We start from the raw sequence: 72,089 nt of genomic DNA on the forward strand, positions 1-72,089 counted from the left end.
TAAACAAACAGTGATTCTAAATTTCTTTATTATTTACAGTTATAAGTACTGTACAAAACCTGAAAACTACAACGTACGAATACGACGACTCACTACTCGAACTATTGCAAGGTTGCCAATCGTGCAGTCCTCCAGATGCAGTATGTGCAAGCTATGGGAGAATTTGACTGTGCGGGTGTTGATCAAAGGATCAAGCAAGCGTATCGCCGATACAATTGCAGGATATGTTGCTCCAAGCTAGGAACAATTAGCAAACAGCTACCACTTCCCGCTCCAGATCGCCCTAGTTCGAAAAGGAGCCAACAAGACCTGACAGGGACGGCAAGTGTTAGGTCGAGTGTTCATGCGGCAATGCTGGAGGCCCAGCTGAAGTATGCTGAAGAGGAACTTCGACGACGGGAACACGATTTGAAGGAGAACTGGAAGAATCGGAACGCCAGTTGGAGGAGAAGAAAAAGTTATCAGAAGAAGAAAGAAGTCTACATGAAAGGAAGCTGAAGGAGGTAAAGGAACTGAAAGCCATGCAGTCACAATTGATGAAGGAATCCATGGAAAAGCGGTAGGAAATCATTCGGCAAGCGGTCTTAACTAGCAGTAGAGGTGGATCCATTCCGGACTCCATCCAAAAACGTATCGGACTGGCTGGAAGAGCATACGGATGCTGGAGGGATTAGAGGAAAATCCGTCGATGTGCGGAAATTCTCGACGACCAGCAGCTTTACCTTCTCAACCAATAACTCATTCAAATCCGCTTCGCTCTGATGAATCAACAGTTCCTGCAACTCAAGATCATCCTAATCGGAATCCATCAATCTGAACGATCAACGACCCAGACAGGCAGCTGGTGGTAGCCAGCGGTTGATTTCAAATCAAGTCGTGCTAACACATTGCAGCGCGGCAAGTACTGGAAAAAGAGTTGCCAGTTTTTAGCAGTAATTGGCCTATTTGTATAAAGAGTTTCTACCAGTCCACGATCGCTTGTGGATATACGGATGCGGAGAACCTCATTCGCCTTCAGTCGTGCTCTAGAAATGATCAAGAGTCGTTTAGGGGTTCCTCTAGTGATACAAACCCTGCGGACACTCTTCGGTCGAGCAGAACTTCTCATTCGTTCGCGGATCGATAAGATCCAGCAAGTGTCACCAGCAAGGCGCGACCGATTGGGCACTTTAATGGACTTCGGCATTTCTGTGCAGAGCCTCGTGGACCATCTCATAGCGGCTGATCAGGAAGACCACCTACCGAATCCAGTCTTGATGCGAGTATTAGTGGAAAAGCTCCCGGGATTAATATGTCTAGACTGGATTGCCTTCAAAACCCGTTGTCAAACAGCTAACCTGGAAACATTCGGCAATTTTATGCCCGGGCTAGTGAATGCAGCGAGCGACATCACGTTCGATCTGCCAGGATCCAGCAGTTCTTCCAGGGTAGAAAAGCGGAAGCCGGAACGGAAAGAGCTGGGATCTATACATATGCATACTTCTGGGACACTACCACTACATTTCAAAACAACCGACCAAACCTTGTGTGTCATGTGGCATCGAGTGGCGAGTTGTAAACAGTGCAAGGCTGCCAACGTTGACGAGCGGTGGACCAAAAGTGGCTCTGCAGGACGTGTCTCAACAGCCATGGTAAGTGGCCATGTAGATCGTGGCGAGGCTGCGAAGTCGAAGGGTGTCGCAATAAGCATCACACGCTCCTCCACTCGTCATACACTCCTGGAAATGTGATCGTTTCTGCAAGTCACAGCCAGTATGGAGCCAGTAGTTCTCATTGGAAATCATGGTCCACGGGAGGTGCTCGCTTTTATCGACGAAGGTTCTTCATTTACACTGCTGGAAATGCCTTAGTATTTTCCCCCTGTAAGTTCATCCAAGTTCTCGAAATGATTCTGAAGATTTCTGCACTTCTGTGAAGTTTTCGAAGTACTTCTGAAGTTCTTGAACTTATTTAAGCTCCCGCAATTTTGCTATATTCAAAACGAAATACAATCAACTCTCCAAAAATCGATATTGAAGGGACCATCGAGTTATAAAACTAGCGACTAGCGATATGAATTCAAAAAATGGCTCAAGAATCCATTTCCGGAAGTTCTGAGTAGTTAACTGAAATTCTAGGAACTTCTTAAAATATCTTATAGAACCACATTGAGGTTCTTAAAGGTTCCAGAAAGTTCCTCATATTTTCAGGATGCTTACTTCCCTTATATGTTCGCAGTTTTTTTTTATGAATCTTCACTGAAATTGTCAGAATTTCCTTTCATTCCTCAGAACTTCTGTACAGTTCATACAATCCTAATCTTTCAGAAAGTTGATTAAAAACTTTAAATGAATCATTTAATTTTTTCCTTAATTCCGGCACTTTAATTTGGTTTTTGATTGAGCTTGTACATGGAATACGAAACTTCAAGGCTTTGAATATTTTGAGATCTTAGACTTATTAAAATGAAGTAAGAGTTAAATTTCATTGTAATGCTGATTCTTAACAACAGACATTCATGTCTTAAAAACGTTTTCGTTAATTGCTGTTGTTTTTGATTTACCAAAACAAGTCATATTTTTAACGCATTTAAAAAAAATAGCTGTCTTATTATGAAACTGAAAAATATCCGTTAAAATATTGGAAAATCCTGAAACACCTTCATAAAATAAGAAACCCCCGATTTTTCAAATTTTTCTAGAGTTCTATGAACTTTCCGTTAGTTTCCTGAAATATAAAAAAATAGTTAATACAGTTTTAAGATTTCCACTGAAGTTCTTGAAATGTTTCCTTAGTTCATCAAACTGCAACTCATTCCCTATAATCTTTAAACATCTCTGAAAGATGTTTTTGATACTTCCCTGAAGTTATTGGAACTGCCCTTAAGTTCCCTTAACTTTCCTAAAGTTCTCTAAACTTTCCTAACGCTCACTATACTTCCCTGAGCTTCTCAGAGCTTAATAAAAGTTCCCGCCTATTTCCTGAACCTAAATGAACTGCCTTGAAGTACTTTGATCTTCTCTCAAGGTCCCGCAATTTTTCATAAAGTTTTCGAAACTTCCTTGAAGCTCACGGAACATCTTTTAACATCTCCAATCTTCGCTAAACTCTCTAGCATATAATTGAGTAGGCTAAAAGCTGAATAAGCCTGTCTTTAGTTTCGTTAGACAGATCTGCTACAAGAATTGTTTGTTGGTTTCTGAGACCTTCTTTGGAGCTTTTGGTGCTTTCCTGAAGTTACCTAAATTGTAAAGAAGTTCTCATAGCTTTCTTTATGTTCTGGCAATTTTTTTGATAATAATGGAATTTTCCTGATGACCCCACCATTATCTTGAAATTTTCAGAAAATTCTTGAAATTTCCGGAAATTTCCATGATTTCTTAAAATTGTTTGTTATAATTTTTTCAATTTTCCTGAAGTTAATAGAAGTGCTCTGAAGTTCTTTGATCTTGTGCAAAGTACTCGGAACATTCCTGATGATAAAGAAACTGTCTAACATTCTCTTAACTTCTTTGGTGTTCGTTGGACTTCCCTAAAGACCTCGGAACTTCTTTAAAGCTTTTCTCGAATTTTGTTTGTCTGAAATTAAAGTTTTCTGATCTTTTCTGAAGTTCCCGCAATTTTTCTAAAGTTCTCGAAACTGCCATAAAGATATCCAAACTGCTCTTAAAATGTTCCCACATTTTCTCGAAAATTCCGCAATTTTCCAAAAACTATCGGAACTATGCTAAAATTTTCGGAAATTTCCTGAGTTGTTCAGAACTTCTTTGGAAGTCCTGAAACACGATTAATGTTAATTGAACTGCCCTAAGGATCTTCTCGGAGCTTTACTGAAGTTGTCACAATTCTCCTGAAGTACATCTTTGATGCTCTGAAATAAATTAAAATGACCGAAAAATTTCTTAACTGAACTTTCCTCAAAGTCTCGGAACATATTAAAGGTTATGGAAATTTTCCTGAAATTCTTAGAACTGACCTGACTTTTTTCGAAACTTGCCCTTGCTATTAAACTTCTGAAAAGTCCGGGCTTTCCAAAAATTCTCTGAATATTCCTGAAATTAAAACCTCTGAGCATCCCTGCAGAACTCTAAGCCTAGCTTGCCTGGTCTTCTTAGAAGTTTATTAAAGTTTGTTACAATTTTCCTGAAATTCTCACGACATCTCTAAAGTTTGTTTTTCAAGCGCAAGGCTTCGAAGAGAATTTCTTACTACAATCTTTCACTTTCCAAAATTTAACCTTGTTTCCATGGCGTTCTGTAGAGCACCTTTCGGATAATTTTCATTTGGAAAACATCTTAAGTCTTATTGAGGCTTTGGAAATCTTTCGAGATCTTGAACTTCATCAACAAAATTCACGTTTACATCAAATAACAGTGTGATGTGTCAGAAATGAGACTCTCACTAATACTATCGTACCGTTCTAGCCGTTTAACCTAGTTTCACAAAATGTTGCTCCAGATGACAAGAATGAAATTCTCAGATTACTCCACGCTCAGAAGTCAATTTCGGACATCATTGCCGGACGAGAAGATGTTCACTGTCGATAGATTGTCCAACAGTCGCACCAACCGGTATATAAGTTCGAATAAAGCATCTGATATAAATACCTCAGAACATCAAATTCACGTTTCGCATCAAGCATCAAGCGTGGTGGTGTTCGGGTGGGTTGCTTCTGATGGCAAAAAATGGATGCGAATTTTTGAATTCCAGCAAGTGAGGCAGCTTCCTCACCTGGACCCAACCTATTAACCCATCAACTCATGAACCAGGGACCAACGGCTATACTTCTATTCCGAAGGAAGGCGTGATCAGAGATTTTATGCCTCAGAAAATCTCGACAGCGCCAACTGGGATTGAACCCAGGCCTTTTGGAGTGAGAGGCAATCACGCTTAGCACTACACCACCGGTGCCGCTAACTTTTTGAAGATGCTGCAGTTTTCCTAAACCTAATGGAACCCCCTTGAAGTTCCTAGAAGAGCTGTAAACTTTTTGAGAAATTTTGGGAAATTTCCTTATGTTCCAGCAGTCTGTTCAAGAAACTTCCCAGAAATGCTCCGAACTTAAAAGCATTTGCGCCGTCCTTCAAGTTGATTCCTTAATTTTTGCCCTGAAGTTATCTTATCTTTCCCACAGTTCTTGGAACTTCCCTGAATTGTTTAATAATTTATTTGATAAGGCTCAATTGGATTATTTTTACAGAGCCAAGGATTCTTGTTCACTGTACAAAACATCGTAAAATTATAGTCAAAACCCGAGCAAAGTTTGAGATCAAATTAAAATTTAAATTTGATGTTGTGATTTTGCTGTTGCTCAGGTTGCTGTCGATTTGGTCGTTTTAACGGTTAAAATATCAAAATTGAGAGGAAAAAAATCTTCCTGTGACATCACATTGAAAATTATTTCTGCTATCAGTAAGAGCAAACTGAAAACTCAATTTGATATCAATTTTTCCTGTTGATAACAAAACAAGTGTTCAATTTGATGTTATGCTAAGGCAATGAAAACAAACCCATAACAACATATTTTTGAAGGGCAAATGTACAGCAAAATGAAAACAAACAAACAAATTATGATTTCAGTTTGATGTAGATATCAAAACTTGATTTCAATTTGCTTTCATTTTGATGCTGTACTTTGCTCGGGAAGGTACAACACAATCAGGCTTGCTGAAACTCCTCAAACTCACTGGAGTTTTTAAAACACTATATTCCTGTGAGTTTAGCCAGCCCTCACCTCGAGTGAGTGGCAGCAAGAATATGGAACACATAAACAAAAACTTATCGCGAGAGAGGGAGAGTGAACTTCAGTGAGAGGATGATTTGACGTGAGGTGCGCTTTTCGAAACTCCGGATGACTTCTTTGTTCGAAGAAAAAAGCTCAGAGTTCACCCAGAGTGAGAGTAAGAGCGTGTGATAGAAAACATGAACATGAATGGCAGCAAACCTCACTCTCATTTTATCCCCCTTCGCTCACAAGCTCTGAAGCTCAGTGGAATGATTTGGCAGTAGGAATTCTACTCCTTAGAAAAATGCAACGCTCGGCTCATTTCAAACTCGCGAGCGAGGCTCCATCAAGCCTGAACACAATAAACACTTTATCTTCCGCTATCCAATAAGCCTCCTCCATTAGAACGGGATCCGCTTGAAGTGATTTAATTGTATGGCAGTATCGCCAACGGAGGGCAGAGCACTTCCATTGCAGCAATGGACGCAAAACGTGGTCATCACTCACACACTCATCACGAAATGGTTGCTTTCCAAAGTTGACAACGCATCGACCCAAAGAACTGCTGATGAAGAACAATGAGGAGGATCTGCTGCTGCCGAGTAAATAGACGATCGCGTGATACACATGGAGATTGGCTTGCTCTTGTCGACAGTCGAGTGAACATTCCACTTCACTATAGTTAGCGCAAATATGCTGATATTCACGCAACTGTACTGAAGTTTTCAGAATTAACCAGAAACTTCTGTAAAGTTCTCGCATTTTTTTCAGATTCAATGAAACTGCCCGGAAGGTCTCTAATCTTCACTGAAGTTCTAGAAATTTGCCTAAAATGTATGGACCTGCACTGAAGCTATTGAAACATACCCTTTAAGGTAATTCAACTTCCCTGAAGCTCTCAAGACGATCTTGAAATTTTTGAGTAGTTTCTGAAGATTTCGGATCTTCTTTGACGATCTAAAATCTTCTATAAAACACTCAAAACTTCTTAATTCTTCCCAATTATTTTCCTGAAATAAATAGAACTACCATAATGTTCTAAACTTGTTTTGACGTTAGCGAAACTTCCCTACTGTTTACTATGATCGTGGAACTGCCCTGAAGCTCCCAGCACTGTCCCGATGTTCACCAAGCATCTAAACTTCATTGAAGTTTTTCTACTTTGTTCTTAGATCATCTCTAAAGATCCCACCATGTATCTGATGTTCACGGAACTACTCTGAAGTGCTCAGAAGTGTTCCAAAGTTTTCTGGTCGTTCCTCAAGATGTTTAAATATACCTGAAGCTGTCTGAACTTCCATGAAGTTTCTGAAACTTCTGTAAAGCTCCTGCAATTTTCTGGAATTAAAAGGAACTGTCCTGGAGTTCTCTGATCTTCATCGATATTTTACTGAAGTTTTTCAAAACTGCGCAGAAGTTCTCGAAATTTACCTTTTAAGATACTTAAACTTCCCCAAAGTTCCAAAGTTACATTTTTGGATTATGTTTTCACAAGTATTTTTCACATGCTATACAGTTAGATTTTTTTTGTCGAGATGGGCACCACCAAACAGCTCGGCATTTTATTTTGCTGGCTCTCCGTGAAAAACTTGCCTAGATCCATCTAACAAAAGTGAATTTTTCCGAGATCTCAGCTAACAAACATAAATTTTACTGAATCTTGGCAAGTTTTTCACTGAGATCCAGCAAAATAAAATGGCGAGCTGCTCGGTGGTGCCCATCTCGGCAAAAAAAAAACTACAAGGGACAGCCTTATGGGGTTGTATGCAATGGTGACGTAGGACTACGTGGTCTTATCTAAAAAATCTTATTTGTTAACTACAGAAGGAGCTTGTGTTTTGTGTAGGAATAGGAATTTGAGCGGGGTTCTCTCTGTTTATACTCTTTAGTATGACGCGCTTAACATAGATGGCCCACAGCGACTCACGAAGAGCTACTGATTCCGATCAATAGTGGTGCAGGTTCTTCCTCTTTCTGCATATGCTCAAGTGGGCTGCAGGCTGCTTGCAGGCAGCCTTTCATTGTGTACTGGAGAACACTACCACTCATCACGCGGTGATTGAATAAATACCGTTTGGAATTCAACTTTGAAGTCTGTGTTAGGGAAATCACTTTTCGCAGGCAATCGGTGATAATTGTAATTATCAAAGTTCTTGCAATTTTTAATAGTGACATTTTGAGAAATGTTAAAGTTATAAATTTAACAGATGCGTAGAAATATTGCTGATCGATTGGTGATAAAATTATTGAAATTTGTCCAGGGGCAGCTGAGTTATTAACGTTCAAAAATTTTCATAATTGTGTTACATGTTCCATTTTCGGTTTTCACAAAGTGTACCCCCATATAGAAGTCACAGATGTAGTCCTTCGTCAATATAAGTGTGTAGGGTCAAATTATATTTTCCTTAAAAAAAATTCAAACGTTTGTTTACATCACGAATGGTGGAGCAACATTTCTTCACTTACAACACAAGCTTGCAATACCCAAGTAACATTGCAAGTTTTATCGAGGATTCAAAGCATTCTACAAGTCTTTATCATGGTCTACAGAACCCTCATGAAACCAAGATTGTTACTTGGATAGCTCATTACAGCTAAAATGTTATTATTCGGAATTATGAAACTATGAGGTATTATGTGACCTGCTCTCAGAGGGTCATAATTAGAGATTTGCTGATTGACCGCTCATCGCGATTGGTCGTTACAGCTAAAAGCGATAATTGTGACCCTCTGAAAGCAAAATTTACAGGTTTCATTTCATACTTAGGAAAAATAGTATTCTAGCTGTAATTGGCATTTGCAAGTTGGAGAACAACGAAAGACAAACACTCTTTCGCATCAACGTTGTCAATTTCCTGGAAATTGAAAACAAACTCAAAATCGATAGCCAAACAATCGTGTGCCGTCTCCCGTGTGGACATCCCGTTCGATACGAGTCCGAGAAACTAATCCGATTTCTCTGACCAATGCGCCATCGGCACCACCAGTCGACGATTCTGAAAAGCAACAACATGCATCTCTGAACAGTATCGTGCACTGGTCATCCTCCTCGTCCTGGTGTCCTCGGCCAATAGTCGATACAAACTAACAAAGCGAGGATAGAAGGCGAGTAAAAATTGATGCGTGTATGTGTGTGCGATTATCGTGTGTATGGCTCTTCAACCCGTCCAAACCGGGAATGTGTCACCGCTACCGCAAAAACCTGACACGATCCACCAAGCCACCCCCGTCATCCACCGGGGGGAAAGACCAACGGGTTTGCTGCGAACCGTGTGCTGCATTAGAGCAACAACCATGGTGACGGAGGATTCAACTCGTTCGAATGCAGCAGCAGCAGCAGTACCCTCTGGACGGAAGATGCTCGTCTCGGAAAATATGTGTCTGGTGGCCCGTCGTCGCCGTCGTCACCCCCGGGTGGATTTCGGATGGGTCGATTGCGTCGAGTCCCAACAGGTTTATAAGCCGTTTCTATGCACCAAGAGGTGTGGTCGTATCACAAAAATGTACCACCACTGCCACCGCTGCTGCCAGAAACCGGATCCCGCACATTCGGGCATACAGCGCAGAAGAGATGCAACGACGAAATATGCACTTTGTGTTGTGAATCGTCGTCTTCCGCAGGAGCACCGTGTGGGTGTCTCGCATAGTTCACCTGTATCCCTCCACGACGAACGCACGGCCGGTCGAACGGTCGGTGACCAATGAAATGTGAATCCCGACCCCCCGGTCTTTGCATATTTGAACTCGAGAATTTGAAATATGCAGGCAGTCAAGTGGTTTGTCTCCGGTGGTGGTGGTGGTGGTGGTGGTGGTGGTGGTGGTGGTGGTGGTGGTGGGTGATGGTGCTTCTGTGCACCGTTGACAACCGTTTGCTGTTTGGCACTCGCCAATGGTGCCATTTGGATTGGGGATGCAATTTTGGATGCAGAGGGTCCTGCCCCTTGGTGCAGAGCCCAACAGTAGAGCTGCTCATTTGGACCGTGCTGAATGTGACACCGTGCTAATTGGTTGTAGATCCGGCGGATTAGCCGAATTTGTAGCTAATAAGTTGCTCCGGTTGAGTGTGGAACTTTCGGTTTTGAGTGTTGGCGAATAACAAGGCAAATCCAGTATTTACGGACGCTCAGTGGAGGTCTGTTAGACTCTAGCACTTGTCTGGATTTACTCAGTCGATTAGTATACTCCTAGACTAAGTAAAATTTAGAATAAGAAAAACCCACGTTTTCGAGATTTTGAGTGAAAAAACACTCAATAATGAGGCGATCTCATCGGCCGTGTATTTACCGATAGAATACCGATTAAGAGCTTCATATTTCCAATGCTTTTAAGCACTGAATAATGCTGATTACCGGCTTGTAAGTACTAAAGGGTGATTTGGTCAAAATTTGGTCAATATCAACTTGACGTATTTCTTTCAATTTTGCATTTAAAAAACCTGAACACCCCTCATTTTGAAGGTGTGTGTGTGTAGAATGTTGCTCCTATTTTGATTTTGGAATTCACTCTTCAGTTGTCAAAATGCCGTCCAAGCAAGAAGAGCAGCGTATCAAAATTTTGCTCGCGCATCGCGAAAATCCGAGCTACTCGCACGCAAAGTTGGCAAAATTGCTAAAAGTTGCCAAATCAACCGTTACAAATGTAATTAAAGTGTTTGGGGAACGTTTGTCGACAGCCAGGAAGTCTGGGTCGGGGGGAAATCGAAAACCGGAAGCCGCTGAGACGACAAAGAGAGTTGCCGGTAGTTTCAAGCGAAACCCTAACCTTTCTCTCCGAGATGCCGCAAATAAGCTGGGTGTATCGTCTACAACCGTGCATCGAGCCAAAAAACGAGCCGGACTATCGACTTACAAGAAGGTAGTGACTCCAAATCGCGATGATAAACAAAATACGACGGCCAAAGCGCGATCCCGGAGGCTGTACACGACGATGCTGACGAAGTTTGACTGCGTGGTAATGGACAACGAAACCTACGTCAAAGCCGACTACAAGCAGCTTCCGGGACAGGAGTTTTATACGGCAAAAGGAAGGGGAAAGGTAGCAGATGTTTTCAAGCACATGAAACTGTCAAAGTTCGCAAAGAAATATCTGGTTTGGCAAGCCATCTGTACCTGTGGCTTGAAAAGCAGCATTTTCATAGCTTCCGGGACTGTCAACCAAGAAATTTACGTGAAAGAGTGTTTGAATAAACGTCTGCTCCCTTTCCTGAAGAAACACGGTTGTTCCGTGCTGTTTTGGCCGGATTTGGCATCTTGCCATTACGGTAAAAAGGCCATGGAGTGGTACGCCGCCAACAACGTGCAGGTGGTTCCCAAGGACAAGAACCCTCCCAACACGCCAGAGCTCCGCCCAATTGAGAAATACTGGGCTATTGTCAAGCGGAACCTAAAGAAGACCAAAAAACTGCTAAGGGCGAGCAGCAGTTCAAGGCAAACTGGCTTTCTGCGGCGAAGAAGGTGGACAAGATGGCTGTACAAAATCTGATGGCAGGGGTCAAGCGTAAGGCCTGGCAATTCGGATTTGGAAAAGCGGAAGCCTAACTGAATATTTTTCCTGAATTTTATACTAATTGAACTTGAAAAAGAAATTTAATTTGATTTTTTAAATAAACGATTTCACCGATTTACACGCGTTTTCCCTTGACCAAATTTTGACCGTATCACCCTTTAGTAGTGCTAAATTAAAGTTGATTGAAGGGCTTAGACGAATGGTTATCAATTAATGGATTTTTTATCCAAAGGATGTAGGACCATTAAGTAAAATTCCATTAGGCCGAATGGGTTGCTTGACCAAATGTTGACGAATTAAAGATAGAACATATGTATCTCTGGAACAATTTCCAACACTCTGGGACTATGATTCTTTTTTCAAGACCTCTGTCTGTCGTAGACATAACCAGACTTGGAAAAAACCGGTTGCGTACCGGTGTGGTTTACCAAATCTCAACTGCTGAACACCGTGTTTGGACTTGCTGCTGGTTGTGTTTCGATCGAAACTCGAAAACCAAACCGTGTATCGTTTGCACGACACCCCGGTTTGGGTTTGGTTATCTCAAGACATCTTTCCCATACCAAAAATTCATAACTATTTACCATCGGAATCCATGCAATATGGGTATTTTGAGTCCGGAGAAGATGTCTAAAGGTAAAAAATGGAGGTTCTCCGCCATTTTTAAATCTAAGATGGTGAACTGAAATTCAAGATGCCGATCTTTACTAAACCGATTTTCAACTGAAACCATGCAAAATGCGTATTTTTGATATGGGAAAGGTGACCATAAGTAAAAAAATCCAGGCCCACCGCCATTTTGAAATCCATGATGTCGGACCGAAATTCAAGATGGAGACATTCTCAATACTATTTTTCATCTGAATCGATGGTATGTTTGATATGAAGAAAGTGTCGAACGGACTCGAGGTTTCGTTCTATGGATACCCCCATATTTTCCAGCGAAAAGTACTGCTTCACTACCTCGTGCAAGTCTTCGTCCTCACTTGCACAATGGCACCTGTGCAGGCTGAAGTATCGTTCCTTCTCCATCATCGCTGTTGGACTATGGATCGACCATCCCAGTCGCGTTTTGGTAGCGACGGGCTCATCCATTGGGGCCTACCTTAGCTCAGTCGGTAAAGGCGCAGCTACAAAGCAAGACCATGCTGGAGGTGGCTGGGTTCAATTCCCGGTCCGGTCTAGGAATTTTTCGGGTTGGAAAATTTCTCGACTTCTCTGGGCATAGAAGTATGATTGGACTTGCCACACAATTATACCAATGCAAAAATGGTACAGGCATCGAAAGCTCTTAACTATTAACTGTGGAAGTGCATCTAGAACACTAAGTTGAGAGCACGCAATAAGCTAATATGCGATATGCAATAAGCTTGAAATACGAAGAAGAAGAAGAAGAAGGGCTCATCCAGTTTCCTTTCACACCTCTTCAAGATGACACTTAAATGAGCATTATCGTTACCAATTAAAATCTTTGGAACAGCATCCTTGTAATCCTGGATCAGTAATCCAGCTTAGTATGGATAAAGTTTCACCAGGTCCTTATAACATAAAGTATGCTTCGGTAATCCCAAGCTCCTAACCGTTCGAGCTTCAGCAAGTGTGAACTTTTTTCGCTCTGTGACACTCGAGATGTCCGACTTCACCCGCATGGAATGCTCTACAGAACGAGTAATGTTAGCCGTCAAGGCCAAACACAGGTTGTCGGTTTTGCCATCGACACCTAGGTATTCAGCTAGCGTATCCTCAATCAACGTTATCGATGATCCGTCATCTAGAAACGCAAACGTCGTGATCGATCGTTCCCGTCCATAGAGTGTCACTGGAATGTACTGCACTGTTGCTCGATGTCGATGGATTGTTCTTCTTCGTACCGGAATGCAGCAATGGATGATGCCTATACTCACAACCTTCTATTTCACAACGTCCCTTCGACTTGCATGGGCGCCTGCCATGGGAAAATAAGCATATGCGACAAAGTGATAGCTTCTGCACCAATTTCCATCGGTTATCGACGTCCAGCTTCTGAAATGTAGCACAGTCCTTCACTTTGTGCAAGGGATCTTGACACACCTGGCGTGACTGGAGTTGTCCGCTGAATGTGGATTACAGAAATTATTTTCTTTTGTTCTGTCGTTCTTCCTGATGACTTGGTTTCGTCTCTACTGTCAAAGTAACTTCTGTGGCCGCGGATAATATCGTGGACATATATGCAGCGAACGTTCCACGATGCGACTTTATCTTCGACAGTTTTAAGGTCGCAATTCAACTGGTAGTCTTCCTGCGCCAGATGCACTCACAAACAGTACGGTAGACTTCGTGACGGTTCTGGCTTTCTACGAAGTAGCTTCGCAACTGCTGAATCTGGGAAACACATAGCGCTTGGAGATCAGTGATGCCTCTTCTTCCTTTATTACGTGGCAAGGTGACTCTCTCGACGGCCGACTTTGGGTGATGCATGCGATGCTTAGTGAACGCCACTCGTAGTCGTAGGCGATAGTCTCCAAGTCTGTTTTGGTCCACTTGATCACCCCAAAGCTGTAGGTCAACCAGGGGCACGGCAAACGTGTTTATCGCCTTTATCTTGTTGCCGGTCGACAGGAACGACCTTAGAACACGATTGATTCAATACAAGAACTTTTCCTGCAGCTCCTTCTTCACATTCCCATTGCGTGCTGCATAAGCCTGATGACTCCATCGTCCACCTTGTACAACTGCAGTACCTTGAGAAGGTACGAATGCGGTACTGAGTCGTGCGCCTTCTTGTGGTCGATGTACACCATGCTCAGGTTTCGTTAGAATATTTCATAATTTCTAGAAAACCTTTCAAAATTATATAACGTTGTAAAAATCGTGGATACAATGTCTTCTTTTTTTTTTTTTGCTTCATTGCGTCCCTACTGGGACTTTACGCCAGCTTTCAACTAAGTGTTCGTTGAGCACATCCACAGTTGTAAATTGTTAGCTTTCTAAGTATGTACTATTTTTGCTTTAGTATTATTGTGTGGCAAGCATACTCTATACCCAGGGTAGTCGACAAATTTTTCAACCAGAAAAAGTCCTAGACTGGATCGGGTTCCGGTTAACCGACTGAGATAAGAGCAGAGTTAATGTACACGTGCATCCATCCCGCGTGATAGAGACACGCTTTCTATAAGATCGTAGGTGCCTGGTACATTTCGAGACGAATTATTTCGCGTTTGTTTTTTGTTCCTACGTGCCTCATTCGTGTCACATGTGCTGTGTCTCATGAGCTAAGCTCGGCGAGCTCCAGGGAGATCGGCAGCGTACCAATGTCCTGCGTGCATGCATTCACCGAACTTCAGTGAACTTCGTAGAGTTTCATCGAACTGCTTCGGTAACTCTTCTTCTACGTACCTGAAAAAGTTATAAGACAACGACACTTCATACACCTCGCAGCTCGTAATGGACAGTATGGGCTGAATGAGGCTATTCATACTGTCGCTAATGTGATTAGTAACACTTATGCTTTGTTTGACTCTAATGTTCCGTTAACTGTTTTCACTAGAACACTGTCCTGATTTTGAATGTTTCTTTGGTATTATTATTATATTTTGTTTTATGCATTAAGACCAGCATATGTCAGATGAATCATGAGCTAAATATAGTGAAATTATTAGAAGTTCTGAGATCAAGGAAATGTTCAAAAAACTTCGTAAAAGTGTGAACTTTAAACAAGTTGAGGTATCTTCGTAGAAGTTTATTGTTTAATGGCAGGCAACCTCTTTATTCTTCAAGGACCTTTTTTATAACTTCAGAGCTTTGATGAAACCTCATGGACTTGAAATAGTTCAGAGAATTCCGCACAAATTCAGGAAATTTCGTGCGTCGAACTTTGCGGAAAATCAACGAGAAACGTAGACGTGAAGCAATCTTTGATGAAGTTTTGTGGACTGCGTAATAATTCGAGGAACTGCGTATAACTTCATAGAAGTACAAGGCATTTTGAAAAAGTTCAGGGAATTTCGTAAAGATAGAAGACTTCAGGGATCTTCGTTTCAGTTTAGGGAACTTCATAGCAGTTTGTCAGAGATCTTAAAAATCTCAATGAACTTCCTGAAGATGAAAATTTTGAACCATCGTTTAATTTCAAGGTACTTTGAAATTTGAGTAAATTTTCTAAAACTTAAGGAAATTTTGTAGATATTCAGGAAACGTTGCATAAGTAACAGGATATTCTTTTAGATATGCTCCCTAGACATCCAGGAAGTTTTAAAAGATCAGCATTTGCTGATGTTCTTCTGATCTGAATTAGCGAGTTGCTGAAAAAAAGGATGGCTTAAGAATGTGCTTAAGTTTTTGAATATCATAATTTTTCAAATGGATAGATCAACTTTCAACACGGTATTTTCCAAATTTAAACCATACACTCTGGCAACATGGTGCAACATGGTGATTTTATTGGTTGATCTGTTGCAGGTTGTAGCAATGGCTGTACCACTTTCTGGTTTGTTGTAGCGAGATGGTGGCGCTTGGTGGTCACTTTGTGGAATTGGTGCCGATATTCAGGCGCTTCCTTCTGACACTGTTGGTATACAAAGGCAAGGTCGCCCATTATCCAACCGAAAATGTTATTTCTTCTTAGCGATTACGGACATCGACGCGAAAACGATGCCATCGAAACCCGCAGAGCAATGGTCAGCAGAAGCCACCTAGATCGTACCGTGCCAACCAGAAAGCGATTTGAAGGAACGGAACAAAAGGTCGGTAGACTTGGTGATATACATAATTGGATTGGTAAATATATCAGTGCACTGGTCTACACGCTCATCTGAGTTAAAGCCAACGATGCCCGCTCATGTCACTATTTTGCTGCAGCTATTTAGCATAAACCGCGCCATCACCTAGTGAGTCACCGCTGGTGTTATAGAATTTATCTGAATGCTCGATCACATAAGGCACATTAAAAAAAATCTGAACATTTTTAAAGTAAGTAATACGCCAAGAAAAAAATGTTCTGCAAAAAATTCTTCCACCCATTGAATTATCATAACATTGCTGCATTCGTAGCATTCCGATATAATCTATTCAAAATACGTAACATCCAATCTAACAATGTATACCAGTTGTGTTGCCGATGAATGGTTAAATTACGTTGAAAATGTGTGAACGTCTTGCAACGGTCAAATCCCCGTACTAAACAATACCGATACACTTTTTGAAGAATTTTTGTCCATTCTATATTCCCAAGCAACACAGAAAACATCTACAATTTTTTATTTTTTTATTCACGTTGCCCATATATCCCTTAAATGGTACAAGAAATACATCGTGATATCAAACTGTTTCAAGTTTGTTGCTTGATTTACTTTAGGTTTCAATAATGGAACTCAACTGTTTCAATATACTGCTTGGATGACTTCTCAAATTATGCATAAAATGGGAGGAGCAAGCATGTTACACTCAAATTGGCATGAAGTTATATGCTACGTGATATTGTATGAAACACTTGAGCAACAAATCTAACTAACGTTGTATTTGTTGCATAAAAGTTCGTTAAAACATTATATTTCTTGAAACTTTGGTGCAAAACAGTGTGAATTATATGTTTTTTGTATCTATTGAGCAACTGTTTAGAGATGTTACTTAAAAGTTTGCGAACCAAGATGTGTTGATGAACCTATTTGCAATCTTGTTCCAATTAAGCGTTTTGAATCTATAAGTTTTAAAATATTTCATGTAATTGTGATGTTGTAAAACACGTTTGGACTACATTGGCAAAAGTGGAGAAATCGTAATGCATGTGCTAATATCTGCATAGTAAATGAATCTAACAAATAACCATGGTAAGGAAGACTACGACGAGGACGATAGGATTACGGACGACGGAGGACGATGGTGACTAACGACGATACGAACTTAGACAAAAACGATAACCACAGAAGCAAAGTCGAAATTTATTTGAGGCCCAATAATAAAGAATCTTTTCAATCCGGATCTGAGTGACACAGTTTCACCCCCTCCAGTTCCTATGCAAAATACCAGTGGCTCCGTTGGGCATTCCGAAGAGATCCCCGATTGCAGCTATAAGATTTACACCAGCAGAAATGCGGCAGGACCCCCGCTAGCAGCATCCTAATCAGCGCAAAAGTTGAACACCGGCGGAGGTGATGTTACAGCGGCTCCGACGATTTTTCCGCCAACAGCGGCTGGCGTGGCCATAATCAGTTGAGAGGGTGTTCCAAAGTGCCAAAAAGAACGGTTGGATCGATTGTTGCTGGAGCTGTTGTAAATTTTGATGCCGTTTTCGAGCTGACACCAGAACTATTGGCTCCTAATGCCAAAACGATGCCGCTACAACTCGATGCCACATTACTACTGACAAGTGACGTTTAAAGCACGCACATACTCAACTAATGCTATGATTGTTCAAACTACGCATTTGCTACTTATTTTCAACATAACTGGAACATGGATATCATCGATAATATCCAATGGTGCAGATATGTTAACAAACCGTTGCGGTGTTGTTGCAGTTTAATGAGAATATTTAATTTTAATTTCCACTCATCTGTAACGTAGAAATTACTTGTTGTTAACTTTTCATGATGTCTTGAAAAATAGCTACATTGTTGTAACGTACTTTTTAACATTTTTGCAACAGTTCAGTGAGTTGGATTATATCTGGATGAAACGTACACTACCGGCCAAATTTATGTTGCTATGATGAGGAATGTTAATGTTTGGAAAATTTATGAACATAAATATTGCAAACATTGAAATAATAAATCAATTAAGAATTATGCACTAGACAATGATTATGTGAGAGCGTTTTGAACTCAAAGAAGTCGACTCTATTTGCTTATGGTATAATGTTGTTCAAGTGAAGCTTTGATTCAAGGCTTTGCATTATAAGCACCAGCTATTTTTTCAAGATGAGTGAGTGATGGCTTGAAATCTTACGGTTTGTGTAATCGACAGATTTACACTTCCACAGTTGGTGTCACTCAGTCTGATAAAAAAAAAATGATAAATTTAGTCTATGTTAAGCTAGCCAGAGCGGTATAAACTAGAAGTTTGAATCCTGGAGGTTTGAAGTTACACTAATTATTGAATAGTGTGTGCACCTGTAATATTATGATCGATCAAAGGGTCAAAAATCATGCATTTGTGTAGTAACCGGACGTTGATGCTACACAGCAGTTAGCTGGTATCTTTATTTGGAATTGAATTGTTGTTTCATATTTCTGGCAGTCATACGAGTCCTTCGGAATCCGTATGTATAGGGTAGGAGTACTGGCTCACCCACCCTAGGTCCATAAAATACTTCTTCAAATTAGATTTTCACAAGGGACTGGTACGCCAACATCTTTTCGTAGGCAGCATAAAAAAGTGAAAACGAATAAATCAAAGCTAGGCCCAAGCGTAGGTTCGCGGTTATCCTCCCTATTGTTATTAGTAGATAGAAAGATGCCACCGCCCTGGTTTTTCAGCAGTTTTGCGTTAAATATGCTTTCAATCAGCTCAAAATGAAAATTAAAATGAAATATTGGTACTGAATAAAAAAAAACTGAATTGGTTTAAAAAAGCTACACAAGCATTGTAGCCCTTAATTATTGTTAGGAAAGTATTTATTTTAAATTTGATGTGTTGATGAGAATTAAGTTTGTGGCTTAGGGTTGGACTATTAATGAAATAGGGTGCTGGTAGGTGTTTTTTGGGCACCCACTGATATAAGGACGATGCGGTTTCTACCAGCCTGTCAGAAGATCTTTTCGGTGATCGTTTCACAACAGTGAGAACCTCACATTAGAGCGCCGAAAAAGCACCTGGGCATATTATGTAGAGTGAGCACTGACCATCCCATTGATGATTAAATTTGTTTTGACCATAATTTTGAGTTTTAAGAACGCATCTTCATGCTAAAGTCTAACCGATAGGAATCGAATGAAACCAAAAATTAATCACAGACACAAACACACCCACATCTAGAGAGAAATATTATTGTACTGAAAATTTTGACCCGCAATGTACATAATCAGTATGCTGTTGGTAAGACTGACAGCCATATGCAATCCGCCGGAAATAAATATAATGAATTTATTTTTCAATTTATTCATGTTTCACACTATATTAACATAAATATATGAAATACTTATTACAGCTGTATTTTTTTTTAATAGTATGAATTAAATTGATTTTGCGAAAATTACTTTTTTTATTTTAACACTACAGATTTGTGACATCAATTTGTTAATTTTCAGAAGGCGCGTAAATTTATTCGAAGTATTTCGTTTCACCATAAAACTTGAAGCGGTTAAAAAAAAGGGAATAGACATCAATTCTTAGAAGTCGTTAAGTTCATATGTTTATTCTAATTACTTTTTTCTACGATTGTCATCTACGATTTTTCAGTCCAAATAAAAGCATCAGTATTTTTTTTTTGCGCATAACCACACCAAAATTTCCAATACATATATATGGTTTACTAAAATGTCTTTCATATGTATTCGAAAACATCACTGTACTGTTTTAACGATGTCAGTTAAACATTACAGTTAAGTCAGTCAAAACCGCATTTGCAACTTGTGTCATTAAAATATTATGTAACATGAAACTTATTTGCAACATCTTTTGCAACAAACATAAGTTGCAAAGAGACTCCACCTTCTGCGCTTTTTAAGGTACAATCAAGTTTTATATGCGATGCGTTGTCCATAATTTAGACCTTCATTTAGTCACACTAAGGTTGTTGTTACTCGCTGAGAAACAAATGGTGTTGCTTGGGATTTTGATGTTATTCATGCAAGTGCAGTTAAGTGTTGAACTGGAAAAAAAATAAACAAAGAATATTCTAATTGACGGACAAATTAATGGCTTTTGCTATTAGAGGATTTCAAGAATTTAAGCACTGCAAATATATGCTACCTTTCCTCTAAAATAGGAATGGTTTGTGCAAACGCAAATGAAATGTCGGTCAAAGCAACCAAGTTTCAACAGCCTGTATTTCGCTTACCTACACCTTCCAGAACTTCGAGCTCTGCAGTTCTAGCATTAATCGTAGCACATGAGATAAGGCACATGAGATCAGCGCGAGCGTTGCGCACGCCAGGATTTTTGGGTGTCGCATTTGTTTCTCGCTCGTATCTTATTCCCGCTCGTCACATGTTGTTTTCGTTGCGACGGGAGACGGTTTGTTGAGAGTCTCGGCAGCACATTTTTGAACACACGAGGAAAATGTAACTCTGGATAAGAGAGACTCCCAGGATCCAGTTTGCATGTTGGATTGAAGATTCTTCTCCAGCGACTTCCTCGAAACTATTCAAAGCTTTGGACAATTACCTGAACTGTGTCCAAATCGACCATAGATAATTAAAAGCGCTATCACATACAGTGTTGGGAAAATCAGAAATCAATTGATATTTTGCAGCTCTCATGCGCTCGCAATATCACGCGTGCTATTGGAACAAAATATCATGCTTGATATTGATTTTACAAGCTCCTTTGATATTGCGAGACTTTTCACAATGTGCAAAAATCAAGCTGAGCGTTGACTCGACGCAAAACTGATTCCATTGTACATCGTTTTTTTAGAAAGGGAAAGCATAGTTTGCTATCTCTTTTTAATCTTCACCGATGGCAGACGCTAAAGGACTGCTGCAAGCCGTTATGGAAGTTTCGGTTGCATTCGGGTGTAAAGCAAAAATTCATTAAACTCAATCTCACCATAGTTTGGTGAGATTTGCAGTTGGTGTTTTTTTTAGCTTGATATTCCGAGCTGCGATGTCACAGCTTGCAAAATCAACCACAGTTGTTTGCTTGTTGATTTTTGTCTACGAAAATCAAGCGTGATCTTGGGCGTTGATGAGATTTGATTTTTTGATATTTTCCCAACACTGATCACATATATATCTATCTCATCATCAATCTTGATAATCTGCAAGAAAAATACCCATAAACCAAACCGTGTATTACAAGTTTAACACATCCTTGTTCTCAACCGGAGAATCCACGCTGTCAATTCTTGCCGGGAGGCACGAAAGGAATTACAGATTTCCCTACAGGTTCTCACCATATTATACAGCAACATACAACGTACGGCTTTCCTTTGTCTAGAAATGCGAATGAAAATCATCATCATTAACATTTTACAACTCCCCCGAAAACACAGCGTGGGTGGAGCCCTGTCAACAAGCATGTCGGCTGCTTGTTGTAAAATCATCTCTATCAATTTCACTGGATGCTCCGTTTAAAACGATAGAAAATAAAATTCCCTCATAGTAGATATGTTCTCATGTATAATTTTATCGTCCAGCAGTGCCAAATGATGAATCGATCCGACTCGTACATCTCCGATTCGCTTGAAACTTTGCGTAGTTGATTGCTATCGGCAATCATTTACGTTTGTGTTAAAAATGGCCATTTTGATGCTTGCCATTTTTTTCGAAATGGTGTATTCGAGATTTTGCAGCGAAAATTGTAACACGATCGAAATGACGTTTGACACAAAGTTTTTGGGGAAACGAAATAATTTCTTTGAAAATATGCACGGTAACTTTTTTGTTTGTAACTTTTAGTAAAATTTTTAAAAAAAAATGCTAAATACTTAAATAACAAAAAAAATGCAGATTTAATAATTAATGATTTTTTTTAAACTTATGAAAAATGCTAACTTTTGACATGTTGAAAAGCTTGAGCACCTCAAAATTGAGCAGTTCCAGGCCAAATAACTCAAAAAATAATAATGTTTGACTCATTTGACATTCTCCGGTTTTTATGATTCTTTGCATAATTGTATGTTATTGGCAATCATTCACATATAATCAAAATGTTGTATTTTGTAATCTTTTTTTCAAAATGGCGTTTTGGACATTTTCAATAAATTGTAACACAAAAACGTCACTTCTAATCGAAATGTCGTCTGACACAAAGTCCTACAACTATTTTTTTTTTTTAAATAATTTTTATTTAGGTCTTGCAATAAATTGCATATTCAAGATATTTAAAAAATGTATCAATACATCGATTCTATTATCAATATTCACATGAATAAAGTTGCTGTTTTTCAAAGTTGGTTGGAAATGCTATCTAATACGAAGCTTTAGTGTGATAATTTATTAGCTACAGAATGATCTTTTGAAGAGGGTAGGTGGATAATTCCATTAGAGTACGGCAGTATGAAAATTGAATACAAGTTGAAACACGTTGGTCATGACGAGAGGAGCAACACAATAGTTGGGTTAAGAAGAATTGCATTATAACACACCATCAACTGGAAATGCTCTCGCAACGTGGGGCTTTAGGTAGTGATGAAACGTCGCTAGAACTATTCCACGGCCGCAGACAGTGTATGAGCAAAGGCGGACGCACACTTTTTGCCTGTAGATTTGAAGACATACTTCAAATCTCCGCGTACATCGTTCGAAACGGCACCGGTGATGTAGTGGTAAGCGTGATTACCTCTCACTCCAGCAGGCCTGGGTTCAATCCCAGTCGGCGCCACCGGGATGTTCTGAGGCATAACATCTCTGATCACGCCTTCCTTCGGATGGGAAATAAAGCCGTTGGTCCCTGGTTCATGAGTTGATGGGTCGATAGGTAGGGTCCAGGTGTAGGAGCTACCTTCCTGGCACGTCGGTAGCATTGGTGCTCAGCACGGAAAACAAGATCGACGGAAAAAAACAAACCAAAGGAAAAAAATACATCGTTCGGGTTAGGCAAAAGGTGTGCGTTCGACTTTGTACAGTCGCATTAGTGGTCCTTCGCTCATTTTCAACTTCTATTCAGTTTTCATACTGACGTACTCTAAAGGAACAATCCACCTACCCTCTTCTAAAGATCATTCTCCAGCTAATAAATTATCACACTAAAGTTTCATATTAGCTAGCATTTCCAACCAACTCTGAACATCGCAAACTTCGCGTATGAAGTAACATAAAAACACTTTGAAAGTTGCTGTACTTAATGAACGTTTGTAAAACATAATTTCTTATCGCTGTTGTCATGTTACCAAAGATTGGCCGTACAAGATCGTCGAAGCTCAGCCTCTGCCTGTGTGCCCAAGCTGCAGCAACTCGCAAAACTTATGTTGCAAAGTCTCGACTTTGGGTCGTTTGCACGGTCGATGACGTTCATCAGTCTACGGTACTCCGTCTTCTCGTTCACTAGCAGGTAGTGATCAGTACGCTGGCTCGACGATGCCTCCTCGATGATATGTTCATATAGATCTTTTTCCAATAGATGCCTGGATGGTTTCGTTCCACTCTGGGTAGCTCAGTTTGTTCCAAGTAGAAACGATGCATTTGATCGCTGGAGGGTTTTTTCTTTTTTTTTTTGATTTGGTGTGGTAATAAGGGAATTTGCCGTAAGAGAAGTTTTAGGCAAGGAAGATCGGCGGAGGGAGGAATATTTTGGGCGAGAAGGGACTGATAATAGGGAAGGGAAACGATCTCCCCTGCAGGTGACGATTGACTAGATGCGCTTTGCATTTGACCGCCGGCAGTTGCAGTTTCAATCCACCCTGCTCTCTGCTGCACGCCAACTGCTGCATTGGGACTCGTGCGGGTAGCCCGCGATAAAAAAAAAGTCTCCATCGCTTTGCCATGTGAACACATTGCGGTGGAATAACAGACGAGAGGTACCAAACCTTCGCTGTGATGAAGATGTTCTGCAGTAGAACTTTCTGCTGCATGTTAAGCAACCATATGAGTTGCGAGATCCTGGATACTAAAGCGTCCCAGTTTAGTTTAGCATCAGCCGCACTGAGTTGGTGAAAGTAACGCCCAAAATCTTGACATTCTCCTTTGTCTGCAGCCCTGGTATCGTCAGTGGATCTCCATTGATGAAACCGACATCGATCGCCACGATCAGCCGATTTAGCTTTGCCCCGGATACGATCTCGAAACTACCAAACAGCTGATAAATACGGTCGATCGTGTATTTTGAGGTGGCAATCACCGTGATGTCATCAGCATACGCAACGCAAAGGTTACCAGCTCCACCCGTGTGAGGAGGGGATGAAGATAGAGCACGAACAGCAGCATCGACATCGTGTCTCCCTGACCTACGGACCGTTCTATACGGAACGGCTCTGAGAGGCACCCATTCACTAGCAGCCGTGATGAAGCGGCAGCAGCGACTCGAAAGAGCCAGCAGACGAAACCCTGGTCGAAACCCAGAGAGAGCAGGGTCCGATGCAGGAACTCATGGGAGACCCGATCGAACGCGTGGTCAAGATCGAACGAGATCATCTTCCCCTTCTGCTTCCTCGCGATTAGCTGCGCAATACGACCGCAATTGAGCGAAAGTGTAGCTTGGAAAATAGAACGGTCGGTATTTGCGCATTTTTTAGAGTCGCTCAGAACTCGATGGATCCGCAGTACTCGTTCCAGGCGGGTCTTCATCACGCGGGAGAGGATTTTAAAATCGACGTTGAGCAGGCTGATCGGACGGTATGCTCTTGCTGTCCCATTCCAACCTCGCTTTTTAACCAACACAATAGTGCCATTGGTGAATTCAGATGGGAACTCATTCGTCATAGCTTCATTGATAACGAAGTAGAGCTCTCGATAGATGACGTCGAAGGTTCGTAGGTAGAACTCTACCGGTAAACCATCGATCCCCGGTGATTTCCGTTTTTGCGACGTTCGGATGCAGTTTTTTAACTCGTCAATGCTAATTTCTGCCATTAGAGGTGCGTTGGCTTCGTCGTTCCCAGGTACGGCTCTCTCAGTTTCGAACCTTTCTTCCCCCACCTGAAGTATCGAAACATGTGTTGCTCGATCTCCAGAGAGCCTTGTATTTGCTCTCCTCGTTCGTTCTGCAGTCCTGTTACAGTTGTTTTTTACGTCGTCTATAACCCAACTGGAAAGTGGATATGCTCTCGCCGGCTATAAACGTCTCGTTGATGCAGATGAAGTTTTGCGCAAACTGCCGCTGCAACGTGAGCATTGAGGGTCACCAGCACGGTGGGATTCTGGTAATTGCCATCATATGCGAGTCGTAATTGCTCGTAGAGACGTTGTTGTTCAGCGTTGAAAGTCCTGAAAACTTCACTTGACTTCCAGCGTAAAAAAGATTTTATTTTTGGCTTCGCGCATGAGAGCCACCATGTCATCCAGCTGGGGAAATTTCCCCGTTGGCGGGTCCAAAACTGCCATCGCAATTGGAATTCCTCTAAGTTCTCGGCGGTTAAGGTGAGGGCGAACGGACCAGAAACCGCGTCCTTGTTCGCGGCCAAGGTTGGGGAAGGCAAATGCGCGCTGTTGGAGCTTAATGATCCGTGAATAAACATACGTGCGTGGCAGTACTCCACGGATGCTCGCAAAGCCCAGCACTGACATACATGCGGTCGAGCCTGGATGCCGCATTGTGTGTGATGTGCGTGGGTGCGGGGGTGCGGGGGTTGTGGGGTACAATTTCAGCCACAGATCGTGAAGCTGTAGCTGGTTTATCTAATCATAAATTCAAATAAAGTCTTTCGAATATTTCTCCAAGAGGTCAGGATGATCAGGAATTAATCTGACGATTTACAATAGATAAGAAATTCAAGTGAAGTCCTTCGGACATTCCTCCGAGAAGTTAGGATTGTCAGGAAATTATTCTGACGATCTACAACTGATCAGAGCTTAAAATGAAGGTCTTCAGATATTCCTCCAAGATTTTTTTTTTAATTCTTTATTAAAGAGATTTTTAGCCTTAGGCTAGTTCATCTCTAACAAATATTCCTCCAAGAGGTCTGGATGATCAGGAACTATTCCGAAGATATACAACTAATCAGAAATTCCAATGAACTTGTTCAGATATTACTACGAGAGGTGTGAATGAGCTTTTTTTTCAGAAGCCTTACAACTAATCAGAAATTTGAAAAAAGTCCATAGGATATTATTTTAAGAAATGAATTTTGTTTACCATTCTCTCAACATTTCTCCACCCAAACACATGGTCTTGCCTTCTGGTATCGTTTTCAAGTAAGTCCTTCGAATATTTCTCCAAGAGGTCTGAATGATCAGGAGCTATTCCGAAGATATACAACTGATCAGAAATTCCAATGAACTCGTTCAGATATGCCTACAGAATGATCATAAATTTCTCTGAAGCCCTACAAATATTCAGAGATTAAAATGAACTCTTTCGGATATTTCTCCAAGAGGTCAGGATGATCAAAATTTATTCTGAACACCTACAACTCATCAGATATTCAAATGAAGTGCTTTGGACATTCCTCCAAAAGGAAAGGATTATCAGGAATTATTCTGAAGATCTACAACTGTCTAGATATTCAAATTGAGTCCTTCGGATTTTCCAAAAAGAGGTCTGGATGATCAGGAACTATTCCGAAGATATACAACTGGTCGGAAATTCCAATGAACTCGTTCATATATTCCTACGAGAGGTTAGGATGCGTAAGAGTTATTCTGAAGATCTACAACTGATCAGAAAATCAAATGAAGATCTTCGGATATTCCCCCGAGAGGTCTGGATGATCAGGAACTATTCCGAAGAATACAACTGGTCAGCAATTCCAATGAACTCGTTAAGATATCCCTACAGAATGATCATAAATTTCTCGGAAGCCCTACTAATAATCTGAAATTCAAATGAAGTCTTTCTGATATTTCTCCAAGAGGTTAGGATGATCAGGATTTATTCTGAACACCTACAACTGATCAGATATTCAAATGAAGTGCTTTGGACATTCCTCCAAGAGGAAAGGATTATCAGGAATTATTCTGAAGATCTACAACTGATAAGAAAACCAAATGTAGTTCTTCGGATATTCCTCCAAGAAGTCTGGATGATCAGGAGCTATTCCGAAGATATACAACTGGTCAGAAATTCCAATGAACTCGTTATGATATACCTACGATAGGTATATCTTACGAGTTCATTGAAATTTCTGACCAGTTGTATATCTTCGGAATAGTGTTCACTCGGCTGTCGACAAAAGCAGGCCACTCTCGATGTATGCCGCGCGATCGTCTGTTTTCTCGGCAGCAACCATTGTGTGGTCCTCCTCGTTGTTCTTCATCAGCAGTTCTTTCGGTCGATGCGTCGTCGACTTTGGAACGCAACCGTTTCGCGATGAGTGTGTGAGTGCTGACCACGTTTTGCGTCCATTGCTGCAATGGAAGCGCTCTGACCCCCGATTGCGTAACTTCCATAAAATGAAACCACTGGAAGCGACTCCAGTTCTGATGGACGAGGCTTTTTGGATAGTGGAAGATAAAGTGTTTATGGTGTTGTACCTTTTGACTATATTTTTTAGATGTATTGTATAGTGACCAAGAATCCTCGGCTCAGTAAAGTTAATTCGTTTGAGCCTTATCAAATAAATTTAATTAATAATATCTTCGGAATAGTTCCTGATCATCCAGACTTCTTGGAGGAATATACCAAGAACTTCATTTGATTTTCTTATCAGTTGTAGATCTTCAGAATAACTCTTACGCATCCTAACCTCTCGTAGGAATATAGGTCAGAATGATCAGCAATTTTTTGATGCCCTACACCAGTGGCGTCCCGTAACCTCACTTTTTACCTGTGCACCAACTTACAAAACCAGATTTAATGCCATATTCATACTTGAATCGGTTGAAAAATACACTTAATCTTCTAGTTTACTCGATATCTACCCATTGCGAGTAATATTTTGATAATTGTTTGTGTTTTGAAAGTTCGTGCACAGGTAGATTGAGGTTGAGGAAACGCCACTGCCTACAACTAATCAGAAATTCAAATGAAGCTCTTCTGATATTTCTCCAAGAGGTCTGGATGATCAGGAATTATTCTAAAGACCTACAACTTATCAGAAATTCAAATAAAGTACTTAAGATATTCCAACAAGAGTTCAGCATGATCATAAATTATATTAAAGACCATCTGACGAACTAATCAAAAATTCAAATCTAGTCCTTCAGATCAGATGACCTTTCTCACAATCTCATCCGAAGAGCTGATCGAACTCTTGCGCAACCAGGGCTGGTAGTGCTGATGCGATATAATAGTAGTGACTTTAGTGACATAAATTACGGAAATAGTGACTTGTAAATACTAAATGGTAACTCAGAAATTCAAATGCGGTTTGATATTGAAATAAACTTCTTATGTACTTTAAATCAAATTTTAATAATTCGCTTAGAACTTTTCACAGAATTTCTTCCGAATGATCTCAAGAAATTTTTTAGAATAATTCCCCTTCTCTTAAACTTAGAGGCAAATAAGCTTTTACAAAAATAATATTGTATTCTTGAAATTCTTTGCAGAACAATCAACAACATTCTCGGAAGTAGATTATTGTCGAAGTTGGAAATGCTTAACATCAAATATCAGAATTAAAGTGTTTAAATTAAAGTGCAAGAAAAGCGTTGATAGTTCCGTTATAGTACGGCAGTGTGAAATTTGTATATATTTAGAAAGTATAAAGTGAAAAAAGGATAATTTTGAGGAAGGTACTAATTGGGTAGAGCAGCTCCTTTAACAAGCTCATCCGTTAATTAGGGATGGTGAGGGGTATTTCCCCCTGCCACTACTGGCAAAAGGGATGATCGCCGATTTGTTCATGTACCTCCGATGTGCGGAAACAGTTCTATCGATTGTTTCACACTCAAGTCGCCATCTGACGTAAACAACTACCCGATTCGTACCTTCCTCAAAATTGTCCTTTGCTCTCTCTCTGTCTTTGCAACCCTATAATTTAATCTCCTCTTCTATCGTATAACATCTCCATTTTAAGTAGGATATTCAACGTTAAGCAACTCCGTCTACTCACGTATGAAGTAATAACACATGATTAGTTAAAGTAGCTTATTTTCGTTTTTTATTGATTCTTCTAGGGATTACCTGAAGGCTCCTTCCATAAAAACATTTTAAATTTATTTGAATTATCTTTAGAATTTTCATGCAAATTCATAAATTTCTGCTTCGATTAATCTTGGACTTCTCCCCTGCATTCAATCGGAAATTCCATTCGTATTCTCCTTAGAATTCCCATAGTATTTCCTCAGAATTCTCAAAACAAAAATCCATAACAGAATAACTTTGAAAATCTTCTCCGAATTCCTTTGAGATTGAACCCTCAAAATTCGATTCCATTGGAATTCTTCTCCGAATTTATTTCGAACTCTTAAGAATTCTCTTGGAAGTATCTTCAGAAATCACCCCAGAATTATTTAAGAATTATCCGCAGATACCATTTTTGGAGTTCACGGGATTTTCATGGAATTCTAATCAGAGCTCCCGTAAGCAAAATTTCAGAACGAATTTTGAATTCTTATAAGAATTGGACCTAGAATCCTCATCCAATCATTCTTCTCAGAACTCTCGTTAAAATTCACTCTCAATTATATTGGAATTATTTCCAAAATTGTTTCGGAGCTTAATTTTGCGTCTCTAATAATTTAAATAATAATCAAAAGCGACGCTCGTAGTATGTACATTGGTATTCTTCTCTGATATATCTTGGTGTCATCCAAAATTCTCTTAAATTTACTTTGGATTTTTTAAAGTTCTTAATCATCCTTGAAAGACTTTTGAAAATCTTTTACAGACCAATACCTTTGAAAAGTTTCCAAGGTTTACAATTTATTTTCTGATCAAGGAGGTACATTTTCCCCACTTTTAATTGAAATTGAAGGCATTTCCCAATAGTTTTCCTGGTGTTCAAAAGTTTTGCGGTTTACTGGTCACCCTGGTAAAAAAATTTGATCAATTTTTCAACTTTGGTAAAACAACTGCAGGCTTTCTTAGTGCCAAGTTTCCAATTTAAACATTTCGTTGATGTTTTTAAATTTCACTCTATTTTAGTAGTGAAAAAGTGACTTTAGTGACTATTTTTAGGGAAGTCACTAATGGTGTAAAAAGAGTAACATCTAATGGAATCTCTGATTTTAGGAGAAAAATCTCATGCTAAGTGCCTGTTTTATTATAAAATACAGTACCCGTTCGACTTTAGTAACAAGCCCGACAATTTAGTGTTGCCAAAATCGAACGGATTTATTATGGAATTCAATTTACGATTTCGTTCATTATCGTCCACCATGAGTCATCTTTAAGACATAAACGCTATTGATAATTAATCTGTTATTAAAAATTGTAATCACAAGTAGCAAAAATACATTGTCAAAATCGAACCACGTGCCAAAAACGAACGGTTTCGTGGATTTCTTGCCCAAATCGAATCTTTCGTTAATCGAGCGGGTACTGTACATGAAAGGTAGCGAGTGTATACAATTTTTCGAAGCACAGCGCTATCAACAAAAGATTGACTGCTCTAGTAAATTTTACCTACAATATCAGTTAAACGAGAGGAGCTCTAATTTAGGAAAATCGATTACCAATATTTTACTAGATGATTCTTAGTGTGTTGGGATTTGTTAATTAATTAATTTGGTAAGGCCCAATCGAATTAACTTTACAGAGCCGAGGATTCTTGTTCACTATACAATACATCTTAAAACTATAGACAAAAGGAACAACACAATAAACACTTTATCTTCCGCTATCCAACAAGCCTCCTCCATCAGAACGGGAGCTGCTTCCAGTGGATTTATTGTATGGCAGTATCGCCAACAGGAGGCAGAGCGCTTCCATTGCAGCAATGGATGCAAAACGTGGTCAGCACTCACACACTCATCACTAAACGGTTACTTTCCAAAGTCGACGACGCATCGACCGAAAGAACTGCTGATGAAGAACAATGAGACGAACCACATAATAGTTGCTGCCGAGTAAACAGACGATCGCGTGACACACATCGAGAGTGGCCTGCTTCTGTCGACAGACGAGTGATCACTCTTGTGTTGTGGGTATCCACAAATTATGTAAAGGATTAGGGAGAGATGAGTCACACCATTTCTTACAATTTCTTACAATGGTGCTAGGGACGGCTGACATTTTCTTTCATAATATTCAAAAGTTTAAAAAAAAATGATCTTTACCGATTTTGTGCCAAATAACCTGAACGTCGATTGAATGAGCAGAGGATAAACTGATTTATTTAGGAATGTAAAATGTTCCCAACTCAATATTTAACGATTGTATGACAATTTAGCACTCTTACTTACTATAAACCAACAACAGGGGTAACTGGATCTAATAATCACTCAAACCCCATTACACAATTTGTGCATGACCCCTTGCCAATATTTCCGTATCTCACCGCCGCAACAAAAGTTACAAACAGCTGCACCACCACACCGAAAGAGAAGCCATTCCCCGAGAAACCAACGGATTCCGAATGCATTGTCAGCATTCTCGACTTCAGCTCCGCTGAGCTGTTTGAGCTCCCTTGCATTACGGTGGCGTCGCGACGGTGGGATAGCTTCCACAAGGACGAGGTCAAGTGAATCAAAGCGAGAAAATATATTCTCACACCCAACCAGCACCAGCCAGCCAACATCGTCACGTCGCGCTCAATTTTCAGCTTCTGTTAGTGTTGTAGACGTTTGCATTATCGGAGAAGGGCTCGGGGGTAAAAATTCATGGAAAATTAATGGCAACAAACTTGCGGAAGCTTTTAGCGGCTACCGAATAACAAAAAAAAAGCTACAGCTTCCACAAGCAATTATTCGCAATTTTGCATCCAAGGACACCACTGTGAAAAGTTTAAGCTTTGTACGACATCCGTTAGAAAGCAGTGTTTTCGGTAAATAAGGAGGATTCAGTTTCTTTCATAGCCCTTTAATCTAATAAAAAAAGCACACTTAAGACCATTTCAGTTACCGTCAGAGACAAGGCACACAAGAAAGCTCTTCCTTAGTTACGCTATCAGGCTTATTATCTGTCACGAGTGCAAATATTTGGTCATTACTACGATACCCAACTACATGCAGCGTTGAAAAAACACCGAGATTTTCTTTCATCTCCTGGTCGTTGTTTCCGTCGACGTCGTCAAGGACCGTAACCGTTCTTCCTCGGTACTGTTTGTTTAAATAAGCATCCTAGCGAAGGAACTGCTGCAGCCTGCGGCAAAGCGCGCGTAGCCTATTCGCCCAAGAGTCTTGACTTGTTATTTGCGAGGAATTACGTTGCTTTCTTCTGTCCGTCATTCATTCATTTTTTTTTCTTTTCTTCACCGTTGTCACCCGGTCATTTATCGGAATCTTCGCGCGTGCTTCACCATCATTGCAGGTGCTTGCGAACCGTGCTTCGCAAGAAGGACAAACGCCCCCGGAACAACGAAGCGTCGCCGGGGAAAAAAAATGATGGAAAACTTAATTAAATATTTATCCACGCACATCTTCATCGCAGCCGGCGGCGTCTTCTCTAGCCACGACCGGCATCAGCATCGTCTAGGAAGCCATGTGCCTACAAACATTAAAGGTCGCTCACAATCTCGAGTAGGCGATGAGTTTTGCACCCTCGAGGATGCCTGTCTCCATGGTGGCTTTGCATGGTGTTGTGGCGTGGATTTTCCGTTCTGCCGGTCCCTTCTCGGGAGCCACCCGGGATTGCGTCGTCGTCGTCGTCGTCTTTGTAGTAGCATCCATCGGGAAAATTACTTCTTTAAATGATGAGATAAGTTGGTTGTACTTTTTCATGCAGATACACGCTCTGCTCATCGTTTCAGTTCAGAGTTTGTAGTGTAATCATAATTGTGATTCATTTCCCGAGTCAACATCCCGGAATTGCGAGCTGAATTTTTGATGAGCTAAGTCGTTAAATGTAAATCACAGCTGGATCATGGAAAAGTTAACAGATTGTTTAAAGCGACCAAAGTAGTTATATGTACACGATAAACAAATTTCTCTTACATACAATGTAAGGTTGGATTGATTACATCCTCTGCATGAGTTTCACGAGATGATTTTCTAGACGCAATGCATTTGGGAAAACAAACTTTGCTCGAAAATGAAGCTAACATAAAAATTATTTTAAAATCCTTTAGGCGACCACATTACCACATTAGGCATACTGCTCATGCAAATTTGTAATAGAATCTTACATTTCCCCGTTGGGTGTAAAGATGGTAAGTGTATAGGGTTTTTGATCTAATTTCCGTCCTACTAAGCACAACCCACGCGTTACCTCTCTTTTCTGAACGAGTTTAAACAAAAAATGGAATATTTCTGTCAAAAATGACTTTTAAATTTATTCACCTTTCCATACGTACTGTTGGATTTGATAAAGAGTCACATTTGTTGAGATATTGTCTAAAATCTAACACTGTTTCTTGATCTACGAGTTTCAATTCCGTCCTAACGCATTGAAACGCCATTAGATTTTCTTCGTCCTACGGATAAACGTAGAAAAAGGGGATTCGCTAGGAGCGCTTCTTTTGTTTTGAGAACAATGAGCGTAAATATTCATACAATGCGCTCTAACAGGATTTATGTTGTAGCTAATGAACTAACGCATCGGAACAAACCTATTAATGATATGTGCACGGTGAATTCATTGATATTTTGATCTTTTCTTATCGATAGAACGGAAATGGGCGATTACGACGAAGTAGCGCTCTACCCTAGTAGAAAATTCACCTAAGCATAGCCCCATTAACACGCTTGTCACAAATCGGATGAGGCAACTTCTATACAACTTATGTGAGTCATAAACAAGTTGCTGCAACTTATTGTGACGTAATTGTGCTACTCGGGAGGTTGCCAAGGCAGTTTGTTTTGAATCCGCTCCACTCTTATACTAAACCCTCTCTAGTGTATAGTGTTCCGGTCAGGATACCGGTTGAAAATAATACACTGGCAACACAATGTGCTATTTATGACTTCAATCTTTGAATGGCTGGACAATGCATACCATTGATACTTTGCGTATCTGCAGGTATAAAATAGACCCCACTAGCGGTCCTTAGTATCTTGTCCAGTAACTCCTATCCCTACCTCCCCGCGGTGCCGGCTGGGGTACGAGTAACCATAGGGAAGATCGGGTAACCATCTCCGGTGGGACCTTGGTCGTATGCTGACAGGGAAGGGGGTGACTCCTCTCTCCGGAGAGTACAGTCTTCGAGCGTCTGTTCACTATGGAGGTGCGGCTCAAAACGGCGTCTGTTCTACATGTTAGGAGCGGCTGATCAACGTCCTGGTGCCAGCGTGGGACTCTAAACAGTGCTGTGCACGATGGTCCCCCGGCGAGACAATGGGGGTTGGTGCAGGCCCTACAAGCCAGCCGTGAAAAAACAAAAGTCCATGAAGCAAGCAATGTAAATACGGACCGGAACAATCGGCATAGACTCAAGCAAACGGACTAACGATTGGAAACTCGGACTGCAAGTCTTTCAATTTCTTGGGAAGTACCCGCATTCTTTCCGATTTATTGAGGGTCCGCAAGTTCGACATCGTAACGCTGCAGGAGGTTTGCTGGAAGGGATCGTCGCTACATACGTATAGGAATGGATAACCTCTACCAAAGCTGCGGCAATACCCATGAGTTGGGTACAGCTTTCATCGGGATGGGCGAAATGCAGAAGCGCGTGATTGGGTGGTGACCAATCGATAGCAGAATGTGCAAGTTGAGGATCAAAGGCTGTTTCTTCAATGTCAGCATAATCAACGTGCACAGCCCTCACTTAGCAAGTGACTATGGCGATAAAGACGCTTATTACGCGCAGCTTGAACGGGAATACGACAGCGGCCCAAGCCATGACGTCAAAATCGTCATCGGTGATCTTAACGCTCATTAATCATCGATTTCGCCGCCTCTAAGAACATGACCATACGTAACACCTACTTCCAGCATAGCCTCCCAACAGAATCGCAAATCGACTACATTTTGATCGACGGAAGGCACTTCTCGGATATTATCCACGTCAGGACCTATCGCAGCGCAAATATCGATTCGGACCACTACCTTCTAATGGTCAAGGTGCGCCAAAAACTTTCCGTTGCCAACAACATTCGGTACCAACCGACGCCCGCCACAGTACAATCTGGAGCGACTGAAGCTGCCCGAAATCGCAACTGAGTGCAACGTGCAATGCCTCGACGCAGCGTTGCCGGATGAGGGAGAGCTCACCGAAGCCCCTCTTGAGGACTGATGGAGCAACGTGAAAGCAGCGATTAACAGCGCTGCTGAAGGCGCCGTTGGGTTCGTGGAGCGGAATCGACGGAACGATTGGTTCGACGAAGAGTGCCAAACGGTTTTGGACGAGAAGAACGCAGCGCGGGCGGTGATGCTGCAGCAAGGAACCCGTCATAACGTGGAGTGATATAAACAGAAGCGAAGACAGCAAACCCATCTTTTCCGGGATAAGAAGCGCCGCCTGGAAGAGCTGGAGTGCGAAGAAATGGAGCAGTTGTATCGTTCTCGAAAAACACGCAAGCTCTTCAAGAAACTCAACGCATCCCGCCAAGGCTTTGTGCCGCTAGCCGAAATGTGTCGGGATATCTTAACGGACGAAAGTGAGGTGACTGAAGCAGCACTACGATGAACTTCTGAACGGCGCAGAGGCGGAGGACCAAGGCGGCAGGATGAATGGCTTCGTCGGTACAGCGGATGAGGGGAACTATGCCAGCTTCCACGATTGGTTAAGGATGCTATCCGACAGCTTAAGAACAACAAAGCAGCTGGGAAAGATGGTATCAGAGCGGAACTTATCAAAATGGGCCCGGAAAAGTTGGCCACTTGTCTGCACCGACTGATAGTCAGGATCTGGGATACAGAACAGCTACCGGAGGAGTGGAAAGAACGTGAGCACTATCGAGCGATCACTATTCTTAACGCGGCCTACAAAGTGCTTTCCCAGATCATCTTTCGCCGTTTATCGCCGCTAGCAAGCAGATTTGTGGGAAGTTATCAAGCCGGTTTTGTGGACGGGCGATCGACAACGGACCAAATCTTTACGTTGCGGCAGATCCTCCAAAAGTGTCGTGAATATGAAGTCCCTACGAACCACTATTCATCGATTTCAAAGCCGCTTATGATACTATTGACCGTGAAGAGCTATGGAAGATGTTGAAAGAGAACAATTTTCCCGGGAAGCTGACCAGACTGATCAAGGCTACGATGGATGGTGTACAGTGCTGCGTGAAGATATCGGGTGTGTTATCGGACTCGTTTGAAACTCGCAAAGGACTTCGACAAGGCGATGGTCTTTCCTGCCTCTTGTTCAACATTCCTGGGCACAATAAGTCCAGCCAGTTCATCTGCTTCGCTGACGACGTGGACATTGTCGGAAGAACGGTTCAGGCCGTGGCGGAGCAGTACACCAGGCTGAAACGTGAAGCAGAGAAGGTTGGATTAAAGGTGAATACGTCGAAGACAAAGTATCTGTTAGCTGGAGGAACCGAGCGGGATAGGGCTCGCATAGGCAGAAGCGTGACAATCGAGGTGGTGGATGAATTTGTGTACCTCGGATCATTGGTGATGTCGGATAACAACTGCAGCAGAAAAATTCGACGGCGTATTATTGCCGGAAGTCGTACTTACTACGGACTGTGGACTACACAAGACCCTGAGGTCGGGTAAACTTCACCTCCGTACTAGATGTACAAGACGCTGATAAGACCGGTAGTTCTCTACGAGCACGAGGCGTGGACGATGCTCGAGGAGAACCTGCAAGCACTTTGTGTTTTCGAACGACGAGTGTTTAGAACCATCTTTGGCGGGGTATGTGAGAACGGTGTATGGAGGCAAAGGATGAACCACGAGCTGGCGCAACTCTATGGCGAACAGAAAGTTGCGAAAGCTGGACGGGTACGATGGGCGGGACACGTTTTAAGAATGCCGGACAACAATCCCGCAAAAATGGTGTTTGACTCGAATCCGGCCGGTACAAGACGAAGAGAAGCACAGCGAGCAAGGTGGTTAGACCAAGTGGAGCAGGAACTTGGAAGTGTGGGACGGTCAAGAAATTGGAGACAAGCAGCCACGGACCGCGTGAATTGGCGTAACATTGTGATGCCGGGGAAATCCTGAGGGATGTCGGACCAGGATAAGTAAGTAAGTAGTCTTTGAATGGCTTTATAATACAGTTTGTACACGGCCGTTGAGACATACTCAGCTGAAGAGTCACTTTTACTCAGTCGTATGAGAAATTTCTAAAAACGTGCGTCACTTAAAGCTGAGTGGCCTACGTTTTTAGAAATTTCGCCTACAACTGAGTAAAAGTGAGTCTCTTTCTTTGAGTTAGTCTCATCGGCCGTGTAAGCAATTGTAATAGTAGCCAGTATTGTAGATATGTTTCACACATCAACAAGCATTATTAAGTACATTTTGAATTAGCGGAGCTCATTAAATCAAACGCCATCGGGGGGTTATTCAAATTGCCGTATCTTAACGAAATTGCGCAATCTTAATTACACATTATATAACGCTATCTACAGATCCTGCTTAGGGGTCATACACAAGTTATGTCAAGCTTTAAACGGGAGAGGGGGTTCCGAAGATTGTGACAAATAGACTACTCAAAATTACTTTGTACTCAGTACTCAGTACCAGTGATGCAAAATATCATGACACTCACGTGACACTCGTCTACGCATCAACCGACTGAACGAACGTTTCGTCACGCAGTGATAGGTAGAGCTATGGCAAATGGCAAACAACAATCACTAGTAACGGTCGCTGCTCACAAGCATAACGTTACATTCGCTGCTGATGATGAAAAGCACAACGAAAACAGTGAAGACTTCTGCAGTACGATCATGAGAAAATGCGAAACGACAGAAGAAAATGAAATCAATGCCTTCGCATTCCAAATTCGTCTCGGCAGGCGCGACTTTGTGAGTTACAAACAAAGCAGGCAACATTAAACGAAAGCTGTTGGGCTCACTCACCAACACACTCACTTATGCAAGCAAAGCAGCAACTGCTTCAAAACGAGCACAGATGAGTGTCGTGATTGTCGGGAATGACCAGATCGGTGATGGATCACAACCGAAGACGACATTCACCAGTTGCTTTTTACTTCTTTCGACAACTTGATGGATGGTCATGGAGAGAGCTTCGACGAGCACATTGATAGGAATGTACAAAGCGTTACTACCATCAGCTGTTTGACGATCGTGATTGTGATAGGTCGCAACTCTGCTCAGTACTCAGTACTCAGTATTCCAAAATATTCTCTTGGAGTGGTCCCATGAATTCCTTGAATTTCTTTTCAAAACTCCTATGTAGCTCACCTAAGCAGAAAGACCAAGATCGCGAGGCGATGGAAAATCTGTACCGCGTAAACGACACACGGAAGTTCTACGAGAAGCTAAATAGTTCGCGGAAAGGCTACGTGCCGCAAGCCGATATGTGCAAGGACTTGGACGGTAACCTTCTCACGAACAAGTGTGAGGTGATTGAGACGTGAAAGCAGTACAATGACGAGCACCTCAAGGGTGAAGCAGCAGAAAACGAAGGTGGCACGGCAACAGACCTTGGAGCACGCGCAGATGACGACAGGCTACCGGCCCCTGATTTTCTAGAAGTTGAGGAGGAGATCGGTCGGCTGAAGAACAACAAAGCAACTGGTGTAGATCAACTACCAAGTGAGCTATTGAAATACGGTGGTGAGGCACTGGCTAGAGCGCTGCACTGGTTGATTGCCCAGATTTGGGAGGAGGAGATATTACCGGAGGAGTGGATGGAAGGTGTCGTATGCCCAATCTACCAAAAGGGCGACAAGTTGGATTGCTGCAACTACCACGCGATCACTCTGCTGAGCGCCGCCTACAAGGTACTCTCTCAAATTCAATGCCTCCGCCTGTCACCATATGCAAGAGAGTTTGTGGGGCAATACCAGGCGGGATTCGTGGGTGCCCGCGCTACCACGGACCAAATTTTCGCGATTCGGCAGGTTCTGCAGAAATGCCGCGAATACAACGTGCCCACATATCATTTGTTCATCGATTTCAAATCCGCATACGAGACAATCGATCGAGATCAGCTATGGCAGATTATGCACGACTACGGATTTCCGGATAAACTGACGCGATTGGTCAAGGCGACGATGGATTAAGTGATGTGTGTTGTTCGAGTATCGGGGACACTCTCGAGTCCCTTTGAATCTCGAAGAAGGTTACGGCAAGGTGATGGATTTTCGTGTCTTCTATTCAACATCGTGTTAGAAGGTGTGATCAGAAGAGCTGGGGTAGACACGAGTGGTACGATCATCAGGAAGTCCATCCTGCTTCTTGGTTTAGCCGATGACATCGACATCATGGCACGGAACTTTGAGACGATGACGGAAACGTACATCAGAATGAAGGTTGAAGCTAGGCGGATTTTACTTGCCATCAACGCATCGAAGACGAAATATATGAGAGGAAGAGGTTCTAGGGAAGACAATGTTAGCCTCCCATCCCGAGAGATGAAATCGAGGTGGTCGATGAGTTTGTGTATTTGGGCTCACTGGTGACCTCCGAAAATGATACCAGCAGAGAAATTCAAAGACGCATTATGGCAGAGAATCGTGCCTACTTTGGACTCCGGAGGACGCTCCGGTCGAATAAAATTCGCCGTCGCACGAGTAGACTATGGATGACGGAACGTGAAGGAGGCGAATGAACCACGATTTGCTGGGAGAACCATCCATCGTCCACATTGCAAAAATTGGGCGATTACGGTGGGCTGGGTAAGAATGCCGCACGGCGACCCAGTGAAAATGGTTCTCGAAAGCGCCCCAATAGGAACAAGAAGAAAAGGCGCGCAGCGGGCAAGGTGGACCAAGTAAAAGGCGACCTGCGGACCCTTCGCAGAATACGAGGCTGGTGAAGTGTGGCCATGGATCGAGTAGAGTGGAGACGACTTCTTCGGACATCAGAGGACAACAAGGCCTTAGCCTGATTGGTAAGGTAAGTATGTAGCTCATCTATGAATTATCTTAAAAATCATACCGGTATAACTTTGAAACACACCTCGGAATTCCCTTTAATTCCCTTTCCAAAGTATTATTTTGAAACTACCCTCAAAATGTCGATGCAAATCTCATCGGAATTCAATCCCCTTGGTATTTTCATCGGAATTCCCTTGCAACTCTCCCCAGAATTCCTTGTGAACACTCTTACTTACGTTAGAAGTAACCTGGAAATGTTTTCCAAGTTCTTAAGATCCCTTGAAAATAGCTGAAGATTTTGAACTGGTATCGTGACAATGTCTCAGTATTTGTAATCCTTTGCAATCGAATTCTCTCACAACCCAAAGCAACCAAAACTGTCATTTCGGAATTAATAAATCCAACATCAACCCGCCGTGCGCCCGACACCAACCACCAAGTTGGAAGCCTGTGGTTAATCTTATTTAATATCGCCTCTTTTAGATTTTCGTTTACATAATTGAAGACGTAAATTTGTATTGCAAATCAACTTCTGACTCCAACCTACTCCAATTTGAGCTGGTAGTCTTTTGTAAATCAACTTGCTTGCTCACTTGTTTTGGTCCCCCACTCACAACCACTTCGGTTGATCGAAAAACAAACACAGATCCGTCCTCCTTCACCAAATTAAGCAAATTACTTTATACCCTCCAATCCCGTCGGATGTGGGTGTGGTTATAATCCCTATCGGAGGGAATCGCAAATTCCCATCATCTCCACAAACAACAACATCAGCTAAATATAACGTCGACGACCACCATGATGATGACTATGACGAAGGTACGGCCAACGGCGGAAGTGGCAGGATCCACGGAGCTTCGTTTTGCAAACAAATAAATAAATGACAAAAACACTTAAATCATAGTTTTGCAACTCGCTGAGGCGTGGATTTGTTCTCATCCACCCCGAAAAGCTCGGTGGGAATTCTTCTCGGTTGCTTTTTCTATGCTGCTGATGCTGGAATTATTGAGACGTAGAGCAAATCCCCACCACTAGGTACTGGAAGGAGTGCAGAGAGAAGAAGCGAAGAGAAATCGTTGTTGAGCCCCTGTATGTATGCAATATACACCGAAGCAGAAGTTGGTGCCGGCGGAGTCTCTGTCTCTGCAGGAAATCTACTGTGTAGATCCTGATGTTTCTGCTCTAGTTGCTACCACCGTCGTCGTCGTCTTTAGGGAATAGTAGTGACAAATATTTATTATTCAATGCATTTTCTATCCGCAAACGATGTGCGGGCGGACGGTGTGGTGGAACTTGCGAGACTATTGTTTCTTGAGATTCTTCGGGGCGTTCATGAGTTGCCGTTAGTTGCGGGGTATTTCGGCGAGAGCATTGGTATCAGCAATGAAAGGAAGTTTTCCCTTGCCTTTGTTGAGCTTTTTGCGGTGTTGTTTTTGGGATTATTGAAACAGAGTTGGTGATTCGTGAGGATGCAGATGCTGCTGGGAAAAGAAAAGATAAGTGTTCTTTTAATTTTTGGCCTGATGGAAATTATCGTAGGGATTTGAATGTATGTGTAGAAAACAAATTGGATTCCTGGGATTTCCTCTGCGAATGAAGCTTAGAGTGTCTTCAAGCAATTTATTATTCGGATTACTATCCATCGAAAACGACTTCCATGAGCAATGATTTGGAGGCAACAGTCGATCAGCACCCAACAGCAACAACTTTCCACGCAATAACCAAATTCCTCTCGCTTTCAAAACAACGATTTATGTACACTAGTAATGGTAATGTTGAATTTCCACCTGAAACGAACCGTTCGTTGGAACAATTCCAAAACATGAATCGAGATGCTCGAGCTAGCGAAGCACCATGGGAAGCAAATTGATCGACCGCTGCCGCTGACCCAGACTTGTGATGAAATTAACCACCAACCATCAACCGTGCATCCATAGAAAGGAGTGAAAGAAGAGATGCAAAACAAAAAAAAAACCTTGACGCCTCTACAACGACAACCATGAAGATTGAGGTGTTGAACAAAAGCTGTTGGTAGAAAGTTAATCAATCGTGCGATGCAAAGCTTCGATCGATCGAATTTTCGGGCCGTGGAATTTCGCTTTCCATAGGCCGCTGCATCTTTGATCGGATGGCTATCTGAATTGGGTGCATGCAACTGATGGAGGATGAAGATATCATACCGTAATTACTGAGTGCTGTTTTTCTGCTAGCTTAGAACCTTCCAAATAGGATGTAGGTTGATTCTAGAGCAACATGTGAAAAGGGGCTGGGTGTCAAATGTCAACGATGCATTTTTCGACAGTTTCGTTTAAAATGTAGCAATCGATTACAGATTTCCATGAAAAGTATGCAGAACTTGCAATGTTTCACAACATAAACAGATTCTGTAATGTGGTCGCAGAAAGGTTTTTAAAATATTTTGGAATTAGTATGTAAACTTATTTTTAGAACAAAGTTTGTTTCCACAAATACATTGCGCCTAGAAAATCATCTCGTGAAGGTTTTTTTTTTACTAAAATATGTGCTCCAGACAAACGTAAGCTGCAGTCCCTTGCAAGAGCATTTACATTTGGTATATGAAACATATGCAGATGATATAATAAATCCAACCTTACATTGGATGTAAAAGAAATTTGTTTTTTGTTTATTAATTTATTTGATAAGGCTTACTTGAATTAACTTTATAGAGCCGAGGATTCTTGTTTACTATACAATACATCTTGAACAACACAATTAACATTTTATCTTCTGCTATCCAATAAGCCTCCTCCACCAGAACGGGATCCGCTTCCAGTGATTGGCAGATTCGCCAACGGGGGTCAGAGCGCTTCCATTGCAGCAATGGACGCAAAACGTGGTCAGCACTCACACATTCATCACGAAACGGTTGCTTTCCAAAGACGACGACGCATCGACTGAAAGAACTGCTGATGAAGAACAAACTTTTCCTGGAAATTCGTGAAGCGTCTGATCTTGAAGTATTTATACAAGAAAATGGTAACTTTTACACTTGGTGCACACAAAGTTTATTCAAGCTTAATGTGAAGAAATTTAATTCCATTTCATTTACAAGAAAGAAAATTATTAGGCAAGGACATGTAACAACAGGACAAAACAGGGTTGAAAAGTGCAATCAAGTTAGAGATTTAGGTGTTATTAGATTCTAAATTAAGCTTTGCTGAACATTATAATAACATTATGTACAAGGCAAGCAACATGCTAGAGTTTATTAAAAGGTTTAGCTTTCATTTCAATGATCCATACACAATCAAAACATTAACCGTTGCATATGTCAGGCCTCTCCTTGAGTTCTGTAATATAGTCTGGGCTCCATATCAAGATACTCATATAAACCGCATCGAATCAGTTCAAAAACAGTTTCTATTATTTGATCTAAGAAAGTTAGGCTGAACGAGTTTACCCTTACCATCTTATGAGTCTCGATGTGTGTTGATTAATTTTGATGCACTTGAAAAGCGAAGGCAGCTTGCAATTATACGATGTTGTAGCAAAAATGCCACAGAGATTTTAGAAAATCTAAATTTGTCTCTCGTTCCTCAAGAAACAGAAATATGTTTTATATTAACAACCAAAGAACAAACTATGCCAGGAACGCGCCTTTAAATAGAATGATGTCTTGTTATAATGAACATTATGAAATAATTGATTTGATAATGAACAAAAATGCTCTTAAAAACGTTCATCTTTTAAGATACTCTTTTACTTTTTTTTTTCGTTTGGTGGCTTTTTCATCATTTAAGTATAGAGTTATTTTGGGTTTTTAACATTCCGAGCGGTGGATTAAAAACAAATCCTTACGCCGACTACGAACCCTCCGAAAAACGTGTAGCGCCAAGTTTGCAATGACATAGCTTAGCCATTTCTTGATGAATTTCAAAAATTGAGTTACCACTAGAATTCCTACGGTCTGTAGATTATTTTGATTGTAAATAGATTGAAAATAGGGTTGCCTACTTTTTTAAAAACGATGCAACTCGTTACACGTTTCCATTCAAGGTGCATTTATGGGTTTTGCAAGTGGCTTAAAATCAATAATTTAGGTTAATGAGCACAAATATTTATAATTATCCGGAATACAGTCATGCTTCCTACGGTTGTTATACGGTTTTTACGCGGTTTTTGACACGGTTGGCGACGCTGAGTCGCAATTCACACTGTATGATTTTAACGATTAATCGATAACGATACAAGATATCGAATTGATTCAAATCACATTATCCGTTTCAAGCCATAAGTAATCAAACGGCATACTTTAAAAAAAAATCACAATTTTTGGTGTAAATACAAAAAGTTTCAATTATGGTTGGATCTATGGATCATAGCATGCTATCAGTGGCGTCGCGTAACCTCACTTTTTACCTCTGTACCAACTTTCAAAACCAGATTTAATGCCATATTCATACTCGAATCGGTTGAAAAATACACTTAATCTTCTAGTTTACTCGATATCTATCCATTGCAAGCAATATTTTGTTAAGTGTTTATGTTTTGAGAGTTGGTTCACAGGTAGATTGAGGTTAAGGAAACGCCACTGCATGCTATAATTACAAATAGCATCAAAATATTAATAATTTTTTGCAAAATTTTGGGGAAGATCCGAAAAACCCGTAAAGTGGTCAATCCATGAAACTGACATCTTTTTTGCTCATAACTCAAAAATGGTAAGCAACACCACTTTTTAATTTTCACCAGTAAAAGATATTTTTGTTAAAACAATTTCCATCACTCCGAAAATGGTTTTTCTTACTTTTCTTTGTGATTTTTCCATGCAAATAGATGCGAAATTTGAAATGTCAGTTAAAGTCATGTTCGAGCAAAAAAAAACTGCTTTTAACGAATTGAACTTAATTGGAGTTGGGAATGCATCCATTTAAGCCGTATACGTTAAAAGCGATAAATAAAAAGATAAATTACGATTATCCGACAAATGAGGTCGACTCAAAGTTGAAATTAGTTTACTCATATTCTTGAAAACGTAGTTAACTCACTGAGACTGAGTGAAACTTTCCGAGCTTTTACAGGCATTTGTTTTCTAATACGAGCAACATCTCGATGTACATATGCAATTAGCACACGGAAAAAAAGTTTTCATGTAGTTTCCATTTTTCTATTAACAAATCCAATGATATCTATCTGAATTTCGCATAACATTCATGTGATCACATGAGTTCTATATGATAAATCACTTAAATTTCATTTGAAACATAAGGTTCATGTGATTTTGTGGTGCATTTCCGAATTATTATACCATATGCAAGTTATGTGTTCTAATGAATATTTTCCATTGTATATGTGATTTATTCTTTGAGTGTATACTTCTAGAATGAGTAACTTTTCGTCGATTTTTGTCATATTCGAAAAGAAAGATGAGGCTCAGTCTACAAGTAAGCTACGTTTTCTAGAGTTTGAGTAATTTAAACTTAAATTTGAGTCGGTCTTATATGCCATGTAGTGTGAAAATCTGTTAGTTACTTAGTACTGGTCCTTTTGCACGCCAGCAGCGGGAGAACGAGCACACCTTAGTGAGAGATACAACTTTCCACCACCTAAATATGGTGGGTTGCTGAAACGATTCAGATAGGAAGGAATATCGAAATAAAGATCATCGAGAAATGGAGAGTACTGTACAACGAAGCCAAGTACGATGAATTGGCGCTAAACACTAACACTGTTGTAACGATTTTACAAATATAGTTTTAAAATAAGATATATCAAGCAACATATTCATTACACTTTGCAAAATAACTAAACACCTGGGGGAGAAAAACTTGGCTAAATATAACAGATTGATACATCAAAAACTCATCATGCGACACCTCAAATCACATTAGATCAATGATGGACATATTCAGACCCAATTATCACAATGGCCTCTTTCAGATGTACCGGGTATCCCAGAGAAGTGGACAGATTCTGACATGCGAAGAAATGCATCATGCGATACCCTAAATCACATGGAACTCAACATAATGATTAGCGCAAGTATTTATAATGATTTTCCATAAAACCTCATTGAAATTTATTTATGGAAGAGAAAAAGTGCGTAACGGCTGAAATCAAGGAAAAAGCGGTGCATCGATTCGGAATATCTGCGGATTGGTTCTGACCAGCGGTTTTGGATGAAGCATCGGAACGATTGGACCAGCAGTGCGTACACAAATATAATACATACTGAGACTCAGAAATGAAACATACATAACTTATAGCTTACCTAATCCTTTGAAAAAGTTCGTTATGGGGTTTCCTCTCAGGCTCCCTTTGATTTTTCTCGATTTTTTCCACATTTTTACGACTCTTATTCAGGTTCCCTAACGGCGAAAATGGCTGCTTCGTTCAGCACTAAAACTGTATCTGGGGGTGATCTCGAATAAAAAGATGGAAGAGGATGGAAACACACTGTCCGACACACACTTGAAAACGCGAGAATTTCTAAAACGTGTTGCAAAATGCATCGCACGTGTAATTTGATTAAAGATATAAAACAGTGTAACCAACTAAATTTTAAAATTTTCCCATGATTACAAAAGTCTGTAAATATCTGTGAAAAAACTAAAAAGTCTGTAAATGTATGTAACGAAAAAAAAAGTCTGTGAAAAAATAAAAGTCTGTAAATTCATAGACATGTCAGTAAATCTGGCATCTCTGTACCTGACCTATAACGAATATCTAATTTAGCATAGCATTTTCAATGCAAAATAAGATGAGTTCATGTTCTCCCAGATACACAGTATATTCGTTATGAGTCAGGTAATACTGTAGGATCAGTTTCGTGGACTGTGCAGTTCTGTGGGTATTCCGGATCTTCAGGAGGACGGTCCTATGGCCATGTTTGTGTCATGTCCCCAAATTCATTCTTATATCACAGTTCCAAGTGTTTAAAAAAACGCGTAGCTCTAGGATCAGTTTCATTAATTGACAATTTCTACTGATCTAAAAGATTTTCCAGAGGACGGTCCCATAGCACGATCCTTAATTCATTCTTATATCACAGTTCCTAATGTTTTCGAAAAAACTGTGAAACTCTAGGATCAGTTTCATAGAATGGCCACTTTTGTGGATGTTCCGGATCTTCCGGAGTACGATCCCATGGAAATCCGGGTCCATGTTCATGTCCCAACCACAAATTATTTCTTATATCACAGTTTCAAGTGTTTTCGAAGAACCGCGGAGCTCTAGGATCAGTTTCATGAATGTTCCACTTTTACGGGTTTTTTGGATCTTTTATAGATGGGTCCCATGTCCATCCGAATCCATGTTTATGACACAACCCCAAATTCGCATCACAGTTCCTAATGTTTTCGAAAATACTGTGGAACTCTAGGATCAGTTTTATGAAATGAAATACATTTACGAATGTTCCTAACGACGGTTTCATAGCCATCCAGGTCCATGTGTAACGACCCTAAATTCTTTCTCATTTCACAGTTCGAAGTGTTTTCGAAAAATTGCGGAACTCTACGATCAGTTTCAGATATTGACTACTATTATGGTGGATCCTGTCCAGAGAACGATCCCATGGCCATCTAGGTTCATGTTTTTGTCACCACCCCAAATTCTTTCTTATATCACAGTTCCAAGCGTTTTTTATGAAACCACGGAGCTATAGGATAAGTTTCAAAGATTGACCACTTTTTCAATTAGACTAAACCATCCCACTTCTTTTATCCACCGTGCCAGTCTTAACTTTCCTAATTATCCTAGCAAACATGCTTGCAGACTAAATGCTTAAATATCCTGTTTTTTTTTAGTTGCATCAGGCTGATTTGCAGCTTGAATTGTTTATTGGGTTCTAAGACCTTCCCTGAAGGTTTTTTGATGCTTCCTTGAAGTTTTCTAAATTCTCAAGAGGTTCTTGGAACTTCCTAAATGTTCCAACAGTTTTCCGGATGTTAATGGAACTTCCCTTGTGACTCTGCAATTGTTCAGAAATTTTAGGAAAATTCTTGTAGGTTACGGAATTTGCCATGATTGCTTGAAACTTCTTGCTATTTTTACACATTTTCTTGAAGTTAATAGAAGCACTCTGAAGTTCTACAATTTTGCTCGAAGTACTCGAAACTTTCCTGAAGAAAAAAATTCCCTGGAGTTCTTTGAACTTCACTAAATCTTTTCATAATTTTCTCAATGGTTTGTCTCGATTTCTTGTTTTCTGTAATTAATGTGACTGCCTTAAAGTTCTCTGATCTGCGCTGAAGTTTGCGTAATTTTCTGATGTTCCTGAAACTGCCATGAATTTAACGGAAATTCCTTTGAAATGATCCCGCCTTTTTCCAATCTTCATGGAACTTACCCAAACTTTCAGCAATTTTCCTAAAACTCTTGAAACTTTGCTAAACTTTTTGGAAATTTTCTGATTACTCAAAACTTCTTTGAAAGCTGCCCAGAAGTTCTCCGTTTTTTTTTACGATTGATTATTTGATAGGCTCAAATGTCCAAAATGACTCCACGGAGCCGAGAACCATTAAATATTTTAATAATATAATAATATCATTAAAGTATTAAGAGGGACATAGTATAGGAGTTCTTCCTACTCTTCCTTGGAGGCGACTTGAGTTTAGCTTCCGCTTTCATCCCTGCCCTCAACTCCCTTGCTTCTGCCCATTTGTTATTCCTTCAGCAGCGCCAGCCAGCCAGCTTGGCCTCCTCCTCGTCCTTTATCCGCTCCTTCTCGGCAGGTCTGTCATCTGGTCACTCAATGTGCGCAATGTACTGATTTTCTGAAATAAACAAAGTGAGAATCAAGCAAATACAAAATTTGCTTGTCTTTCACCCTGCGCAAGTGTAAAGCAGCGGAGAAGAGAAGACAGACACACACACACACACACACACACACACACACACACACACACACACACACACCAGAAATAACGAAAGCTCAATGTGTAGCCATCGCTACGACGGCTCCGACGCAAAGAGCACCACTCAGAGTAGGGTTGCAAATGAGAAACCCAGCAAAAAGACAAAATTCTTCTTCGTTATGCTCTTCTTCATCTACTATGCATTCATTCGTAGTAAGAGAAGTCGGCAAATAATTCAAATAAAACATTAGCGCTTGTTGGTGTTACATTCGCTCCCTGCGCCGCACGGAGTGTACCGCTCATTGTGTGGAGCGCTTTCTCACAGATTAGATGCAAAAGAATGTGCGAAGTAAATGGGAGAACCATACACTCTTTGTCGAGTGTTGTGAGATGCATGCACAAAGTTGCTTTGCTAACACTCTGAGGTGCTTTCCAGCCCTGCTTCTCGGTATAGTCCACTACCCCGAATTTAGTTGTTTATTAATTTATTTGATAAGGCTCTAACGAATTAACTTTACAGAGTCGAGGATTCTTGGTCACTTTACAATACATCTTAAAACTATAGTCAAAAGGTACAACACAATAAACACTTTATCTTCCGCTATCAAAAAAGCCTCCTCCATCATAACTGGAGCCGCCTCCAGTGGTTTCATTGTATGGCAGTTACGCCAACCAGGGTCAGAGCGCTTCCATTGGAGCAATGAACGCAAAACGTGGTCAGCACTCACACACTCATCACTAAACGGTTACTTTCCAAAGTCAACGACGAATCGACCGAAAGATCTGCTGATGAAGAACAATGAGGAGGACCACACAATGGTTGCTGCCGAGAAAACAGACGATCACGTGGGACACATCGAGAGTGATCTGCTTTTGTCGACAGCCGAGTGAACACTGTACCCCAAATTTGTAGTAGTTCATACGTTGGGGTTCTCTGATCTTTTCTGTTGTTCTCGAAGCTTTCCTGAAGTTCTCGCTATTCTCCTGAAGTGGTTCTCTGAAGCTATGACATAAATGGAAATTACCGAAAATCTGAAATCTGGACTACCGGAACTTCTTAAAGATTATCAGTTATTTCAGAGCTGTGCTTCCTTAAAAATTTCTTAACCTAGCTTCCCTGAGCTTCATGGAAGTTCTTCAATTAATTAACTATTTCTCTCAAAATCTCTGAGCATCTCGGAAGCTTTCTTGACTTCCTAAAAGTTCTCCGAATATCCCTTAAGTTTTCAGCTGTAATTTTTCTAAAGCAAATGGGACCGCCTTTAAGTTCTTGAAGCTACCTAAAGGAGCTCGATGTATAGGGAATTTTATTTACACAGAAACTTCCCATAAATTTTCGGAACTTCCATTCATTTTCGGAACTTAATTAAAGCTCCTTAAATTTTCGTGAAGTTAATAGGACTGCCTTGAAGTATTTCTCTGAAATTCCCACAAACTTTCTATTTTTTTTCTCGTCTATAGAGCCATTTTATAACTGTGTCCATTACTTAGGCATATTGTTGTTTAATTTGACCCATATTTAATGTGGTGCTCGTCGCATATCTTGCCACAATTAAGGTGTGATATATATTGGTTGACATAGCATGCAGTTCCACCTAGGCTCAACTCGTTTTATAAAGTCTAATACCCTGTTGAGGTTGCTTTGTCAAATTTCAAAGGGGTACTAATAGACCTTTTCCAAATATTGACAAAATGAAAAAAACTACAGTTGCTAAACTGAATTTTTTCCCAATGCTATTGAAGTTATATCTGCTAGAGCAGTGACCAGTCATTAGACCAGTTATTACCCGAAGATCTGTTTTCCTAAGATTAAGTATGTATGGCTTGTCTGGATGTATCCGTGGCATTCCAATTAGATTCTATCATAGACGTTTCCCAAGTTCTTAGTTCCATCCTCAGAGCACACTCAGGGACTCCACAAAATGGTTCCGGATGAAGCCCGAAACTTGTCTTGCTAGACTGTCGGAATTTTCATTTCCTTCCATGACCGGGCACCCAGTAGAAGGTAACTTCGTTCTTTTCGGCCAATTGTTTGCACTGGCTTTGATCGACATGTTAACGTCTTAAGCGCATTAAGAGCTGCTTGGCTATCCGAGAATTTACAGATCTTAGCAAACTTGTATTTCATTATTAGGCAATTCAATGAATTTCTGCTTGAAATACTGTGGGACTTTATCCCATCGGTAAAATTTTACTGAGTCCAGGGCCATAGAACCCAGCTTCAATATTTTCACCCATTTTCGATCCGTCAATACAATAGCTCCTGGACGTATATTTGGCCCATTAGTTTCCCATATATGGCGTTTTGATTTAAACACTTTGAAGGGAACATCATAGTTTGTCTTCGTTACCATCCAATCCTCCACTGTATTAACAGCTGAATTTAAGTTAAAATCCTTAAGGATACTCAAATGCCCTACCAGATTGCCATCTAAAATTGTATTTTGACGTTTGAACTGTAGGGCACTTTTTGCTGCCTGTAATTTAACAAATTGATGCAAGAGCAGAATATTGGGAAGGGCTTCCACGGCAACAGATTGTGTACTGTCATGTACTGTCATTGATATACAAGCAAGACTTTGGAGTTTTCCTAACATCTTTTGAGCGGTTACTTTATTTATTTTGGGGCACCTTATCAGTGAAGCATAGGTAATTTTTGGTCGAACTATTGCTGAATATATCCAGTATATCATATTTGGTCATAGTCCCCATGTTTTCCACACAGCTTTACCGTAAACACATAGTGCATTTCTAGCCTTAGGGATAACCTTATCGAAATGAGAGTTCAAATTTAGTTTCCGGTCCAAAGTAACACCTAAGTATTTAGCTTTTTCCGCGAACTCAATTTGAACCCCATCTAGAGTAGGCTGTGCTCTTTTGGTGAAACGTACTATGACAGTTTTTGAAGAGTTTACATTTAAGCCCTCTCTCCTACACTACTTGAAGATCATGTTGAGCGCAGTTTGTAACCGATTAGAAATCGTATTTTCATATTTTGCACGCACCATAATGGCCACATCATCTACGTAACCAATCACTTCGAAGCCTTGCTCCGCCAAACTTTCAAGATGTTCGTACACTACTAAAGACCACAATAAGGGTGATAGTACTCCTCCTTAAGGGCAACCCTTCACCGGTCTTATAGTTAGTTGGGCATCTCCAAGATCAGCAGATATTTCTCGATCTGTGAGCCTTATTCAATTAATAAGGCAGCTATCAAAGCTGAATAGATTTACCTGATTGATAAGCAAATTGGAATTTGCTAAGAGGTAACCTCGCTTAACTCCATTGTCTTAAACAGAACAGATGAAAGGCTTATGGGTCTAAAGACTTTCAGAGTCGTTTTATCTCTTTTTCCAGCTTTTGGAATGAAAACTACTCGAACCTTCCTCATCCTTTCTCTTTTTGGTAAAGAATGCCAAATTTTCTGATATTCACGGAACTGTACTGAAGTTCTCAGAATTACCCGGAAGTTCCATAACGTGCCTGCTTCCATGAAGTTTTGGAAACTTCTGTGAAATTCCTTCAATTATCCTAAATTCAATGGAACTGCCCTGAAAGTCTCCCCAGAAATTCATTTTTCGGAAATTTTGTGTTTTGGATCTTAATTAAAATTCCTAAAATGTTCGTTGGAACTGCCCTGAATTGCAAGGTTGGTTATTTCCCTGAAGTTCCCAAAACATTTCTGATATTCACGGAACTGTACTGATATTATCAGAATTACCAGAAGTTCCCGTAACGTGCCTTGAGATCTTTAAGTTTCATGAAGTCTTTAAAACTTCTGTAAAGTTCCTGTAACTATCCTAAATTTAATGGAACTGCCCTGAAGGTCTCTAATCTTCACAGAAGTTCTATATATTTCCCTGAAATCTATGGACCTGCACTGAACCTATTGGCCTTACCCGTTAAGGTCATTTAACTTCCATGAAGCCCAGACGAGCCTGACATTCTTGATACAATTCTGAAGTTTTTGAATCTAGCTTGACGTTCTTGGAACTTTTAAAAAATTCTCAAAACTTGTTCATTTTCCTCAATTAAGTAGAACTACCAGAATGTTCTTATTTTTTAAGTTTTGGAAACTTTCCTAATGTTTATGATGGTCGTGGAATTGCCCTGAAGCTCTCAGAACTGCCTCGATGTTCTCGTAACTTTCCTCGAGATATTTAAACTTCCTTTTAGTTTTCTGAACTTGGATTTCAGTTCTTAGAACTATAAATTTCTCACAATGTATCAGATGTTCATGGAACTGCTCTGAAGTGTTCTAAAGTTCTCTGGTCATTTCACAAGATCTACAAACATGCCTGAAGCTTTCTGAACTTCCATGAAGGTTCTTGAGCTTATGGAAAGTTTCTGCAATTTTCTTAAAGTTAATGGAATTGTTTTGAAGTTCTCTGATCTTCATCTGATCTAGAAACATACCTTTGGAGATTTGTTTAAGACTTCTCGGAACATTCCTAAAGTTTTCAATTTTTTTTCTGAAAGATTCGAATCTTAAATTGTAGGATTATGTTTTCATAGGTAATTTTCACATGCTAGGTTCAATATATGTGTTTTCTTTAAATGTGGTGGTATTGTATAGACGTATGTTTTTATCATGATGCACGGAGCAACATTTCCTCACTTACAAGAGTGCCTATTGAAAATTTGGATTCAAAGAAAAAGCATATGGAGATATAGGTACCTTTCTACACGGCCGTTTCGGAGCTGGTTACTCGTAACCACATCACACCAGCAAATCAAATTGCCAACAATCTCCTCACGTCTTATGCAGAATATTCCCGCACGTCCCAGCTACCACCTCATGTTTATCAAAACAAGAACCCAACGCACGGTTGAATAAATAAAACCTAATTCATATACGCCTGCCGGAATCACAATCCGGTAGATTGCTTCCACTCGGATGACAACTGCAACTACACCTACTCAAAAAAAAAAGCACATCATTTCCTAGTTCCGAATTGTTTCGATGGAAACAAGCGCAGAAGGAAAAATAAAACCTAATCACTCGGGCGTGCTCGTAATAATGAATCCGGAACAAGTGTGCAGCGCTAGTGTGTTCGCTGCCACTAGAAGACAAATTGAAACTTATCCATTTTAAAGACAAATCCAGAGCAGGCAGTCCTCTCAATAACAGGGGAGTGAGAAGAGAAAAAAAGAAACGATCCGAATGGCAGAATTAATTTCAAGAAATATGCTTCAATCCTCCTGTAGACACGATTCACGATTCGTATTTACGCCGAACAACAGCAACGGAAATGAAATTAAATTTAGGATCCAAAGAGTTAGGCTGGTGGTATTTTAGGAATTTCAATTAAACTATCAAGAACACATCCAGCGCTTCAGTCTTGAAATGATATTTAAAGCATTTTATTTTCAGACTCCATATATTTTCTCTTCAAATTCAGAACCAGTCTAATGCGAGCAGCACATTCGGTTTGCTGAACAGCTTTGCTATCCATTTCATTTCTCCCTCTACACAAATTTTCCAAAGTATCAGCAGCAGCACCAGCAGATTTCTGGCTAACACTGCTGTCGCCTCTCGGGAATGCCGCCACCGTGAAAAATGTTCTAACCAACTCATTTTCCTGGAATGCATACACATTTCTGTCAACTGTGTTTCCTAGCAGCAAGCTGCTTAGCAGCTGCTGCATCCGACGTGGAAAGATGAAGAAAGGATTATCTTTTCATTTCCGTATTTTCTTATACGAACGTACGTATGTACCTGTGCGCAGTGCTTTTTCGTAGTACTGTTGTCGTGTTGAACATCAACTTCTAGGGAAGAAGCACTGGGAAATTGGGGGGGAGCGAAAATATTCTCGATTTTAGTCCACCTTGAAAGCTATCCTTCATTCTTGAACTAATATGTTTTTAATAAATCGCTCCGAATAGTTTCCAACAAGATTTTACCAGCTTGAGGCCAAGGAAACCAAGCATAGATTATCATGGTGTAATGAGCAAATTCAATTTTATTTTTTGAATAAAAATATTCAAAATTCAAAAAAGACTATGTTAAGCTGTTTAGTGAACTTCTCGTGCATTTTTCTTGTTATAGATTTAACATACAATAGAAGTAGAAGTGACTTTTCTCAAATCAAACGTTTGGTTTCCAATAAGTACGATAGCAGACCAACATTATTTGAAAATTAGGGCGATTCAGTAATTCAATTTCAAAATTAGAGCTAAAGCTCGTATACAGGTTCTCTGCCTGTTGAATGGTTTAATGGTAAGCATCATAGTCCGATGCGCAGATGAGCAGAGGCGCAACAGCAGCGCTATTTTATAACTTTACAGGTTCAAGCAGAACGAGGCGCAACCGAGTGGTACTTAATCATGACGTCTGCAGGGCTTGAAGTGGGTATGTAATATAATAGTGGTGACTTTAGTGACTGAAACAACATCAAAAATGACTTCAAAACAACGAAAAGGAACCAATAGTCACATTTATTGATCGGAAAGATATGGCTCCAATATTGTGTTGATTGCAACCCACTTCGAGTTGATTGCATCTCACTCAGAATAACAACCCATCATGAGCATTTTCCATGCTCCTTTAAAATAAAACAAATGGCTTAAGTATCTCAAAATTTCCCCTCGAAAAATTATTATTTGATTATTGAGGCACAGGGTAAAATGTTCAATGTCTCGGACGACAAATTTTGACAATTTAAGACAATCAATTTTGAAGATCTCGGATAAACTTTTTTAACACATAGACAAAGACAAATTTTCATTAGTCTGGGACCTACAAAACTTTTCTAGATTGCTCACGGACATAGACAATTTTGCATGCGTCTAGGACTCGATAACGATCTTTAAAAATAACTGCAAAGTCGCTAAACCGTAAATCAAATTAAAAAAAAAATTACATATTCCGGGATAAATTTTAGAGATTTTGGACCATTTTAAAAATCGAGGTCTCTGAGACAAACAAATAAAGACAATTGTGTTGCCTGGAATGATATTTTGGACATATAGAATGTATGTTCATAGTCCTGGACATGGAATTTTTCTCAAATCTTGGCTTGGAAATTTTTTGATTCCAGATTAAAAGACCGGAAAAATACAATACAATTTAATGGAGTTTGAAAAGAACTAAACATATTTGGACACTAAAGCTACCATGCTTCTTAAATTATTCATAATTCTAGTCTTCTAGAGCATGAACATTTCCCTAGACTATTTTTAAACATCTAAAGCTTGGAAAACTTTCAAGATCACGAAGTAACAAAGTCAGCATATTTGTAACCAGATTTTGTTTTAGAAACCTCAAAAAATTTGTGATAAGTCTATGACTATTTCCCAGAACACAGACAAGGGAAAAATTAGAAATCTGGACAAATTTTTCAGATAACGGATTTCAATGTCTAAACTTGTTACCGTTTGTGTACTTTGCCCTATGGAAAAAAAAACTCGAGCAGAGCGTTAGTAGTACTATAAAGAGCGAGCACCCAACCGAACGAGACAGCAATCCACTAGTATACTGCTGTTCGGTGCGCTCATGGCTGAGAACCATGATAGTTTATAATCAGTAATGATTGATCTAATGTTTGCTTAGAATTAATCATATTATAATTCATATTGTTGCTAAAACTAAACAGTGAATGAATAGTAGAGCACTAATGGCTCATTCATATACATAAAACAGATAGGAATTAAGGAACTGAATTACATGAACTCCAGTATGAACGGTCGAATTAAATACAGAAACACACCAACTGTTATACAACTACACTTAGCATACAGAAAACCACACCCACCACCAGGATCATGGAGGAGAAGGGAAATTTGGAATGGGACTAATGGATCAAGAAGGAAAGGGACATTTTGGGAAAAGGGAAATATATGGTCTGCTACCGGTCCGAACAATAGCACTAGTTCCTTTCCACGCCAACCTTTGAGAGAACAAGTTCACCAAGTTGAAGAACAAAGTTTATAAGTTCACATAGTTTAATGAATAGTGAACAGTCGAATACGGGTGGAAAAACAAAGCTGCCTAATCCTTTGAAACCGTAGAAACAGGTAGGAAAATATAAAACGGACTCCGGTAGCATAACCTTCATCAGACCCTTTTCCTATTTCCCACGTGCTCTCAGGACCCATTGAGTTTTACCTCAAAGCCGGATGTAAAGCCTGAGTCAGACCACGGTCTGTGAAATCAGCCCGAGAACGCACCGGGCCAGGTAGTGCTCGATCGACCGGCTATACGTGCCAACGAGCCGACCTTCAACCTTGGTAGGAAACCTGGTACGGCGAGGAGTTCGCAGCGACAGAACCTCGTGCCATCCTGCACTGATACCGAGCTCGAGCTAGTCGCCGCAAAAGAGGCTGGTGGATAGCCCACCCCTTCTGGTCCCCGTGGCTTTAGACCAGGGACCTGGGGCATTGTAGTCTCAGAGAGAGAGAGAGCACACGCAGTGTGTAACAGATTCTAGATCACGGTGTTGGATAAAAAAATAAAAATATTAGAAATTCCTTCAACATCAGTTACGCAGTTCTGGTCGGTTTTCGACTATTCTTGTCTGACTTTATACGCTGATTTTTAATAAATCTTTTTAACACAAATTTGTTACCAAATCAAGCTGTTTTAAAATTGATTTTCTAGAGGAAACATTAATTTCTCTCATCACTATTGGTTGTAAAAAAAATGACTTTTTAGTAACTGATTTTAAAATAGTAGCCGTGTCACTGAAAAGTAACCAGCTACCAGACCAGCGTCTGGGTTAGGGAAAATATTTATTTCATGAAAAAAGAGACAAAATTATCACTTTTTATATGCTTCCCCTTTGGGAGCAAACAGAAGATATGCATTGAACCCCGGTTTAAGCTGCCAATATTCCGGACAGTTACCTGTCACCTCGGATGTCCCGGATGAAGTCGTCATACAACAGAGAGGTCGTCGTCGAGTGCCCATCATGTGGAGCCCGGAAAAAGGTTTACAATCACCGCACAAAACTCCAACCAAAAGCATTTCAGCAATGACGCTGCGAAGTTCTCAACATAAGCGTTCACTTATCAAGGAACTATCGGATGTTCGCGTTTCTAGGCCTGATGCGAGTTACTCGTCTCCTCCAAGCAAACGAAGCACACCCTCAAAGGGTTCCCCCAGCAATTCCAAAAAATTCATCTACAAGAAGGATCCATGAACCGCAATAACGGTGAAGTTCCACTGGATTATAACCGGAATGGTACAGGCAAATCCACGGCTGGAATAATCTATCCGATCTGATTTACCAATACCGGACATAACACCGTTGGAGGAGCAGTTGAGTTACCAGAAGAAGAACATCTTTAAGAGCCTTCCTGCAGCGCGCTTGGTAAGCAAGACGGACAGTCCTGCTTATGCGCGAACGGCTACGCATTGGGCTGCATTCAAGAAGACTCTTGTTGATCACAGTCAAACGCTACACAACTCTAAACACTGGGACGCACTGTTCGATTACGTCGCAATGGCATGGCACTACGTACGCTCGACACCGGTTTGAGACAATTACGCTCATAATGCCGTTCGCAGACATTGCTTCAAGATCCTATCGTATCATGCCAGCAGTGCCCTGAAGTATGGATCAACGGAAAGCGGCTCCAGGGAAAGCTGAAGGCAATGGCTGCCGATTGTGAGGACATCAATGATTGCAATTCGTACCTAGACTATCTTCTGAACAAGGTCTGACTGACTGCATTTCCAAAGCTTCAATATGTGTATGTTCAAGATGCTTAGGTATGCGTTACTAAACGAGCTCTGAACGGTTCTACTTATCATTATATTCTTTTACCTTATTATAATTCAGCAAAAAAAAAAGTTCATATTGTCATTATTCATATTTTTGTTAGGCGTATTTTTCACGGTACCTATATTGTTCTATTCTAGTCATATCTAATGCATGGCTAGGCACAATCGTTTTGTTCATTGTATTATGTGTAGTTTGCAATTTCCATTTGAAATAATTTCCAATAAACGTTTTTTAATGCAACATAAAATACATTTATCAAAAAAAAATTTGTATTAAAAATTGGAAAAGTACTTATTTTAGATTTGTAGAGCTATTTCCGTTCGATTGGTCCATTTGTATTTTAATTTCAACAATAAATGGCAAAGTTATAAGCGTTCAAAATCTAACACCTTTTCGTGACGGTCTCAATTTGAGATTTTCGATTTACCACTTATACCTTCCCGTAAGACATAGGCTACGTCAAGAAATGTTCAAATGGGCGTATTTTTTTTTCTAGGCATGTATAAAAATTCCTGTATAGTATGTATAGTATCTGTATAAATGATTGAGTCGGTCGGAAGAATGAGCAATCTTAGTAAGTCTATTATTTTGCTAGCACCCGTTTCCAAACCACTGTATTTTAAAATAAAAGGAGCTAAGGTTTGTGAAAGTTGTGCAAACGAGTTCATTGAGCGAGCTGTAGTTAATAGTGATGGATTTTGTTCAGCTCAGCTCTGCCTTAAGTGAACCTATTCTGGATAGGTAATGCTTGCAGTAAACTGATGGAAAAGGCTCGATTCAGGAATTTCATGGTTTCAACGAACGCCACAATATCTCAGAACTTTGACGAACTGAAGAATGAGATACGCTGCAGCGTATTGGATGAAATAAGTTTAGAAATTCGCACGAATTTCAAAGAGCTTATCGAGGCGGTACCGAAAACTCCAGTTCCAGTTCCAAATGTCTCGTTTTTCGGATCCTCTAAGAGAAAACGTGAGAACGGCGGAAAAGATCATCACAACTACGTCGTGGCACAAACTGTTCAGGGCAATCTGTCTCTACCAGCGCCACAATAGCAGAATTAGTACGACAACTACTAGGATCCACTGATTTTCAAATCGTGAAGCTAGTTCCTAGAGGAAAGGATGTGCGATATTTATACTTTGTGTCGTACAAAGTAGGTATGCCTATACAGTTGAAGCAGAAAGCAATGTTGGATTCCACTTGGCCCAGTGATAAATCGTTTAGAGAGTTTGAAGAAAGGAGCATTCCCAGAACGGTTTTTTGGAAGCCAGGCGTTCGAAATAGACCCGAGACAGGACCCACCATTCCGAACATTCCGAGCAACGCAGAGACGACTATCGTCGTGGATCAAGGCCAGTAACATCTAACGAAACTGGTAAAAATATATCTCAAACCGTCCCTCGAACCGGCTCGAATGGAACCGATCTGCAAAGTTCTAAAGTTATTATAATTGACCAGAAAAAATATTAAGTGTTCGTGGAACAGTATAGATTTTGCCACTCAAAACTCCATGAAACATCGCATAATTGTTCACTAAGTAAATGAACCATGTTTGTGCTGGTATTCGGTCATTTTCAATATTTTTATCAATAAATCACGAAATGGCTCATCTAATCGAATTTACGTCTAAAACAAAATTGTAGAAAACTGGATTGCCTTTTCAGAAAAAAGCACGCTGAAAAAAAATTAGAAATTTTCGTCACAAAATTAAAAAAAAAAATCGTTGTACATTTTTACTATTTTCAAACTCATGTTTTTTTAAAGTTCATAAAACATCCTAACTTTCCTGAAATGAACTCAATGGATACTTGAAAATCGTAGAGCATAAACAAAATTATGTTCGACGATTTTGGTCCATTTTTTTCCGGTTCGAATCTAAAAAAATGTCCCGGTTTATAATAGGTCTGTTACTTGCTTTTCTGTAAGTTTCTGTACAGCAAAAATCAAAAGTATGTTCCAATAATTTCTGCACCAAATTATTTTCGGAGGATTTCCCACACCATCCTTCTCCAACTGGGGAGTTTTGTAAAGAGAGATGGTCAACCCGAATCGTACCTTCCTCAAAGTTGATCTTGCTCGCTTTCTACTCTCGGTATACAATTTTCACACTGCCGTACTCTAACGGCACTATCAACTCTATTCTTTCATCTTCTCATCTATCGTATAAAACGACCACTTTAAGTCTGTTATTTGAAACTTAGCATCTTCAACTATACAAAATATTGGATTTTTTAGTTTTGGCTTAAAATAAGTAGACCCACCATCAATAGATGTGGATATCTAGTGCATTCTGTTCCCTTAACTTGTTGAGGACGCCCTGTTTTGCCTCAAAAGTTACCCTTTTTGAAGTACTAAAGGGTGATACGGTCAAAATTTGGTCAATATCAACTTGACGTATTTCTTTCAATTTTGCATTTAAAAAACCTGAACACCCCTCATTTTGAAGGTGTGTGTGTGTGTAGAATGTTGCTCCTATTTTGATGTTGGAATTCACTCTTCAGTTGTCAAAATGCCGTCCAAGCAAGAAGAGCAGCGTATCAAAATTTTGCTCGCGCATCGCGAAAATCCGAGCTACTCGCACGCAAAGTTGGCAAAATCGCTAAAAGTTGCCAAATCAACCGTTACAAATGTAATTAAAGTGTTTGGGGAACGTTTGTCGACAGCCAGGAAGTCTGGATCGGGGGGAAATCGAAAACCGGAAGCCGCTGAGACGACAAAGAGAGTTGCCGGTAGTTTCAAGCGAAACCCTAACCTCTCTCTCCGAGATGCCGCAAATAAGCTGGGTGTATCGTCTACAACCGTGCATCGAGCCAAAAAACGAGCCGGACTATCGACTTACAAGAAGGTAGTGACTCCAAATCGCGATGATAAACAAAATACGACGGCCAAAGCGCGATCCCGGAGGCTGTACACGACGATGCTGACGAAGTTTGACTGCGTGGTAATGGACGACGAAACCTACGTCAAAGCCGACTACAAGCAGCTTCCGGGACAGGAGTTTTATACGGCAAAAGGAAGGGGAAAGGTAGCAGATGTTTTCAAGCACATGAAACTGTCAAAGTTCGCAAAGAAATATCTGGTTTGGCAAGCCATCTGTACCTGTGGCTTGAAAAGCAGCATTTTCATAGCTTCCGGGACTGTCAACCAAGAAATTTACGTGAAAGAGTGTTTGAATAAACGTCTGCTGCCTTTCCTGAAGAAACACGGTTGTTCCGTACTGTTTTGGCCAGATTTGGCATCTTGCCATTACGGTAAAAAGGCCATGGAGTGGTACGCCGCCAACAACGTGCAGGTGGTTCCCAAGGACAAGAACCCTCCCAACACGCCAGAGCTCCGCCCAATTGAGAAATACTGGGCTATTGTCAAGCGGAACCTAAAGAAGACCAAAAAAACTGCTAAGGGCGAGCAGCAGTTCAAGGCAAACTGGCTTTCTGCGGCGAAGAAGGTGGACAAGGTGGCTGTACAAAATCTGATGGCAGGGGTCAAGCGTAAGGCCCGGCAATTCGGATTTGGAAAAGCGGAAGCCTAACTGAATATTTTTCCTGAATTTTATACTAATTGAACTTGAAAAAGAAATTTAATTTGATTTTTTAAATAAACGATTTCACCGATTTACACGCGTTTTCCCTTGACCAAATTTTGACCGTATCACCTTTTAGTCTTCACAACAAAAAGGGCACCATAACGGAGCATGAGATTTGATCAAAATATTCGAAGTTCTACTTGTCTAACGCAGGGCTGGGTCCGGTGCAACTGTCCACCTGCATAACAGGTAAAGCAAAACATCACATAGACGCCCCTATTCACACTAACTACTCAGGGGGTAGAAGGTCAAGAAGAGCCACCGTCGCCAACTAAAGCTTGAACCGAGTACCTGGGACTCCCACGATATACCCGCGGCAATAGTCAGCAGACGATGCCCTGTGCGTATTTAGTATGCAATATGTTTTATTTGGATATAAAGAATGTTTGAAGCCATGCGTCATCAAAGCCGTAATTTGCATCACCACAAATAAACTTTTAAACAATCTTCAACTGGAACGTACTCACCAAAACATTACAGCCGGGAGCGCATTCCCGATGCTTCTACGCATATTTTTTCTCTAGTCATTTTTAAACGATTCCTCCTCCAGCGATTCCAACCATACAATAACTAAATATCACTTTTCCTCGCTTTTCGTTTTCAAGTCACTCTGTGCACAAAAGTAATGCACATCGCAAAAACCTAACAATAGATTAGCACGATCAAGTCGCACCGGCAACAAAGGGAGACGAGAGCACACCAGGCACCTAAGCAACAGGGGGGGAAACATCAGCACAAACCTTTCCATATCAAATTATCGCGCCCGGGACACAAAACTATTCAAAACTGAAATTAAAAACTATCACTCACGATGCCTAAAATTTGTATTTCGGGAGCACAAGCGAAGAAAAAAATCTAACGACATCTCTAGACTAACATTTGAAAGAGGCGGAAGAGCCAAAATGTAAACAAACCATATTTTGCCACATATAGAGAGAACAGTTCACAAACTACTCGATAAACACGAAAAAGTAGAAGAAAATATCACTTCAAATCAACAAAAACGTTCCTTCTTACATGGAGAATTTCACATTTTAAAACTCTATGATGCATCTGGTTGGGCCTCCCTTAGCTCAGTCGGTAAAGGCACAGCTACAAAGCAAAACCATGCTGGAGGTGGCTGGGTTCAATTCCCGGTTCGGTCTAGGAATTTTTCGGGTTGGAAAATTTCTCGACTTCCCTGGGCATAGAAGTATGATTGGACTTGCCACACAATTATACCAATGCAAAAATGGTACAGGCATCGAAAGCTCTCAATTAATAACTGTGGAAGTGCATCTAGAACACTAAGTTGAGGGAGCACGCAATAAACTAATATGCGATATGCAATAAGCTTGAAATGCGAAGAAGAAGAAGAAGAAGAAGAAGAAGAAGAAGAAGAAGAAGAAGAAGAAGAAGAAGAAGAAGAAGAAGAAGAAGAAGAAGAAGCATCTGGTTGTTACGCCTTGCACCAGAACTACGAATTATATTGTTTTAATATGTTAAACGTACTGATTCTGTAGTATCTAGTCACGCCCGATTCATTTGAAATGCATCCGAATGATATTTTACGTGTAAATAAAGAACAAAAAGAAGACTAAAAAAATCTCCGGGCGTAAAGCTGGGTTTAGACAGGGCAAGTCAATTGATTAGGTCAGTTGAATTCAACTGTCTTGAACGCGAATTGAACGTGTAAACTATACCATTCAACTGACTTGATCAACTCACTTGAATTGAAAAAAGTTGAACCAGGCTTAACTTTTCAAGCCAACTGAATGCAACAGTGGTGATCAGTTGACTTGCCTAGTCTAAGCCCAGCTTAATTCCACTCTCACAAAATTTGCGAACGAAGAACCAAGTCGGGAAAACCAACAAAAATCCCAAGGGTTTACTTCCACGGCGTATCACCAGTGTTGGCAGTTCAAAGTGTGGAAGATCCAGAAAGCGAGAAAACCACCAATCACACACGTATAACCGTCCTGGAGGCAGAGTTCCAGCGCTGATCACGAAAAAGCAGCCGAAAACTACGAAAGCGAACGCATGCACAAAACAGAGAGTAAACATAAAACACAACCGTATCCGAAGGGGTTCGAAACTGTGAGATTTTAATGAATTCGATTGATAAATGTTCAAGAATCAGCGTGACGCAGATATGAGAACATTTAACCTAAACTGTGTTGTGAATAACCTTCACCACGGTTTTTTAGGTAATAGCTCAAATTTCTTCACCATGTTAGTTCTTGAACTCTATTCTTCGGTTCACTACCCAAAAAAATATCACATTTTAGGTAAATTAAAAAAAAAGGGAACTTGGAGTGTAGAGCGCACTGCCCACTGGACGATTCTGAAGCCTGACCAAGTGAGTGGGTTACGGGTTTATTTGATTGTACGTCATTTCCAAGTTATATATAGATACATTCATACCATTGGCATTTTGTATTTGAGATAAGACAGAGACAGGATGCGTAGGGCCCGCTTAGGTGGAGCATAACCCATGTTATGGCTTCCATATATTAAATAGTTCAGATAGGCTGGAAATGATATTTTTATTATTTTATTATTTATTTGTCGTCAATCAGTGTAGACCGTTTTACAATAGTGCTGTTGCCTTACATGCTATTTTAAAACATACGTTTTATTTGAAATTGTCAGCAAATGTAGACTGCATATACAAATATCTAAAAAAATAAAAATTGTTTTAAACTTAACGAGATGAAATCCTAGAAGTTAGTGTTCTCCTTACTGTATCTTTAGACATCGTTAGATCTATATGCTCACAATAATTATTATACACTCTCATCATTCTATTAATTGGTCCATTTTTACCATAATTCGTTCTGTGAGGTGACAGTTGAAATACATTTCGAGTTCTTAACATGCGTGATGGTACGTAAAAATTTAATCTTGCTAATATTTTTTCTGAATTTACGCGTTGTGAGATAATATCATTGACAAAGGAAATCATGGAAATTTCTCTTCGTTTCTTAAGTGTTTCAATGTTTATCAACATGCAACGGGACTCATAAGAAGGAAGGGGAAAAGAGGTCCAGCCTAGTTTCCTAAGAGCAAATAACAAAAACTGTTTTTGAACTGATTCCATACGATTTATATAAGTTTCATGGTATGGAGCCCAAACCACACTGCAGTATTCGAGAATTGATCTCACGTAAGCTATATAAAGTGTTTTGATGGTATATGGGTCTTTAAAATGATAACTAAATCTTTTTATGAATCCCAACATATTATTTGCTTTGTGAATTGTGGTATTCACATGATCCACAAATGTCAACTTCGAGTCAAGAATTACTCCTAAGTCCCTAATTTTATCGCACCTTACAACCAGCTGGTTTCCTAGAGTACATGTAAAATCTAGAGTAGTGTTTTTTCTGGAATATGATATAATATTGCATTTTTTAACATTAATATCCAGCAGACTTTTAACGCACCAGTTGTAGAAAACATCAATTTCATATTTAAAATGTAGCAAATCAGAATTGTCAAAGATTTCCATGTACAGTTTCATATCGTCAGCATATATGAGCACATTTAAACGATTTAACACAAACTTCACGTCATCCACAAATAAAATAAATAATAAAGGACCTAAATGAGATCCCTGTGGAACTCCCGAGGTAACATTAACTGGCGAAGATATTTTTCCTTTAAAGCGGACCATCTGTGTTCTTTCTGTCAAGTATGATCCAATCCATTTTAAAAGTGTACTTGTCATACCTAAACGTTTTAATTTAAAAAAGAAGTAAGGGAATGTCTACTCTGTCAAAGGCCTTACTAAAGTCAGTGTATAAGGTTTCAACGGTATTACCTCTATCCATTGCTTCAATAGAAAAGTTTACAAATTCCAACAGATTAGTAGACGTTGACCGACCTTTAAAAAAACCATGTTGATTATTTGAAATGCGATGCTTAACCTGGTTAAATATTTTCTGGTTAACAATTGCTTCAAACATTTTAGGAATGCATGACATAATTGCAATACCTCTATAGTTTTTAATATCTGACCGTTTGCCAGATTTAAATATTGGAACTAAAAATGATTTCTTCCAAATTTTTGGAAAATCACCTGTTTTGAGAGATAAATTGTAAAGCCAAAACAATGGTTTAACAAAACTTGTTGCTATTTTTTTCAATAAAAATGGAGGTATTTCATCAGGACCAGGTCCTTTGCCAGCATCGAGACTTTCAAAAGTCATAAAAATTTCTTTAACAGTGATATTTTTAACTGATACGTCATTTTCCCCTTCATGTAGGTAAGAAAAATAGTTCAAATCGAGAGCATTACTGGATTTCTTATATGTGTTTTGGAAAAAACGAGCAAATAGGTTACAAATATTATCACTATCAGTGCTATCACACTCTTCAAACTGCATGCGTGATGGGAATGTACATGACTTCATTTTTTCGTTCGCGAAGTTAAAGAACGTTTTGGGATCTGATTTTATATTGTTCTCTACTCTTGAATTGTAATTCTCATATGCTGACGATATTTCTGCCTCAAGTGCTCCGCAAATTTCAACGTATTTTTCTAAATTTTGTGACGTTTTAAACTTTTTATACGCCTTGTGTGCTTTTCGCTTCCTGTTTTTTATATTTCTGATTTCTTGTGTATACCACACAGGATATTTGGTGCTGTTCACTATTCTCTTTTGTCTTTTAGGAACGAATTCTTCAATAATATTGTATAAGTTAGTATAAAATATGTCAACAGCCTTGTCCATGTTGTTTTCATCTTTTAAAAGGTTTTGCCAACTTATGTTATTCAGTCTGTTGTTAAATTCAGGAACATTTGCATTTTTAAAATCATAAACTAATTCAAAATCAACAACGCTTGGGCGTGACCGATGCGAGTCTGTGAACACTGAGTATTCAATAGCCGTATGAAATTTTTCATTCTTCCATAATGGAACTGCTGCTTCTACAATACAATGGTGAGAAAATGTACCATATGGTGTCCGTTCACTGATCAAAATTCGATTCAAATCGTCAGGCCCTGCCCTGGAATAAGGGGATTGACGATGATTTGTCTAGTTTCATTTTGCATTTGCATATAATTGTAAGGTTTGCTTTTGTAATTGTAAGATAGATAGTTTGCCTCAATTGAAACATTGGGTTGTATAAACTTAACGAATCATACCTCTAAAATAGTAGTAGTTACAGTGCCGCATGATCTAACAGCCACTGCCTGCAACTAATGTTGGAGGGGTCGGCAGGGCTGATTACGGATCAAAACTAACATAACTCTAAAACTGAAATGATCCCGAAACTAACGCTCATTCATTGCACTTTGAGTCATAAAGTAGTTTTATTTATTTTCCTACTAATCTATCTACACACTTAGTTTTTTCTACCGAGCTCGGCTGTGCGGGTCTCGGCGGGGAGGGGGTTTCGCTGAGATCTCGGCGGGAGTGACATTTGATTGAGGTCTCGGATAATGCTTTTTCTAATAATCTGCCTACGTTTCTTTTCTTTGTTATCTACTTTATCCCCTTTTTATTTTTCTGCTCTTCTTTCCTCTTCTCTTCTTTTGTTTTGTTTGTTTACATATAACTAATACTAATACCTCCTTGTTTTCTCTCTAATTTGTCTATTATGTCCCACCATCACGATGAGAGATGAGCTACCGTACATGGTACACGTTCATATACACTCCCAAAATAGTATGCCGCAAGTAAGTATATCACAGAGGCAACTAAAGATCCAGAAACAAAAACCAATAACGCTCAACGGCAGATTGGTTTACAGTGTTCGACCAGGGTGTGTGCTGATAAATTACAAAATTGCAATTACATCATTATTTCATACATCAGCTTGAATTACGTTGATCGATATTACATTTTTTTTTGCTGTGCACTACACCACCGGAGCCAGCAAAGTTCAACAATCCATCGTTGCTTATGCCTTTGTTGTCGTTTGGAACCAGTTTTGCGAAGTAAGCGACGATTGTGCGTATTTCTCGCGTAACTTTTGAAAAGGGCCTAGCCTGAACAATACGTAAAGAGCAAATTGAAACATTGTACGTCGCGTGAAAGTGGAACTTAATGAAGGCCTAAGTACTTTTTCGTAGTTTTTAGTTTTCGGATTTGAAAGATCGTCGGTTACAGTGGCCTGCTTACTGAGCAGAAAAACGCGGTCCCAGGTCCTTACACATCAAAGAGATTTATGGTAAAATCGCTTGTGTATCGTGTATTTTGCGAAACTCGTTGTTGTCGTTGGTTCCGGGTTTGAATGGATACACAAATTTGAGCAACGGTATTATGTGATATGAGGTTCTCGGCGGCCTTAGAGCAACCGTTTTTGCTTACTGAGCAGAACATCATGAGTCTAATCTCAAGCCCATCCACATTCAAGATTCGTCAATCGTTTTATTTGTTAATATGACTACATGGTAATAACAGCAACTCGGTGATTAAAAAGGTGCTCGTCTGCCTAGTGGCAAACGTTTTTGCTTACTGAGCAGAAGACCGTGGGTTTAGTCCCAAGCTCCTTCGCGTTATATGATCGTTAGGACATCAATTCAGCTTATCGTTTACCAAAACGAACCCTGCTTCAAACCCAACCCTCTTATCCAACATCCCAGTGATTCCTCGTGGAAGTGCAGAGGTGTTCTCGGCTTCCATCAAAGCGAGTGTCATGTCAACACAATCCTTCCCATTCCTTTCTTGACCTGTGTTCGGGCGCGGCCGGCGCTGGTATTGCTTAATTTAAGATCACCAGTTTTTACACATTGAGGATGATTGCTAGTCCCAAGCATCGTCTATTGGTTCTCTGTGTAATTACAGCTGATCTGGCAATAACAGAGTAGCAACCGTGGGCGGTCAATCAAGCTCAAGCTCTATTCTTCGGTTCACTACCCAAGCCTGATGACTACTAATATTACTGGAAATTACTCATAATTACTTGATGATTACGGTAACGTGGCCTCATCTACGCAAGATATCTGTCAGCTGTTCTCTGAAAAATTCGCTAGTGTCTTCACGCATGAGAGACTAAGTGAAGACCATGATCGACTATCTGCCAGTTACGTATCAATCTCTGGCCAAACCATGAGCAGAATTGACATCAATCCCGAGATGTTTTTCAGGGCGTCCTCGCAACTCAAGTTGTCGTACAATCCGGGTCCTGACGGAATTCCATCGGCGTTCCTCAAAACGCACTTGGACAGTTTGTTGTCTCCACTGCTGCACGTTTTTCTACGGTCTGTGGACGTCGGAGTTTTCCCATCCTGGTGGAAGCTAGCGTACATCTTTCCAGTACACAAGAAAGGCAACAAACAGGACATTGGCAACTACCGTGGCATCACTTCGCTCACCGTACTGCAAAATCCTATCAAACGGCCATTTCTAACGGTTTTTATCTTGTTTACCCACGTATTTTATCGTATTTAAACGGTCTCGTTTCCAATGTATTCAAATATAACATCAAAGCACTAGTTTTGCCCCTTTAAATTGGTTTCCACGAGTTTATCTGCCTTCCTCATCCCCGCGCTGCTTTTGCCCACAAACTGACGATTCTGTTCAACATTGAATAATCTTGCTTTTCACCTGTATTAGAAACGGTTCCATGGGATTGCAATTTGAATTAAAATATTCGTCGTTGTAGAATCCTACCGTGCAATGGAAATCACATTACGCTTTCTCAATGCCCGAATCAAATCAGTACCTCTGGTTTGGTATGATTTGAAGTCGTAATTTTCACCATAGAATCGAAGACCTAGAAATTCGAACAAAAGCAATCGCAATTCTCATGCTGGTAGCTAGTAAGTGAATTTCGAGGCTGTTCCGCACACTACTGGCAGTGACTGACTGACTGACTGCGGACAATCCAATCCATCACTCACTCACTCTCTCATTCACTTAGATGTTTCACTGTGCCTCGTCGTAGAAGTCTATCGTCATCCTTCTTGTTGTGCCATAATGATCACCTCCTCCTCCTCGCACACATACACACACAATATAGATGGATAATTGTGTTTTGTGCATATTGTGTCATTTTCATTCCTTCGCTATGATTGCATGTGCAGCTCGTCAAGCACTGCACCGTCGTATATGCGGTTATTTTTGTGTGGTGGCGGCAATAATTCAGACAATACAATCACACAGCCGACCATTTGGAAGCTGTTGAGGTTGAGGTAATTACTCGATCAAGATACGGAATTTGTTGCTGTACCACCGTTGGCGTTAGATTTCTTCAGAAGATAACATACATACAATAATGATAAGATTGTTTATGTGTGCAATCCTGGTTCATTTTTTAACACTTTGGAATCGTTGCAGAATCATAAACAACGTCATATCATTTACACAATCAGCATTAACGTGTAAGTTTTTGAGCATCAACAAATCTGAAGAATGTTTTTTAAGTTTTATACAGCTGCAGGTAATTATCAACCGAAATGTCTACCGACTTTTCCTGGATGTTAATCTCCCAAAAACTTCGGTCAGATTTCGCTGGAAGTTTCTTCCGACTTTCTCCAGATATTTCTTAAGAATGTTCTTTCAAACTTCTCCAAACAAATGTCATAAGTTTCCACTGGAAATTGACTCAGAGTAAATTTCTCTGAAATGGCTTCCGGTTCGGTGTAATCTATTTTTACTGAAAATATATATGCAGTAAGCCTATTTAGCTTTTTCCAAGGTAATCTAACTAGCTTTCCTAGGATTAGGAAAAGTGATTTTCTATTAAATTGGCGGAAATTTTATTAACAATGATGAATTGGAGAGAATTGCTCACCGGAAGTTTTGGACATTAAAATACATTTTGCTCCATGAATAGTTGATCACCCCGAAGTAAGAATAGAAGCTACGAGTTCAGGCTCGCCTGACATTCGGCATCAGTTGGTCGAATTGAATTCAATAGAAACTGAAAAGCACACAGAACAAAACCTTGAAACTCAGACGCACCTTGTCTACAGTGCTGGCGCCAAAAACAACAATTCAACGCTTTGCCCCCTTTGAAAACAAATGCTACAGATTTCTTAATTTTAATGAAAACAAAACTTACTCACCGCGTCTACTTTGATTTTGACAGTTCATTATTTAGAAATTCAATCTCAAGGTGGAACCAGGGAGCTGGCACCCCAGCATTGTTTGAATTTAAATCCATTTCCGTTGTGCAGTGAACTTCCCAAACCCACTCCTGCCCATTCCTTTGGCAATGGCTGTGGTGTAAACACGCCTTCATGAATTTCTTGGTTTCAATTTTGCAAATTTATTTAACTTGCGATTATTGTTTGGTAATTTCGTTTTCGCTTTCCGCCGCCGTCGGTTGGTTAGGTAAGAGCTGACTGGCCCAACGACCAACTCTCGCACACAAGTTTGACTTTTGCGCTGGGCGAGAGCTCATTCATATTCATGTGGAAAACTTTGCGCCTGGGGCGGTTGGTTTCTTCTCGAATACCGGACGGTTCCGCAGTGCCGGTTGATGAGAGGCGTTTTTTTTTTGGGAAGTGCAACCCTTGGTTGTTGGAAGATTGGGGCTGAACTGCTACTAGCCGGAGAAAAGAGATATGTTGCATATGATAGCCAAATCAGACCAATGGTTTCTAAGGTAAGCTTTTTAAAAGAAGCTTGTGTATTTGTAAAAAAAAATCTAATTTCATGGAATTTATCTGAACAACCAACCGACTGGAAAATTGTTCCAAGAATTTCGTTGTTTGACTTTGATCGAGAGCTATGGAAATTTTCAATCACATTCATCAAGTCAATGTTGGTCAAACTCTAAAAGTCAAACAAACCGCTTCCCATCGCTCATCCATTCACCCGTCCTATGCAAAGTTCGGCAGTTGGATGTGTAAGTTCACTTCAGGCTATACCGAAAAGTTTTTCGAATGTGAAACTACAAGTGATGGTTCATTTGCTTCCTCCGTACAACCTAAACCCTGCTCACAGACAAATGGACGTAATCACGCGTTCGTCAAAATGTATCCGTAAAGTATATCACGAGACTTACATCCACTTGTCTCTGTTCCATCTTCAACTCTCGATGCCCTTTATCGCACCGAAAAAGCGGCGAGTAAATCTGAGCCCAGCCGAAACGCTTCGCTTGCGACGACGTTGTTGGCGCTGACTGTGGGCTGCGA

At 40.3% G+C, this 72,089-nt stretch overlaps 1 pseudogene; it reads left to right on the forward strand.

Moving 5' to 3' along the window:
• The first annotated feature begins 9,463 nt into the window (after positions 1–9,463).
• On the forward strand, positions 9,464–58,367 carry LOC135706852 (uncharacterized; annotated as a pseudogene).
• Positions 58,368–72,089: the final 13,722 nt, after the last annotated feature.

Source organism: Ochlerotatus camptorhynchus, unplaced genomic scaffold (assembly GCF_037179485.1).
Source record: "Ochlerotatus camptorhynchus isolate MF236.1 unplaced genomic scaffold, CSIRO-AGI_Acam_v1.1 ptg000292l, whole genome shotgun sequence".
NCBI classification, from domain to species: Eukaryota; Metazoa; Arthropoda; class Insecta; order Diptera; family Culicidae; genus Ochlerotatus; species Ochlerotatus camptorhynchus.